At 33.4% G+C, this 72089-nt stretch overlaps 4 protein-coding genes across 6 annotated transcripts; all 4 read right to left on the reverse strand.

The window, feature by feature from the left end:
- Window positions 1-7733: 7733 nt before the first annotated feature.
- LOC129004176 (UMP-CMP kinase 2, mitochondrial-like) lies at window positions 7734-16779 on the reverse strand. Of its 2 annotated transcripts, none has more exons than XM_054432633.1 (6): window positions 16705-16779; window positions 15725-15813; window positions 13934-14072; window positions 12973-13174; window positions 11096-11275; window positions 7734-7969 (listed from the first exon to the last, which is right to left on the reverse strand). In XM_054432633.1, the coding sequence occupies exons 1-6, from the start codon at window positions 16733-16735 to the stop codon at window positions 7771-7773; spliced, it is 840 nt and encodes a 279-aa protein (XP_054288608.1). In that variant the 5' UTR covers window positions 16736-16779; the 3' UTR covers window positions 7734-7770. The 2 variants fall into 2 exon arrangements, with proteins under 2 accessions (XP_054288608.1, XP_054288611.1); XM_054432636.1 differs by having other exon boundaries at window positions 16693-16758.
- A 1300-nt stretch (window positions 16780-18079) lies between these two features.
- Window positions 18080-23264, reverse strand: LOC129004016 (pseudouridylate synthase 7 homolog). Its single transcript, XM_054432389.1, has 6 exons — window positions 22818-23264; window positions 22477-22556; window positions 21784-21919; window positions 21430-21619; window positions 19598-19789; window positions 18080-18236 (listed from the first exon to the last, which is right to left on the reverse strand). The coding sequence occupies exons 1-6, from the start codon at window positions 23251-23253 to the stop codon at window positions 18080-18082; spliced, it is 1191 nt and encodes a 396-aa protein (XP_054288364.1). The 5' UTR covers window positions 23254-23264.
- Window positions 23265-24779: 1515 nt separating this feature from the next.
- On the reverse strand, window positions 24780-30778 carry LOC129001939 (uncharacterized). The gene is made up of 6 exons (XM_054429381.1): window positions 30670-30778; window positions 29779-29869; window positions 29070-29203; window positions 27184-27382; window positions 25951-26142; window positions 24780-24953 (listed from the first exon to the last, which is right to left on the reverse strand). Exons 1-6 carry the CDS (start codon window positions 30776-30778, stop codon window positions 24803-24805), a joined length of 876 nt encoding a protein of 291 aa, XP_054285356.1. The 3' UTR covers window positions 24780-24802.
- Window positions 30779-32005: 1227 nt separating this feature from the next.
- LOC129004482 (UMP-CMP kinase 2, mitochondrial-like) lies at window positions 32006-36282 on the reverse strand. Of its 2 annotated transcripts, none has more exons than XM_054433084.1 (5): window positions 36160-36282; window positions 35352-35470; window positions 34284-34482; window positions 33089-33268; window positions 32006-32152 (listed from the first exon to the last, which is right to left on the reverse strand). In XM_054433084.1, exons 2-5 carry the CDS (start codon window positions 35407-35409, stop codon window positions 32008-32010), a joined length of 582 nt encoding a protein of 193 aa, XP_054289059.1. In that variant the 5' UTR covers window positions 35410-35470; window positions 36160-36282; the 3' UTR covers window positions 32006-32007. The 2 variants fall into 2 exon arrangements, with proteins under 2 accessions (XP_054289059.1, XP_054289058.1); XM_054433083.1 differs by having other exon boundaries at window positions 35352-35475; window positions 36160-36242.
- Window positions 36283-72089: the final 35807 nt, after the last annotated feature.

Genomic DNA, 72089 nt, shown 5'->3' on the forward strand with positions numbered 1-72089 from the left:
TATTTCATTTTCAACCAAATAAGATCAATGACAGAGGCCAGTCAAACTTTCAAAGTACTAATGTTGTATGACTTCTTGTACAAACTTACAACTTACAACTCCATTTTTTCCTTTTCTACAGCACATTAACTTTAAAACTTTCATAACTTTAGGTAGTCGACCAAGAATGCGGTGAAGAGACCAAGTGCTGAAGATTGAGAGTTTACTTGGGAGAGGAAATGACAAAAAATAGAGAAGAATGAGGCGGATCATGGCGAGGCTAAAAACCATCTTGGGTTTATATGGCCACAGGAGTAAGAGTAGGTAAGTATAACATAAGTTACAGAATAAGAAATTCATAAGCCAACTTCTTGAAATGTCAGTTGAAAAAAATAGCACAATGTGATGAGGTCTCACTTTCCTAGTATAATCATACCTATGGACTCGCCAAGAACCATTTGTCTAGAACAGATTCATCCAATCTTTTTTCCTCGAGGGCCACATTATGACTTATGAGACTAACTTAACTTAACTTTATGAGAGAAGGCTGGCTAGTTATATTTCAGTGTTATAAGTCCCCTCCGGCCCCCTCTCCCCTTAAAGCCATAAAGTTGATCGTTAACTAACTGGGTGTACAACCGCGGGAGAATATCATCGGTGTTTGCTATCAAAAAGATATATATTTTTTTGTTAGCCTTAGTTTTTGTAGCTTTTCTGCAGGCCAGAAAACATTGGCTCACGGGCCAGATGTGGTCCACGAGCTGTAGGTTGGAGAGCCCTGTTCTAGAATATGCATGGTGAAGCCACCCGATATAATGAATGGATTTGCGAGAAGAAAACAATCTACAGTAATAGAATCAAAGAAACTAGTGTACCTGTTGCTCGAATTCGAGCAATTGCTAAGAATTACAGGCGTTATTTTAAAACCAATAACAGTCATAATTTCTGATGACTTTAAAATATTCAACTCAAAGATTATGAAAATACTCAAGATGTAGCCTACATAACAGATCAATATAATCAAAATTGTTTCTACAAATAGCCTTACTCATAGCTGCGTTAGGTTTCCAGACACATTATGTGTCCAAAAGCCTAACAGCACGACTCCCTTCGTCCCCATACCGCCCTGAGCGATAGGGATCATTGAGATTCGCTCTAACCTTTCCTCTCCCCTTCATGAGTAAGTTTTCATTCCTTTTCTTTCTTAGTTTTTGTTTGTTTCTTTTTTTAAATTTTAACGCCTGTATGTATCTCTGGTTTTTCCTATTTCCCTAGCTAGGTACTTTTCTAAACGTCTCAATTGTTTCCTTGTCACTAATCATGTTTTATTTTCTCATCTCTCAACCTATCTTATCCAAGACTTATTCCTGTTCTCTCCTATTTGTCTCCTGAAGTGAACAATTTATAAATACCCGACTCGGGGTTTTTATTTCTCCACATCTACATACCTCCTCCTCCACCATGTGAAATCTTCACAAAATCGCCTTGAAATTTTCCATGTCCTGTGACAAACTGCGTTTCATAATGGCCCATCTCCCAATCTCGTTCCAGTCTCTTTCTGATGTTGGGTATACATACAAAAGTTTACCTTTAAATAAAACGTTAACATAAAACCCTCTGCTCCCAACGCATTTGCCACTCATCTAATATCTCCTCTCTTCTGTTTCCGATGTAGTATTACCCGCCTCCTTGTCTTCCAACTTCAACAGCTTATGCAGCGATTATCCAACAGTCCTAAATTGAATGTGAAATCTTCAGACAGCTGTTGGAGAGCACACTTAAACCCAACACGGAAGGGTGCTTGCTGTATTCAGCTATCAACGACAACTAGGTGAAACCCGTCGAAATCGACGGTTACTTTCAAGGCTTACGTTAATTCACCTAACTGCGATAAATTGGGTGAAATATAGGCTACATATTTTGAGCATTTAGCATTGTTTAAGAATAATAAGTGTAAAAACAATAATGATATTAATTGCGTTAGTTGCCAAATTTGGTTGATCATTCAATGAATAAAATATTCCCCATACCGTACGTCATCTATTATTAGTATGTTATCTGGTATTTCTTCCTTTGGAAGAACCTTTAAATAGTATGAAAATCGTATGGTGGATCTTTTTTAGGTAAACACTTCCCTGATTTCATCAGTGTAATGTGATTTTATTTGTAAAGAATTTTTTTTTGGGAAGACATATTCTAATTTCAAAGGGAGGTATATCCGTTACAGTGTAAGTTTGATTTTTTCTTCGTCACGTCGCGTCAGTTCATATCGTACTTCTGTGCCAACGAATGAACCCTCTAGCTTACTTTTGAGAAGTTTATTTTGGGGTTACTGTTGAAGCTGGAATTTCTTTACATGGGGGATTTCAGTTAGTTGTCTTCATCGAGGTAGACTTCTGGAGTGATCGCGCCCGTGTTGAAGCGAACCGTTTTTCGGTCCGGCCGCGAGTAGCTGTGAGCAGCCCGTGGTAGGCAAGAACGCCAGCGCTAAGATGGGCGGGATAGTGAAAATCGCGACGCGCGCCTACTTTTATTTTGTTTCCAGACGACATGATTTTTTTAGGACAAATGAACGATTGAATTGTATTCTCTAATAGATTGTGGTTCTTTCGGAATTAATTTCATTCTTACTTTCACATCAGGTATATTTTTAAAACACGATTAACTTCAACTTTTAGTGTAATTTTCTTGTCAGTGACATGTTTTATTTTATTTTATTAAAAACAAATTGGAATATTTCCCTAACACATTTGTATAATATTTTTAAACATTTTTTGGCTTTTGAAATAAATTTGGATAGAGGGTCATAACAGTCCAATTACTGTAATAATTAGAGATTGGTCTCATGTTTATAAATTAAAATGAAATAAAAGGCAATAAGAACACTTTCAACGAATCAAAATAATTTATTATTATTAAATATACATTATCTATTTGAACTCAAATAAGATAAAAAACATTATATACAAACATTAACACCTTAAAACATTTATGTCTAGATTTTTAGACCTTAAATCCTAAACATTTCTAAACAAAATCAGTTTGGTTAATTTTTGTCTTAACCCAAGATTAGGCAAGTTGGAAGCACTTGTAGCTTCCCTGGCTTTGTGATGGCCAATTACCTTTAAAAATAAACTACCAATTGCTTTAATTAGCATTACTCGATGGTTTACTTCGTCTAAACCATTTGCTGGGTGGTTTTTAAAAATTATTATATTAAAATTATTATTCAAGACATTAAACCTATAATTTTTAACAATATATCCGAAAACTTTGTATTTATTTTCCTGTGGAATCCGATGGTCGTCCCCTTTGCTTGCCTATTTGTACAATTAATAGCTGCACAGGATGTTACCATCTTGGAACATTGGGAACATTTTAAAACTGAAAGTCCAGTGCATTAAAATATCAACAAACGATGGCAGAGATGATAAGACGCCCAACTCAAGTGTGCGCTGCTCGTAAACAAACAAAAAAAACATCTCGATCCAATCAATGCCTGGCAGTGCTACCACTGCATTCACGAAAAATCCCAGATTTCGGGTTGTCATTCATGAAATTTACCCGTTAAAATCTCCAAATATTCTTCTTGTTTTTAAAGTATGGCAAATAATCAATTTGATTTGAATGAACATTGGTCGTTTGTATAGCTGAAAACAAATTTATAAATTTAATCTTAAACTTGATTGTTAATTTTACTCCTAAAGTACATGTGGAAAGGAAAGTATGTATTTTCGATAAGATCCTATACAAATACTTATTAATAAACGTTCTAGATTGTTTTCTGAAAATGCATATCGACAAAGCTACACAACCGGGACCGGGTACTCCGGGAGTGGCCGCACGGTGGCGGCGCGGTACCGTCCCACGCTCGTTTCCAAACGATTTAATAATGACGCAATCATTTTATCACAAATTGGTTGATTTGAAAGTTAAGATCAACTCATTGGCTACAACTTTCCCGCTAGAAGTTTGTTTGTAACCCAAAAATAAAAATTTTCCTCCCTTAGTGACTTTTTCATGTCAGTCTCTGGTAAGTCTTCTATATTTTCAATTATTAAAATTCAAAATAATTATTACAATAAAAGATATTTATACTGTCAGAATCCGATGTTTATGTAGATTAAGAATATATAAGTTTTATTTGACTGGAGCTTTTCCGTTGAGCTACAACAGCGAGTAAACTGCAGCGCGCACGATACTGAAATACGCCCGAATTCGTTCTTGCCTACCACCGCTTTCCAGCACGGACCGTTTTTGCCCCATTTAGCGATCACTCCAGAAGTCTACCTCGATCCCAGACAGCACACTTTCTCCTCAGGACATCCCACGGATATTGCGACAGGATATGCAAGATATCCCATAGTGGTCCTATGGTCAACTTGGGATATCACAGGATATCCACAGGAATGCGTAATGTCCCCGCCCGGGGATGTCCTACGGATAAGCTCACACGCATATCCGTGGGACATCCGAGGTCATCCCAGGGTAGTCCTCAGGACATTCTCAGGACATATGGGACTACTATGGGATGTCCCTGGGATAAAGTGTGGTCTGGGCCTGAACATAAAAAACACAAAATAATATAGATTTAGTATGAAAAGCTTAATTATAAGTTTAGTAAATTGATTAAATAGTTAATAAACACAAATTTTGAAGAAAAAAACGAGAAAAAAAATTTTGGCCCAGACGGGTTTCGAACCTGGTACCTTCGCCTTGTGAGCCTCTTACCTTACCTCCTGAGCTATCTGCGCTTGTTGATTATGGGTGTTTTCAAGTTGTTAAAGAGTAGCCGACAGTTGCAATGGTCGCAATACTTAAAATATTTTTGATACTACAGTATAGGCTATATATGATTCTGTTAATCTGTTTAGGCCTCAAGTAGTTGAATTGTTTTTCTGGTAGTTGGAGAGGATACTGGTATTTGACTATAGATTATTTAATCACCATTAGATTAGCACTGTAATAATTGATTGTTATATGATTAAAATTAGTTTTTTGTTGTTTTATTAATTTAAAGTTAGAATTAAATTGACATTTCACACAACTATGATAGAACTCTATAGTTTTCCTGATCTCAATGGTAGTAATATGTCAGTAAAGTTAAGTCAACCCTTGCTAGCCATAGTATTAACAAGACATATTTTCAATCTGGGAAACCTTAAACTTTTAAAATAAATTATAAAACCTCAACATCTTAATGCGTGGGAATCTTATTTTTAGAAAAAAAAACAGACCAAAATTATTTGTTAAATAATGAAGACGGCCCAATTATAAATTCGGAATTACTGAAAATAATTACATCAAGAACAACATACTGTAACATATCCAAAATTCAAAAGATTAATTTTTCTAATATTATTTTTTATTTTTCCAATATCCTTTAAATCATCTGTTTTAACTTTGTTTAAAATTAATTTATTAAGTAAATATTTACTTTCTGTACTAGTGTAAACACAGCCTGAAGATGGAAACCAAGTTTCTGAAAGCACTAGTGAAAAAAACAAATTATTATATATTGGCCTTGTTGAACATTTAAATTTAGATATACTGTACATTTCATCAGTGGTAGTATTTTTTTCTTCAGTTTGTTACCGGGACATTACGGGACATTACAGGATATCCAGTGGATTTTTTACATGTCCCGGGATGTCATGGGACATTCTGGGATATCCTATGGCATTCGTACATATCCCGGGACTTTACAGGATATCCTGAGGTTAACTTACAAATCCCGGGACATTACGGTATATTGTAGGATATCCTGTGGATTTCGTACTCGTCCCGGGATTTTGCGGGATATCCTGAGGATAGCGCACATATCCCGAGACATTCTCAGGACATATGGGACTACTATGGGATGTCCCTGGGATAAAGTGTGCTGTCTGGGGGTTGTCTTAGCCTTATCAATAACATAAAGTTGTCAATATAATCTCTCTACGGAATGTTAGGTGTAGTGTAATACTTGGAGTGAAGTTGGATTTTATTTTTGAACTGTTAGGGGCCTCTTAGTTCATACAGCCTTTCGACTTTATTGGCAGCAAATAATGCAAATGACAAAAACATAAAATGGGACATTTCCAAAAACAAAAAATACTGTAAATTGGCTGTTACGAATACATTGACGTTTACATATTGTTAATCAACGTATCTTATAAAGGATTATGTGATCCAGTTAAAAAGGAATATGACCTTTCTGTCATGACAGTAGCTGCATAAATAGTATTTTCTCTCTGTTACTCTGTATCATATCTAAAAGCCATAATGTCGTGTTATTTTCAATAATGTTACCAACCCAGTGCGCCAAAGTCCGTAATATAGGCAGGTGCAAATAATGTGTCAAGATAGGTACCATTTTAAGCAAGGTTTCTATGTTTGGATTTTATTAGACACGATAAGAGCAGATATTTCTACATAAATATTTGATTCGTGTAGAATAATATGATAAAATGTAGGCAAAAGTGGTGAAAAAGGCAGACACCATCCAGTACAATAGATATAAGATAGTTCATTAAGAAATAATTTAAGAACTGCTGTGATTGAAGGATTTTGCACTGATTTCGTAATGGAACGTTACATTGCAAAACATGGCATGATAAAGAAGAAAATCAATTTTAAAATAAGAAAATAACATTGCAAAATACTTATTTGGTAGAATCTTTGACTATTAATACAAAAACTTCTGTATCCAATAGTCAATGGTAGAATTCAGTAACTCCCAATAAATGTGTGTTGTTTGAAGTACAATTTAAAAATGAACAGCTGTTTCATTAAAAAGTATTATTCACATGACCAACATGTAAACAACTCTGTGGAGGGATCTTTAAAGGCTTCTAGGGCAGAGTCCTAAGGGATTTTGCTTAGTTTTTCTTTTGATAACTCATCTACAGACCAATACCTTTCTTTGAACACCTCTACCAAGTTTCTACGCCCAGCCGTTCTCTCAAATTAGTGGGGACAAAGTTTCAAATTTAATATTTAGATTCCCCCATGTTAATCTTATGGGAGAAACTCCAACTTTGATGGCCTGTGGGGCAAAGCCCGAGGATTTTTATTACGGGAATTGGTGAAAGGGGGCGTCTACACAAAAAATACTTTATTTTGACACGTCGTTTGTAAAAATCCGTCCATTATTAACGGAGGAGTAGTGTTTTGTAGAAATCGCCTTCACGTATTATATATAAGGATAGTATTATTTGTATTTCGTTCTTGTCTACCAGTTAAAATTTGTCTGTCCACCTCCTCCTATTGGCCGTCCTGGTCAACGTCTTATGGTCTCCATTATGTCGAACGTTTTTTTGGTTATGTTTTGATTTTGTGCAAAATTTTAGTATAACCAGCTGTTTCAAATATTAGTTTCAATTTGAAAGTATTCATCTGTTCAAATGTAAACAAACATTTTCTCCCTAAGAATAACATGGAAACTTTGAAGGCCACTGGGGCAGAGCCCTGATGGAATTCCAAAGTTTTTTTGTTTGATGGCAAAACTATATGCCAAGACCTTTCTAACGACACCTTGGACATGGTGATCGGTAGCACCACCACTCCAAAACAATTATGACAAAAATATGCCTAGCGTATTAAATATATAGATTATAAACCGAAAGCTAGTTATCCTTTAAATCAGGCTAGGCCTATTACTAGAATCTAACAAATTTTGTTCTTCACATAGAAAATTATTGATTTGTTTAGCAACATTTTACTACCAAATACCAATGCAGTTCTACACAGTTCTAAAGAGCAAGTAAAACGTCTTTCAAACAGTAATAATATTTTTTTATTTTAACCTATTTACATGTCAAAACCGTTGTCATGGCCATACTGATCTCCGTCCCAAAATTCCAGTTGAGTTTTTTCTGTCACTGGATCTTTGATGTTGAACATAAATTTGAGATGCGTTTTGATGATTTCAAAGATCTTCCTGTAAGTGCCGGTGGAGTTGATTTCAACTATTTTTACACCTCGTAGTCTTCTGTATACTTCAACCAACCTGGAAAATAGGAGAAAAGTTGTTGAAACACCATATAGTAATAGTAGTTTACGAAAATCATGTAAAGATAACAGGTAGAAATTTAAGGTACGGTACTGGCTTTGGCAAATGCCTTGAAACTTCTATGAGTGTTGTAAAGGCTAATTACCCGAGTTGTTTACCTACTTTACCTAGGATCGTTTTTCTAGAACTAGCTGACATTTTCCAAATCTTTCAATAAGCCTTCTGCAACTGTTGTTTAGGCCCCTTTTGTTCACCGCGGCTGCGGGCGACCGCTGCACCAATTTGTCACCTGTTCATAGTTCAGAAAGTTTTATGGCAGATTAAAATGTTTTATATATTTATGTAGGTAAATAAATGTAAAACAATTCGTAATTCTTATATTTTTGAAAAGAAAAACGAATCCCACAAAGAACTTCTTAACTTAACTTCGTCGATAAATCGTTCTGTATTAATGTCCGTAACATAACATGAAGTCATTTTAAACGGTGAGAGCTTCATCTAGTTACAGGACAAAACAACTACAGTTAAGTACAATGCGCACAGCCAATGACTAGACCTTGTGTAGTGAGTGACACTGGTGACATGGGTCGGCAGCAATGCGAGAGCAACGACGGGCTCCCGCGTTGGGTTCAACAAGCCCATATAACACAATGCATATACGAACCGCTCGCTGCCTGCGGTTTCTAAGTGCAAGCGGGTGAATTTACAAACCTCCACGGCTAGCTGCAACTTCTGAGACCGCTCCTATTTGAATAAAAGCACCCATTGCAATGGTAATTAACAAAACCGCTGCGGGCGACCACTGGGGGGCAGCCGCGGTGAATAAAAGGGGTCTTAGAAAATCGTTAAGTTCACCTCACGGTTAAGAAAAGAGTGTGTGAGTTTTCGTTAGAAGTCGTCAGATCAACAATTGAATTTGTCGCTAACAGCTTAGGTTGGCATACAAAGCATTACAATTTTACTTCTTTTCTCTCAATCCTTGACCTCATTGGTCCATTACTTTACCACACTAGTGCTATAAAGTAGGTAAACAATGTGGTAAAGTGAATCTCTTCAATTGAAAAGGTTAGTTTATAAAACATCATAAATTATTGGATGGTTTTTAGTGGAAGTATATCTCCAATACACGGAAAAAAAAAATCGGAGAAACAATTTGGAACATGAAAACAGAGCCTTTTCACTTTATAGGCCTATACAAGGAACAACAGACAAAATTGGCAGATTCTTGAGAAAGTACAAAATTAAAACTATTTATAAACCCCACACAAAATTAAGCAGTTCATCCAGTAAGAGATAAATTACAAATGCACACGTCAGGCATATATGACGTGCAATTTAGCTGTGGACAATGTTACGTCGCAAAAACTGGAAAATTAATCAGGACTAGAATAAGAGAACACAGGTCTACCAAAAATTGTAAAGTATAAAATTCAGCAACAGCGGAACAATAGTTTATTACAAGACGTGCAATTGATTTTAAAATATCTAAATTTTAGCTTCCAGTTATATTTATAACAAAAGAAAGATTCTCGAAGGCATAGAAATTAGAAAACACACAGACAATTTCAACAAAGACCAAGGATTTGATCTAAGTAACACTTGGATGCCAACTTTAAGCAAAATCAAAAGTCAAGTGTGTTTAAGAAAGTTCTGGAAGCATCGAGACACGAGGTTCACAGCGGTCATTGAATGGCGGGGAAAACACACACAGAGTAAACATGTCTGCCCTCCTACACATTAGTGGGACGTCTAACCCCCACCCCTCCATATAGAACCTGGAACTTCTCCCTGTAAGCTCCACTTGATTTGTCATCTGTTTCGCCCTGAGAATGGCAGATCGTATCCTAACAGGTAACTAGACTTGGGTAAAGTATGTTAACTTTCAATGGCAGCAGAACAAAAGTACGAGGGAAATTATGGGAACGCTACCATAGCTGGATGCCTAATGAGTGTAAAAACGCTCTGATGCTATTATGGAGGGAATACCCTAGTCCCAAGGTGCACCGAGACCAAATGTCTGTTACTTTTGTATGGCCCTTGTAGTTAAGGCGGAATAATAGTGTTGGCGAATAAAATAATCATGCCACTAAGAACACCTAGGGGGTTTACTATATTGCCCAAATTGTACTTAAGGGAGATTGGTAAGTATACAATACTGAAAACACAATACTAAATGTTAGCATTGACTTTATCTACATGTGTGTAGATATAAAGTCAATGGTGTTAGACAACAATTTTTCAAAAATGAAAGTAGAACTAGATCAAGTGTAAGTCAACTACCATTAAACTTCATATACAGGGTGGTAAAAAATTCCCTGGACAGTTAAATATTTTAAAAAATAATGCAGATAGAGCTACAATACTTGGTACAAAGTTACAGGGCATAAAACTCTATTTTAACACATATTCAGTGATCCAATAACTCTTCAGGGGGAGGGCCCACAAGGAGTCGGAAGAAAATCTTAAACGGCAGCATAGGTCAATATGCACATCAAATTAAAGGTCTTTTTTATTAGAATACAATGCCGCAAACCGCACTTCAAAAGGTTGATCCTGCGCAAAATGGCAGATGTTCAAAGATTTCTTGAATCCGCCATTTTGAATCTTTGAACGACTGTCATTTTTTACTCAGGCATTCTTTTGAGCTTGAATTTACGGCATCGTAATCTACTAGTGAAGACCTTTAATTTGATGTGCATATCGACCTATGCTTACGTTAACAATTTTCTTCCGATTCCTAGGGCTGTGCCCCTGAGGAGTAGGGTAAGCGTATAATAGCAATGTAAATTAAATGAATCTTTGAACAACTGTCATTTTGCGAAGGATCAACCTTTTGAAGTGCGGTTTGCGGCATTGTATTCTACTAAAAAAGACCTTTAATTTGATGTGCATACTGACCTATGCTGCCGTTTAAGATTTTCTTCCGACTCCTTGTGGGCCGTCCCCCTGAAGAGTTATTGGATCACTGAATATGTGTTAAAATAGAGTTTTATGCCCTGTAACTTTGTACCAAGTATTGTAGCTCTATCTGCATTATTTTTTAAAATATTTAACTGTCCAGGGACTTTTTTACCACCCTGTATACTTGACTTGGATGTAGTGGTAACTCCCAAAGATACTTACTTAGGCTTGAAAGGGTTTGGAGGTTTATTAGATCCTCGGAGTGAAGGGATGTTGAGAAAAAAAGCCACATCAGGCTTGACGAGATCCTCAGGATACTCGTATACGGGATGACCTTCTGGCGGCAAATTCATCAACGAGAATCTCTGGGCTATCGAGAATGCTGCTTGGTCCAGCCAATACCTGTAGCATAAGAGTTAGTTCAACAACAGCACTACAAGTGTAAAACCTAATGATTTAATTCACTAGGCCTACATATTGTGATAATGTTACAGCAACGTTCAAATAGAATGGTACGATTTAATGTTTAACTTGTTGTTGTTGGTGGTGGGTTTATATTATTTATATTACGCACCCATATTTTGTAGACGTACCCATCTTCAAGTTTCGGGTTCCTTTCAACCTAGAGAAGGGGTAGATTACGATCCTGTACGCCATAAAACTCTTTAACTGGATCAGAAAATCTAAGAATAAGGGTTTTTCTAATTGTTCATTAAAAATTACTAGCAGAATTCCTTTTTTGTTGTTGCGCCAAAATCCTATCAAAAGTTGCAGGCCGAAAATGAAGAAATTAATAAAAAAGCTATTATGAGTGAGAATTTTTCAATGAATAGGCTAACAACAAAATGAAAACCACGACACAACATTGCTTCTAGTGGGAGACATCAAAGTACAGTCGAGTTCCGCTATTTTGAATATTATAAACCAAAGTTTGGAAATATTTTTCTAAGATGTTAAGCAGCATTCCTAAGGGGCGTGAGGCATAGTAGTAAGGATCAAATTGTGAAAATTCGCTCTGTGGGATCGACGTGGATTGCATTTCCGGTGAGGTAACTCGGTGTGGTGTGGTTTTATTATCAACAAACGGCCACACTTCGGATTAAACAGATTGAATATTTGGGCATATCCAGCCCCATTTTTGCATTCTTTGCTGTTTTAGGCGGTTTTTCTTAAAGTGTTATGGTAGTGTTGTATAACTTCAGGGATGTGCTATGTTGAAACCATGTAGTACGAGTAGTGGTGTTTCACGACAATGAAACTTTGAAGTTCATTGAATTGTAGGCCTATGCTGCAGAGCGGTCACTGTATGGTGCAAGCTACAAAGAATACAAAGATCATGACTCTACTTGTCGAGTAATTGCCTAAAATTAAAATTGCAATAAAATGATAAGAACAACAGAACTGCACAGTTCTCAAACACTCTGCCGTTGTCTGAGGTGGACTAAATACAAAAGAGAGGGACTAACTTATGAAGCGTGTCTCGTGTGAACAGTCCACGCCTTATGACATGTGGTATTCCCATCTTGACCACAGGGCGAGGCTCAAGTAAGCGTGATGAAGAGCGAAAATTCTTGTCCCGTGGGAAGCACGGCTTTAGTATGTTGCTAACATGAAATTGAAAACATCTGCAGCCACGGCGGAAACAATAAGTAGGCCTATTCTTTTTTGTCACGGCAAAATAGTGGTTGTGAAGACATCGTTATAGTATCGTCTCCGACAATCCTGACAATACCATGAACATATCACCTGCAATCGTGGCAAAATTACCAATTGTGCATCTTCAGAGGCTTTCTGCACTCACAAAAAGAAAGACCACGGCAAAATTGTAAAAAATCTTCTGAGGTTACAACGGAATTGTGATCACCTTCTGTGGTCATAGCGAAATCAAAAACCTCTTTTCCAATATTGACAAAATCGTAAACATCTCCTGCGATAACAATAATCAATCATTACAGAAATCTGTTTTATCGGATTATCGTTAATTAAAATAGGGTTGGATGCCTGCTAGTTTGAATTTTCGGGACTCTACTGAAGTACAGTATCAAAATAAATTATAATCTACCTATCTTAAAACTTTGAGCATAAAGTTTTCAACTAACCCTGTAGTGACGACAGGCTCCCGCACCCATGTTTCTCTCACGTGATGTGCTCCCACGTACATGCATAGAGAGAAGTATGCTTTGCGTAGCATTCCCTTTTCACGGTCGAACAACCGACGCAAAGGCAACATAGAACGTGGGGGGTTACCCAGATAAGTTGCTCGAAGATAATTGGCCAACTCCTTGCCCAATATGATTCGGCCTAAAAACAAAATTTCTTTGATTAGAACTAGGCTTGCTATTTTTTTCTTCTATTGCTAGTGACAGCCCGATTCTAAGAAAAGAGTTCCTGGTCAGGATTTTGAAAATGTACACCTCCTATGCTTATTTTAACTCTAGAATTTATATTTTAGAGCTATCCAAGGTTCAAGAACTTGAATTATGTTAAAGTACTGTAGGGTAGCCTAGTCATCAAAGTTGTTAACTAAGACCAACGGTTTCATTAGCCAGTGCCATTTATTAAAAGTCCAATGATAGGAAAACTAGACCAATAGGCTATAGCTATCAGTGACCATTGGGCTTTTAATAAATGGCCCTGGAAACAGCAATGTAACAACAGTTCTAAGTCAGTACTGTAATAATGCTACAAAAGGTGTCTTACTCCATTTTATAACCATCCTTCACTCATATTTGAGTTAAAATACACATTTAGGTTACGTCCCATCCCTCTCAGTATTTAAAATTACTGTATGTTACAATGGAAATCAATTTCACCAAGTCATCATCATTCTCAATAAGAGACGCCGGAGACGGTCTCCAATAACAATTATTTATTTCTTCTAGGCTTTTTGTGACAATAGGCCTAGGTTGATACTACTTACCGGTAATCCAAACAGTGACAATTGCTTGATATAGTGAGAAAAGAACCTGTAACTCGCACTGCTTTGTTACCACATGTAACAAATTAGTCAGAGTAATGCAATTTTTAGTTCAAACAACAATTGTAGGGTAAGTTACTTACTATCCCTGTGGGTCCCCTCAACAGCAATGAAGGGATGTCTGAGCTCAACTGGTGGGTCATCATGAGGGTCGTAAGAAGGTTGACTCAAGAGTTCTTGATAGGTTGATACAACAGCTCTTATACCCGGCAACTTCTGATACTACAACCCAAAATTTGGTTTAAAAGCAAAACTGTATTCACTTGACAATTATTCGGCTTAACTCCAAATTAGATTAAAAATGATATAGCCTAAGTTATCTTTGATCATAACAGTTACCATGCCTGTGGAATTTTTTAAAAAAGGTACGGTAACATAAGTTACTGTTAACACAAATTATTTTTTAGGGCAAGCAGTTAAGGTATAAGCTGGGAATCAAACCCCTCCTTCTCACACCATAAGTTAGTAGGGATGAGCATCGATAGTCAATGTTTTCAAAACATCAATATTTTTCTATTGATGCTCGATGTTTTTTACATCGATGGTAGGTTACCAATGTTTTTGGCCAAGTATTGGGATATTGGTGTTTTCCATTACTGGAGAGTACAAAAAGCAGACGAAAAACTGAAAAAACATTAGTTATTTGTGCAACTAGTGAGAAAAGTGAGCAATTGACTCACTCAAGAGAAATCCTTACTCACGAGCCGTAGGCGAGTGAGGAATGGTTTCTCGAGTGAGGCAATTGTACTTTGAACACGAGTTGCACATTATACTTTTCCTACAGTTACCATAAAACAAATAAATTTGTGAAGAAACATAACCTATTTTTACACAGAAGTGAACTTTTAATATAACATTTAATGTGAAGTGACAAATACAACAGTACAACAGCTGACCAGCTGATTTACAGCCAGTGCTGCCAACGTATTTCGTGTGCATACGATGTTGCCTGCATGTTACGCGCTCACTATTTCGTGCTTTCACGTTGCAAATCTGGAGTGAGACAAAGTAATTAGAGTGAGACAATGTTAACATTGTCTCACTGATGAGCGAATTGGCCACTTTGCTTTCTCAAATCAGTGAGAGAACATGTACATTGTTAGGTAACTGTAGGAAAAAATATTTTCGGTACATCAGTGTTACCATTGATGGTGAACATCGATGGTTGAGACCATCGATGGTTGACCTATGGATGCTCATCCCTTAACCATAGCCTAGTCTGAAACGCTATTTTAAGCACTGGGCTAACAAAAAATTCTAATAGCTAACTAGGCTAAACTACAACTATCTTGGATTATACCTCTAACTGTAAAAATATTTCAGTAATAAATGTGTATCCTATGGCAAAATGTCATGGTCATTAATAGCTAACATTTAAAAGACTAGCCCCAAAACATCTTTGGACATTCTATAAGTAACACGATTACTAGGGGTTTACTTTGTAAGTACAAAGATTTAAAAAGGAATTCCTTTCAAACTGGCATTTGTATGCGGTATTAAAATAATTACAGTAACATAAGAATGAACTTTGAGCTAGTTTGTTTAATAAATAAGCTAGGTAAACAGAAACAGAACACGACCATAACCTAACATCAACATCATCAACTAAAAAAACTACATAAACAAACAATGCAGCACAAGAAAAGAACAAAGAACAAGAAACAGCTGTCTGCATACCTAGCAGTGTTGACTTATTAGTAGTTTTAAAAACTGAAAGTTGTGCATTGATTATGTATGTATAGTGAAACCATCGATTGATCATTGTAAACTCTTTTTTTAAATCATGGCTATTCTGTTAAAACAAACCAACAATTAATTGATTTTTTTTAATGTGTTTATAAACTACTTTCCTAAAATGAATACACTTAAATTACCTCTTCCCCATTGAAAATGCTAAGTATATCTTGTGCACTGTGCCAAACACCATAGCCTCCCATACTACTGAGAGTAGAGTTCTCTGGTGCTACAAAAAAGGAAATAATAAGAATAGTTAGTGAAACAAACAAGGCAATTAGTTGATAAAGACATTTATTTTCAAAAAGGGAGTTTGAAAAATAAAGATAATCCTTGGTTATGTGATTGATATAAAATATAGAACCTAAATCTGGATTTTGATTACTATACTAAAATAATATATTTATAACTATCCAAATTCAATGTCAAAGGGTTAGGTTAATAAATTAATTTTTCCCTTACTTGCATATTTTGCGTGTTACCTCATCTTAATTACCGTACCGATACTACGTTTCTAAATTTTGAAATGTATGGGATTCTATTAATAATCACAAATAATACATTTTCCAAAAATTTCCATAAAACACATTGCATTTTCAGAGTCAGTCAATATAGGCTTTTGGCCAATATAGAAAAATGAAACTTGCCATATCACAATCAACACCGTGTAAGAACCAGAACGAATTGTAACACATCCTGACCTATACCAACACATAATAAATAAGTTACTATAAATCTATAGATGAAAAGTCACTGTCACATATTAAATAAACATGGGGAGGGGCAGCGGGGACAAAAAGCTTCCATGCTGAGAGTCAAACCTAAACTAAACTGATTTTCTCATTGAAAAATGGTGACCTTGCCATTTGAATAAATAAATAATTAAATAAACTAAGTGTTCCCTCAATTAGGGAGCATTTGAGAATAACTGAACATTAAGATGATATCAAACATGAAATACGGTATATAAAAGATTTGGTACAAATATAATTGTATAAAACAAGATTTTTTAACAAAACAAACAGCAAATGTTTAGTTAACTAATGAGGTGTGACTAAAATAGTTACTGAAATAAAAGTGAAATCCCCAAAGGAAATATTGTAAACACCTTACTACTTACGGCCCTCCGTTTCTTCCCCCATCTCGGCCATCTCTTCTCCGTTGAGCCACAATAATAAACTTGATGTGATCCATATTCCAGTAAAAATAGTTTTTATAATCATTATGTTAATTTAATTTTTAAAATTAGACAAAATTTTTGAGTAATTGCCATGATGTACACTACAAATTCATTTTAAATAACAGAAAACTGAAATACAGGGAATCTTAAACATCCCTGCTTGATCACTGGCAGTTAAAAAGACACCGAAACAATAACTGCGCTTATCACACATTTTCATCTGTGAATTGTAGTGATAGCATCTTATCAATAAAACTAATTGTGATTTACCTACCTTCAAATCTTACAACAGTGGTTAAATGTTTTTACTACCTACTATGAGTAAACTGTGAGTATGTGTCAGGAAACCTATACGGTATGTTGAGTTGACATATGCTGTTTAAAAGGCAGTACCATACCAATAAGGAGATGACCATTTAATTCCAAAATTCAATTAAAGATGAAAAAAGCTCAACATACCTGCCAAGCAGTTAATATATTTTTGGACCATGATTCACTTTGTATGAACTATTAAGAACATTAAGTTTTATTTGAATCCCCCCACACATTTTCTATGTATATTTGTGTCTCCATTTTACCTTAATTTATTCAGCTCATTTGGGTAAATTTAGTCCATAGTTGTGCCAAAAATATATGTCAGCTAAAGAACTAGGGTATACAAGCATACTCAGCATTCTTCTTAAAAAAAAAAACATTACTACATTCATGGTACCGGTAGCATAGATTTAAAGCTATGTAGTAACTATTGGGGATTGGCCACACAGTCATAAAGACATGAGAATTCTAGATGGTTTACCAAATGCAAAATCCAGTTGTTTAAAAAATATTTAATTCAAAATTGAAAATTATATTTATTTTCAGGGATGAGGAGTGTATCTATAAATAGATAAGTCTTAACTTTGTCAACACTCTCCTTCTCACATATACCTCAAGGCTTAGCTACCGGTACCAACATTAGTAAATACAAAATATAGATATTTTATTATATTCTGTTACTGGTATGGTTTATTTACTGTACCAGTGTGTGTTTTCCGTATGTCATGTAATTTTATGACAGTAATTGATTGATCATTATGGTTCTAGAACTTTAAAAATCTAAACATGACAGGTCCTAGACTGGATAAATTATAGATACAGTAGTTATTTTTTATTAGAGACAACATTTCTATAAACTTACTATGTAGGTAAGGCTTTTGAGTTTTGGTTTCTGGCACTGAGTAATCAAGAATATTGTCTCTAGAGCATAATACATATATTATATAGCAAAAAAGTTAGGGGTGAAAGTAAGAACAAGCATAACAAACTAGAGTGTAGTTTATTCAGCAAGTGTGATCTCAAATGAAACTGGTGTTTTTCTGGGCCCCTGGTTCAGTAGGAACATGTCCACTTTGTCTGACAGATGTTTTGCTGACTCTGGAAATCTGACTACATAAACCTTGGCCCCTGTTACTCTCTTGTACACCAGCAGCTGTCTGTTGAAATAATTTAATTGTTACGTACATATGTTATTATAAGACTTAGCTGTTCAGTATTTTTTACAAAATTGAATAGTTGAACTTGTAAAGTTGTGAACAAGTTTAGGACCCATGGGTTAGATATGTGGTATGAGCCAGGTATGGTTTACTCAACACACCTTTTGCCTTGACCGAAATCACACCAAAGGTGATGAGGAGCCTAGCATCAAGTTATTTTCTTTGTTTGATAAAAAAAGCAAAAAAAAACAAAAAAAAACAATACCTGTAATATCTAATGTTTCCCTATAAACTTTTGTTTATTTGGTACCAATACCAAATTTCACACAAAATTGACATATTTTACTCCTCAACTCGTAGCTGTAGCAGTGGCGTAGAGGTAGGGGGGGGGGGGTAATATGGAAACGGGTTTCCCAACCTTGATGATTTTTCCTACAACTACACCACTGACATATAGGGAATAAAAATAAGTCCAGCTCGGGGCACAAACCCAACCCTCGGGTCCACGTTACCTTGTCCACAACTATAGTATTATGTCATCATCATTATCAATTGAGATGGGGACACAACTTATTACAGGTATGTATCTTAAGCTTTTTTTATTTATGAATATGAATGCAAGGCTAGTATAGAATGTAGTTTGATATGCTGGCGTAGTTTTGTTATTGTTATACTGACTAAAAAGATCAGCTGTTTCATTAGCCAGGACTTATTTAACCCTTCCCAGACTATACATACCTGTATAAATTGATCCGATACTTCATAAAAAGCTTTAAGCACTTCCGGTATTATGGGACACTCTGAAAAGGTACTGGAGGGATTTTAAACAAGTAGCAAGATGTCTTAAGGTTATTTCCAATTTTGTTCGGCATGTTATTACCATCCTCATTTTTGTGTCTTCTTTTTGAATAAAAGGAGTTACCAAGGTTGGCAGCTAATCAAACTTATTTACGTACATTTACATTCTCATAATATTGTGGTATGATTTGGGGTCCTCAACAGCTAGTTCTCTAATAAGTGTTCCTGATGCACCCAGTCTGTCTCTTCTCTTAATACACTCCCTCACCCAAGAGGGTTTCTTCTTGTTACAGATATTTTCTATCAAATCAAGACACACATCAAAATTAATCGCCGTAATTTAACCCGGCTTACCAACAGAAGACATTTCACTTAAACTACAATTTTCCTTCCTGTTCAAAGGCAGGAATGACATCGACTAGCTGAATCGCTGCTACTAGGTAGCTGCTACTGACATTCGTTGTGTGACAGCTTACTAGCGGCTACTTCACTAGCCACTACTAGTACTAAATAGCAGCTAGTAAGTAGCCTAGTGTGACGCAGGCCCAGGCTTAAGAGCTTACCTCTGTTCCCTCAAATAAGTTTTTGTTGGACTTCTGCCGATTCTTGGCGGAGGAGAGTTGAATATTGCGAATGTTACGTTTGGCCTCAGTAAATCCTCTGGGAACTCATATACATCTGTATTGGGACTGGGTAACTTCACTGCTTTGTCCCATAGTTTGGCCATGATGTAGCTTGCGTGTTCTATCCAGTAGCTGAAAACAAAAAAGATATTTTAGTGTTATACATATGGCAAATTTAAGCAAAAATGGTTACCTAATAAATATCAAGATAGTTTTTTTTTAAATATATATAAACATACCATATATATATATACAATATATCATACCAAATATATAGGCATACCAGTAAGCCTTGTAACGTGCCCCATTCACTCCCTGTACCCGTTACACCTTCCCCTACCTACCGACTAATTCCACTTGCCTTCCCGACCCCATTCTACCACTGGCGTCGCCGCCAAACCCTCAGTGTCATCCGGCATCCCTCCCAAAATTTTCCCCAAACGAATCCAAAAGTTCCCTTCAGGGATCCTTTCCCTGATACCTTTCTACCACCGGCGTCACCCCCAAACCCCCAGTGTCGTCCGGTATCCCTCCTGAAAGTTGTCCCAAACGAATTCAGAAGTCCCCTTAAGGGATCCTTTACCTAACCTTCCACTGATACCTTTCTACCAACGGCGTCGCCTCCAAACCCGTTGTCCGGTATCCCGCACGAAAGTTTCCCCAACTAAACCCCTACCGGGATCTGTTACCTAGTATCTCTTAGATACCTTTCCACCCCCGATGTCGTCTCTAACACGTCTGTGTTGCCGGGAAAAGGTTCCGATATTCAAAAACGCGTCCCTGTCCTTTACAAGTTCTACCATACTTAACCAATACCACTCCCAGCCCCGGCGTCGTGGTTCAATCCGCTGTGTCGCACCCCTTCATCGTTCAACCTTCCCGACGCCAGAACCCATCACCCCTAACCCCTAAAGTCATTTAACTACCACGGCGTCACCGTTCCCAGGGCGGAATCGCGCAAAAAACTCCTCTGAACCTTCACGACGCCCTCCTGTACCACCACTAAACTTTCCCCAACCTAAACACCCATCCACAAACCTAACGCACTAAAAAAACTCTCCAAACCACCCGCCACAAAGCCCAGCCTTGCCTACAAGGACAGGTCCAGACAGGCCAGGTTGAGGAGAAGAGGCAACGACACCACCTAACCTCAAAACCGGTAAGTTATACCATATAAGTATTATAAGTACCATGTATAAGTTTTAACAGAACTCAAAATATATATTTAGACTTTATAATACGAGTAGTTGTATAATATAGGGAGATATTAATTGAACAGTGTTTTTGGCTCCTGGGGACCTCGAAACAAAAAAAGTAAATCAGTAAATCAGGTCTTACCATGAAGTCTTACCTTTGGGTAAGGTAATAGAATTCCCAATGTGGGAAATTTATTATTCGATAAATACAAAATAAATAATAAAAAATAAAACTAATTCCACTGTACGCAGTTTGTGGAGCGAGCTGGTCTAGTGGTTAAAGCGCGGGACTTCTAGCCTGAAGTAATGTGAAAAACGATTCCGGGCTCGTGCCTAGCCTCCTAAGGAAAAAAAAAAAAAAAATAAAAAATAAAACTGTACGCAGTTTGGAAAATATAAATACTTTCCTAACAACAGTTAAAACTTGCAAATACCCATAAATATTTGTTTTAGCTGATCTTGAACAGAACTCTCCCTAAAGAAAATTCAGACTTAGACCCAAAATTGTAATTATTTTAACAGTACGACAACTTGATTGCATAAATCATTAAACCTATTGAAAAAAAACATACTTACTTCTCTACGACCACAGGTTTATGGTAGAGTGATATCAAGATTTTATTGGCAATGGCATATTTGCTGAGTGCGAAGTAAGCCTTTTTAGCCCCAGATTCCTTAGGAATAGGACCGAGTAAAATCCTTGGTTGATTAACTAAATATAAGCCTTTCAACCTGTGAGCCAGAGTTTGGGCCACTTTTCTTCTTGCTAAAAAAAGAAATACAATTATAATATTGACTCTTAAATGAAATTTATTTTATTACAATATTTTATAGTTTATTTTTCTATTTTAAGATAAAAATCCCATCTATAGTGATCTGGTATTTAAGTGCGTTGATGTAAACTTTGTTGTAAAAAGATATTTGGCTTACTATCTGGGTTTACTCCGTCCACTACGTAGAATGCTTCTAGAGGTTTGTTCTTATAAGCTTCATGTTTTTCATGGGCTTGGACCTCAGAATGGTTGAATCTCTTGAGAACTTCAAGTATTTCTGCGTCCTCTTGATACTAATAGTACAATACAAGTACAATAAGATAAGCATAACAAATGTTCACAGGATTTAGATGGTTACCTTTAGAAAAAAGAATATTTTGTATTTTTTCTTACCTATATTTAGTTTGCTATATCCCCCCTCCTTTAATGGATTTAGTGATTTATTAATCCTTATTTTGACGAACAGCTAGTTACAAAATTAATTGTGAATTTGTAATTAGAATGAATTGAACTACACAATTTACCTATCCAAAGATTTGAGATCTTTAAATGGATCAAAAACAAATAAATTGAAAAGGTAAAGAAGGATAGAAATGTAATTTGGTCTCACGTATTCAACAAGTAAACCCATATCAATAATTTTGAGTGTAGTAAGCAAACATAGAAGCATGATACAGGCATTTGAAATAAGCAGTCTTCTAATAAAATATGACCAATAATTAATTTTATATCTGTTTTTGCAATTCCCAAAAAGTATTTTTTTAAAGTCAAATCAGAGAAAAAATAAGAAGATACCTATTATCTTTTGTTTACTTAAAAGAATAAATTAATTTTAAGATACTGAACTTACCATTGGCTGTGTCAAGAAAGCTTTAATACTCTTAAGGCTGTAAAAAATTCCCTTTTCCTCAAGATCTTCTCTGCTTTTTCCTAAAATGTTATATCAGTTAAATTAGATAAAAAATATAAATAAAGCCTTCATAAGTATAAAATTAATTTTTGTAACACTCATTTTGGAATGTTCCTAAACTATCTTTAATTAATCTTCAATTAGATTTGGTTAGTGTAATTCTCTAGTGTAACAATTATTTGTCTTCTTCCTTTAAACACTAATTCAAAACTATGAACATACCATGGTAATTGATTTTTAAACATTTAAAATTATCTATATTAAAAAAGCCTTTAAATTACCTTTAAATTCCTCACTTGCTGACAAACTTTCATCTTCTTCCTCAGATTCGTCTTGCAAGACACCCAACCTTTCCTCTCCATCTTTTTCTTCTCCGCTTACTTTATCTGTGTCTTCTTCACTTTCCTCTTCCTCAGGTGTTGCGTCTTCTTCTTCTTCTTCCTCATCTTCCTCAACATGTGATTCTTTTTTCTTTTCTTCATCAGAATAAACATATTCAGAAGACTCTTCTGATTCCTCTTCAACTACTTTCTTCTTATATGCTTTGTTTTTGAGATTATCTTTGTTTTTGGCATTCTCTTTGTTTTTGGCACTCTCTTTGTTTTTTCCAGGGTTTACTTTCCCTTTCCTAAGTATTCTTTTTGAAGAAATGGAAGCAACAACAATAGCAACTGTTAACAAAAACAACAAAGTAGATGGCCTCATGGCCATTATCATAATCGTTTTACATGGCCTGCAAGTTCAATAATGACTGTAGTAATGTGGCTGTAATCTAATCTAATCTTGGTGTGTTTTCACAGAAATAAATATTTTATACTGTACTACAAACTACAACAAGTACACTTTTTTGGTTTTGGGATTAACTGTCTGTAAGTTGTAAGCACATTTTCAATGTTATGATTGTTTGAAATAAATTCTAAGCTGGGTAAGTGAGTGTTCATTTTGCTCCTCTGTTTTATGCATTTAGCAACATCAGTCTATATGTCACTTTCATTAGTATTTTAAGAAGATAAGGATGCAACTGAGGTATATTTAAACCTAATAGATGAAAATTCCAACCATATTGAATCTTCTACACCATCCTCTAGAGCCTGTGCCCATTGTTCAAAATGTAATTTAAGGAGACAGTAAAGGTTTCTCTGAACAATAGAATTCCTTGTCATGAAGTAAAAAAAACAATGGATGACAACAGCAGTTGGGTGTACCCTAGCCAACAATTAACTAATACAAGCAGCTAACCTTTTCTTGAGTGGTGTTGCTGCAATATCAACTCTGTTAATCATCCAGCTCGATTAGTAACTGTGAGTAAATGTTTGTGTTAAATTAATGTTTGCTATGAATAATATATAAAACAACTTAAATGACTGTGAAATGGCTATATGAAGGTAAACACCTCTTAACAAGTGGGTGTTATACAATATACATTGGGTGTCCTTACGATATCCACGATACCCTGCATGTGGCACTCAAATAGTATGTCCTGGGTACGCCGTGTGCTCTGTGGGTAATACTACCCTTCCTTTTGGCGAATTCCCTATGTAGGGAATAAGCTAGGCTTTTCAATGATGCTATAATGTCACAAAAATGGTCCTTGCAAAGAATCAACCAGTCTCAGCCTAAATAATTATGTGGACATAGTCATCCACTACATCCACATCAAATTTGCCAAAGTATACACAAGTATCCTTACAAATTGGCCATAATTTGAGCCCAAAATATCCATGAACCATGAAGAGATCCATGAACCATGAAGAGTGACAAAACGGAACCTATATAGGTACATTTATATCCAAGTTGACTCAATAAAAATTCCTTAAAGCTTTACCTGACATAGTGACATGTGAAATACGAGTCAAGCTTAGAGCTGCTGCTACGCTTGGGCTTATTGTTGACAGTATTTTTAGTAAAAAAATGTGTCAATTTAGGACGTCGTGTGCAAGGTATGAAGGACAGGCTCCCCAGCAACACAGATCGAGTGTCAAACTACAAGTTGCTAGTGGTATTAAGTTAAACCAATGACAATTAATTCTTGAGATGACTGTACAAAATAACAAAAGTGCCAGAGGTCGGAGAAGAGTTCTTTTGCACATGTACATCTTGCTTGCCACTCAAATTATAGGTGACACAATCATAGGTACAGTAAACATTGTCTTTTAACATCGTATAAGGCTTTGTTATGTCACTGATTGGCTTATTAACCGTATCTATCTAATATCCATGAGCAGTCTGAAGGAAGTAATGAGTTGTATGGTTTGATAAGTATATTTTAGTATCTGACATTCTTGGCTTTCCACCTTGGGTGCATAAATATGTCCAGCATCTGGCTTTGCATAACTGCTAGGATTGTGTCGTAGTAGTAAATCTCCTTGATCTCTCTCAGTCGAGGCTTCCTCAAGCGCTTGAAGGCCCTTAGTCTCCTGAATAGAACAGATTTGGTTAAGGTACTGAAAACCGAACAAAAAACTACACAAAAATTTAAATGCCATTACAGTATATTAAAGGTATTAGTAGTGAATGAAGTCACAGATCATGTGGAAAGTGTATAATTAACTAAGATACTCATTTACTGAATAAAACCTAATTACTGTAGTAGCCAAATAACTGAATTTTTAACAAAAAGAGGTTAACAGTTGTTCTATAACCGTAGTTAAATTATTGTAGTTCTGGTTGGGATTGGTAGAAGAAGATAGACGATAAAAAATTTGCAGCAATTTTTCAAGTAACATGGAATTTAGAGGAAAGAGTTTACATTTTGCTTGAAAAGAATCGAGCAATGATTCGTGACAGCTTGAGCATGGTTACTTTCAGTCCACAACCAAGTTTACTAGAGCTGTAGTTACAAAATAATTAGTTATTTTATTGAACACAAATATCAATCACTAAGTATTTGTGTGAACACCACCCTCTAGTAAGTCTAATAACACTTGAAATACCATGAATTACAGTAGTCATTCACAAAATTATTGGGTCTGGCGATGATTGGAGTGTCCAATCAAAGTCGGTCACCACTTACCATCTTTTATATGTATTTACCGTCTGAGTCAACAGCACAAGTGTAAATGTATAGGTATTTGAAGTGTTATTTGACATATTTTTATTTATTTTCTGGAAATAAAGTAAGGTATTGAGAAAAGAATTACAATAATTTAGAAATTGGAAAATAAAATATATGGTCTTAACCCACTCAACCTATTTCCTCTGAAGGCTGTCTTGGGGTTTTATTTTTTTCTAAAAACTGTTGTCTTAAATATATACTTCAGTCAATTTACTTCCTCTAAATATGATTTGGAAATAATTCTTAATCAACCTTTCAACTTCCTCTCGAAATTGGCAAGAAAAACAGCGTTCACTGGACCAATAAACTTATTCTAGAAATTGAAAGCTTAACAGATTTTACTCAACCTCTCAACTTACTTTCTCTGGAAGTCGTCAGGGAAGGGTATTGTCTCTTGAGGCTCTAGTTCACTGGAGGGAACGTTGAGAAGGAAGCTAACATCAGGTTTGAGCAAGTCTGATGGCCAAGTATACACAGAATCTCCCTTCTCGGGAAGATCATCTAGTTCGTACTCCTTGGCAATAGCAAACGTGGTCTGGTCGGCCCAGTACCTGTTACAACATGTTTGTCAATGATCCAACTAGTAATTTTCAAAGAGGTTGGTGGCTTCAATCTTTAGTTAGCCTGTCCGCACGGACCTCATATCTGTGAGTAGGATGATGAAGCAATGCTAGGATCGAGTGAGCTGGTACAGTGCAGAATATACAGTAATTAATTTAATGTGACAGCACCAGGACCAAAACCCACTACATTTCTGCTTTGATTTTACAGTCCGTCACTTGTCACGGAGTAGTAACTGAGCCCCCGATCCACAAATCCTACGAATATAGTGTGATTCGACATAACAAATTATAAAAAATAGTTGTACATATATTATTTAATACAAATTTAACAATCACGTTGTATACCAATGTTATCAAATAATTTAGTTCTTTGAAATCTCACCTGAAAGGGAATTCAACTTAGAAACTTTAATTGTTAAGAAATCCTCACCCAGAAATCTTAAGTTTTATCACTGACTTTTGTATACTGAAGTAGACATAACATCTACGAGGACCAGCTGTCATAAATAAAATAAAAAATATCATAGCTCTGCGAGCCAGTTACAGATGGCGCTAATGTTTAAAATTCTGGGGAGCGACCTTATTTTTGGTAACTGAGATGGTTGACTTGTCATACAAGATGCTATATAGCTTACAATGAGTTGTCCTATCAGTTTTAATTTATTAAAAAGTCAGCATATTGGACAGAAATCAGTAATTTACACCAACTCAATCTGTCGGTGGTTCACTTCAAATACAACCATTTCGATAAAAAAGGTAACAACTTTTACATGAGGATTCATTGTGTCTAGATCTATCAATAGTAAAAAAATTTCTGAATAAGATTTGCTGTTTTCTTGGACAGGACCATTAATAGTCCAATGTTCAAGCTGGACCCAGTTTGAACCATCAAAAAGCTAGTTTTCTCAGGATCAAGCTCAATACTGATTACTAAGCAAGCATTGTAACCTCTCTTGAGTTTGTATATAACATTTTATCATAAAGAACAATTCAGCATTCAACTGACTGGTAGATTAGTAAAACACTCACCCTGAACATATAACTGGTTTGTCGTAATATGAAGATCGTGCTTCATGGGCCGCAGCGTAGACTGCCAGTCCAAAGTATGCTCTTCTCATTCGAGGGTTGAACTCGAATGTGTAGAGATACTCCCTGAGGCACCTTGGAGGCACTGAGATGTAGTACCCGTTCAAGATGTCAGCTAGTTGTTTGGCTAGGAGCTTCCTTGCTGAAAAATTTAAAGTGTACTCAAATCGGTTGTTTCCAAAATATTGTCGTACATCCAAAATATTGAAGTACGACTTATAATAAATGTTGTAAGATGTTTTTAAAATTTTAAATTCAGATAGAATCTGATTTACCTTGTGTGGAATTATTTTTCCGTCAATTGCCATTACCTTTTGTTATTTTACCACCAAAGTGCGTAAAAAAATCATTATTAAGACATATAGCTGCTGGGTGATACCTCATAGTCCTAAAACGTTTGAGCCTCGACCCTTTCACAAAAGGATTCCTGTGTCATGCTTGGTAAATAAAATGTCTTCGTCAATTTCCCCCATAAAAAATGAATATCATTAATTTAGAATTCATTCATAGTGAATAATTTGGGAGTTTAACACAGGGTGCGGTGAGATAAAATAACTGATGATGATTTTGAGCCCTATCATCAGAAGTGAAGGATTTTAGTAGCCATCGAGCAGTGGTCAGAAGAGTAAGCTATCATGCATTTTTGGGTGAAGCAATTTCAAAGTGGCAATTCATAAAGTTTATGTACAATAATTGTGTCATAGGCATTTAAATTCAAGGAAGAGTTTATTCTTGAAACACAATTGAGTCGAGGGTATAACTTCAGAACTCCCAGATAAACTTCATAAGGGAGTCATAACAGGCCATCCGTCATCTGTCTATAAGAGAATATTGATTATGAGAGTGAAGCTTTGGAAGCCAGTTAAAGGCACAGTTTACTGAATGTTGAAGTTTTGCGTACGTTAAATGTAAAGTAAGTGTTGAAGTTTACACAGCTTACCATTGGTCATCACAAAACTACTGCTTGGCTCATCTGTTTGATACCACAAATCTTGCCATTCTGCATTTCTTTCCAAAGAAAAAATCTTTTGTTCAGCAAAATTAGCACACACCTTTTTGACGTTAAATGGTAACCCTTGTACAATGACTATGCAGATCGAAATAATTGGGAAAGCAATTATCAATTAAATTGCATCTAGAGCGGCAAAGTGGATTTTCTCAAGGACGTTTATATAAACAAACAGGACCTTAGTATTGGTAAACTAAAAGTGCTGAAGAGCAGTGTTCCTTGGCATATTCTTAACGCCACTGTGTGGTGAAGTATATAAAAATTGTGTCGTGACCCTTTCTGCTCAATAAAAATTAAGACGCCCAAAAACCGCCCCTGAACCGTAATACAGGAATTAATACTTTTGAGAAACTATTTGATAATGAACACCTAATGCTTTTCCCACCACTAATCCATTGGTGCAAACGTTTCCACAAGTAGGGTTTGAAACCTCATTCACCTCAGCAAGCTCACCAACACTCACTCAACTACAGAGGAGTAAGGTACAGAGGATACATTCAATGGTTAGTCGTTGGTGTATAGGGCAAAGTCTAATACCTGCTCCCAATCGCTCTAATGTAATACAAATATTCATGGTGGAGAAAGACCCAGTGTCCAGTGTGATACGAACTTTTGCACAGTGCTCGTCACTTGGGCTCTTCTTTGCTCGTTGCAAGTATATTTCCAGCACAACATACTAGAGCTGAATCACACGGTAGTTCCACTACTGTATTTCCTCCCTACCTTACTTCTCTGTGACTAAACAAGGCAGTGCCAAAAATTGATTGATCTTCTTGCTTCACCCTAAATTGTAGTTTTTTAACATGAAAAGTATACTTACGTGGCCTGTAGTTGGACTCAATGACTATGAAGGGTCTTCTCATTCTATCAGTACCAGTGTTCTGAATGTTGGCTGAAAGACTAACACATTCTTCTTTGTAGGTCTTCAGAAGATCACTCACATTGTGGGTGCCTCTGCTCTGAACAGATCAAATCGTAAATGAACCTCATTTTTGTAAAATACGGTTGTGTATCTTGAAATGATATGTGTTAAAGAGTAATAATATGTAGTATTCTTGTGTAACTAGACCAAGGTGATTGCTTCAAGCCATTCCTTGATAAAAAAATAGGTATAGAATTGAGGTCTAACTGGAACTATTTTCCTTTTCCTCATCATCATCTCTCAGATTTCCTTGCCTTCATAGATAGTATTATAATGAAATAAAACAACGTGAAAAAACCATTAATAAACAAAATGAAATAATTACCCATTTTCTCTCTAAGACTCCAGCTTAACACTACCTAGTTTAAAAATTTCTTTACTAAAATTAAAGTTTTGTTCAACTAAAACCACATAATCTTCTATTGTAACAATTAACTAACTATAAATCGCTGAAGAATTTAAGAAAACTCTTGTGGTCTTTCACATTTATGGTTGATTATTATATTTTCCCAAAATGAGGGTAAACACAATGTATGATTATGGTTATATAGGGCATTATTTTTTATGTTCCAAGTAATTTCTGTAATATATTATATGTAAACTTTACCTTACTAATTCTTCACCTAACATGTCTAATATTTCTTGCTCACTGTGAAATATACCCATCCGCTTTGTATTCCTGTTCATGGGATGGTCCACTAAAACAGAAACACGTATTGCTGTAGTAAATTAAAGTTCGCTCTTTACAGATAGGACAAAGAATGATAACACAGCTTTACGTTGTAAGAAATAATGCCAGATGGAAAAAGTTGTATGTAAACTCACACTAAAGTATTCCTTATTAATGTTTCTTTTAGCTAACAATCGTTTTTCAGCCATTTTTCTTCACTTAAATGCTAGTAATAGTAGTAACAAAACACATGAAAACCCCATATTTTACTTATCTTATTTTGAGCTAATTATACCCTACTTGCCATTTCACACAAATCCACCAGAATGAATGTTTAATATAAAACCCAAGCAAGCACTGAAAGTATAAACACAAATGTAAAAAGATGATAAAGGAATGATATGATAACCCTCCTTGTTAATGTCTGAAGATGAATTAGTCTTCAGCAAGATTAGGCAATTATTAAGGTACATTACATCTATAGGTACAGTTTTGAGTAATCAAAACAACTGTTGTCTTTTCTTCGGTCCAAACCGGCAACCTTTAGTTTACCATGAAAACTCCATAAAACATCAACTACTCAAAATCAATAGACTTAATTTCCAAGATTTTCTGAGTGAGTCAATTTTAGAGTAAATAAAATGTATAGATTTTTTCCCAAACATGATTGTAAATGGATGGACAGATATATAAATACAATGCTGTCACCAAAACACAAGTTAAATGTAAATACGATTATAAATTAACATTTCAAATTTCGAGGGTAAATTTAATTTGTAGGTAGTAGAAAAATAGGCAAATTTGTTGAATATCACTTTAAAAACTTACATGTTGCAGAGAAGTCTTCAGAAACATTTACATTACACATTACACCAAGACTTGAGCATATAAATTTAATAATGGTTACGTAAACATATATTTTCATAGACATCTTCATTTGTATAGTACCATACTATTGTTTCCAAATAAACTTGCTAGTACCGGTATACTTAATGTGTTGTGATATCTGGTCGATCATCATAATAATTAGATTAAAAGATAGTGTGGGTGTGTCAGTAACTTTTGGTTGTGTTGGTTTGTTGGTTAGAAAATTGTTCATTGATGAATAAGTCCAGAAATTTCATAACCACGTAGAAATAGAATAAAACCTGTAGCATACAACATACCTAAAATATCATTGTTATAAAGGTTAATGGTAATAGGACTATTCTTAGTAATAAGCTGTTATGGTAAAGTTTATACTATAAATTCCCCATTTAGTTTGTCATTGTAAAAATGTTGGTGTATGTGTACAATTACGATGTATCACCCCAATCTGTCAGTTGTTCAGTAAGTAATTGAATTTCTTTTGTAATGTCCAGTATCGATACTCAAAGATTTCCAACCATAATATGCATAACTCATAAGATTGAAATGAATCAAAAAGTTAGTATACACCTTCTAAACTCGACCAAATCGTTAAATTTAATTTATCATGTTAAATCAATTGTGATGAGTAAGAAATGCAACTTAAGTGGATAACATTGAGGACACAAGTAGAATTGAAAAATAGATAGGTACCTTAATTCCAGAAAATGATTCAATTGTTGATAATCGTTCTTTGATGGTTGGCCTCTTGAAAAGTAATAATGCATTGTTCAATTGCTTTATTTTATTTTGCTGTGTATTTTGAGGATTAATAAACCACACTATACCACGTATATGTCAGGGTTAAACATTTAGTATAGATTAAAATTTCTTCATATATGCATATATGGAGAAAAACAAAACAAAAAAATATGATTTTGATGATTAGACTTTTTTATGAACTCGGAAGCCATTTTATCATTGGGCTACCAATCAATGAAGCTTCCTAACAAAAGGTTTAGTATAAGAAGTAAGACCAGAGTTTTGAGGGTGCCTTACAAAAAGCAAAATAAATGCTATAGGCATAGGAATATACCAAGATAAAAATTCAGAATCCAAAAAAAATGGAGAATTATTGCAGTGCAAAATAATCTCAATATTGTGTTATTTCCTGCAAACCTATCAACCTATCAAACTATTTCCTTCAAAATAGATGGAATATTAACAACTTCTTCAAATAAAAAATGCTCTATCCAAGTTTGAAATGGATAAAGGTAAAAAATTGAACAAAATGTTTAAATTTAATATCATTCTTAATTTTTATGACTCAGATGGAACTGTTGTTGAGTGCGGACTGTTTATATATCTCAGAATATCTTCCACTGTAGTCGCAACCTTTACTTCATCATCCATGTATAGTTCTATGACAGGAGGGTCTGCCCAATGCCTGTACACTTGTAAAATCCTGAAAGCACACAATGTATTGTTTTAGAGAAAAACAAATTTTCTGTTGATTTTTATCTGCTTACTATGAGTTTAGCAAGTTCTTTAGCGATATTGAGTATAAGATGATCAAAGGATTTTAGGGTTCTTCCCTTCTGAAGACAGATGGGATCAGATTCCATATACTGAAACGTGACATTTCTGTTTTGAAATGAGTTGCAGTATTTTTTTTAAACTCATATTAGCATTTGGTCTTTTCCTGGCACAATAAAAACATTTTGTGATAAAGGTTTAGTGCAAGCTTGATGCCTAATATATTGCAATTTTATGTTAAAGTATCCTGTAGTTTTGACCACAAACATTTCCGTTCAAGGATTTTTCATATTTACCACAAAATTAGTTAGAAGGTTTTCTTTATCTCAAATTTTCTTAATAAAAATTCAACCAGTTATTACTAGTCTAATCTACATATCGCATTTTCAACATACAAGTTTAAACCCCATGAGGTTTGGTTTTGACTTCATTGACGGATTTTAGTCTCATCTTGGAAGCTCAAACCCAAAATCTTTTGGATTTTTGCAATTTTCTGGAAATATTGAAAAATATGTTCCAAGAATTTATTTGGCAACATTTTAAATGTAACTCCTCTAAACTATCTTTTTGGTGTATTTCTTTTACATTTAAAAATACTTCTTTTGTAGACCCTTTTTGTAGAATCTTTTTGGTTCTTGAATAGTTTTTTTGTGTTTGTTTTATTCGCAAATGGATTTTTTACGTTTTGAAAGAAAACGGTTATTTTAGTAAAAGTATTTAAAAAATAATCAACAGTACTTAACACGACTAATTAACTTATTTTTGAACCTTCAATAATTTTAATTTTTGTTTCTTACTGATAGAACACGATTTCTAAGCAGTTGCTCCTTAGGTTAGGAATTAATTTTTTTTACAAACTACTCACTGATATCTAATCGACTCCTCCTTGTTTTCGGTGAATGATCTTGGTAGGGGCTCGTTGATAAAGAAAGTGTAGTCTGGCTTAATTAGATCCTTGGGCCACTGGAAAACGGAGGAGTTTTGGGGAGGGAAGTTGGGGAAATACTTCTTGGCGATTGCAAATGTTGCTTGGTCCATCCAAAATCTGAAATAAAAGTTCTCCTTATAAACTACTCAAACAAAAGTCAACTGTTACAAAATTGCCCCAGAGATTTTCTTGAGCTGAAGCTAGGGATTTCCCATGGTATTTAAGTGATTCCTAAAGAAATACTTGTACGAGTATTTGTTAGAACTTTTAAGGGGTTAAAGAAATGTCAAGGGCAAGAACGTCACTTGAATGACGTTGTTTTCAAGAAATAGAAAAAATACTTCATCAAGTTAAAATGGTATAAGATAAGCTCTGTTTTAATGTGCTATTTATATGTATAGGGTAAGTAGTATTAAGTTTTTACTGTTTATAAATTGGGCCGCTCATATTGCCTCACCATGTAGTAGAGAAAACGTAAGCCTCCCTATTGCTACTGTCAAATTTTATATCCTCCTTCAGTATGTAATATTATAGTTTATGTGACACATGCCATAGTTTACAAAAAGGTTTCACATAGTTTCAACAGGAAGAGCAGGCTTACCTATGTACAGTAGGTAATTGAATGTTTTCAATAGGAAACGCATTTATATAGCCTACACACACAAAATTGAAATATTTCACGGCCTCACTTAGTCAATCACAAAGAAAGGAAGGTTGTCAACTAAAAATAGATTTTCTTTGATTGAAAAAGAGGTGTAAGACTACCGGTATTTCAAAGGATTTCCTATTAAAAATAGACTCACATAATGTAGGTACAGACATGTACAGATACTTACTGTTCTACCTATTTAAACAAAATCAAACCTATTATGGCCCTTTTACAAAAAGTATTTAATTCACAACAAGCTGTCCTGTCTGTTTGGCTTGCTTAAAAAGTTTGCTTATGTGACAAAAATCCAACTCTAAACCTCAGAGCAATCCAACAACCATCATTTTCATAAAAAAACTAGCTTCAGCTTAACATGTGAATGGTACTTATTTAATTAAGTTCTCTTTGAAAGAATAACTGGGTACGTTATTGCTCATGTTATATCATGCATTCACTCTATCCAAGCCCAGTGCTACCACTTACCCTGACATAACAACAGGTTTACGGCCCAGATATTGCATTGCGTTGTTTGCAGACCCATAAATACTGAGGGAATGGAATGCTCTTCTCATCTCTATGGACCTGTTGAACGCCTCCCTAAACTTGGACCATCCTAGTGGAGGACTGAACATGATGGCTGCGTCTAGCTCCTTGGCAAGCCGCTTGGCTACGAGGAACCGCTCTGGTAACAAACAAAACTTGTATCTCCTCGTTATTGTTAAGTGAGTTGGTTGAAGAATTAATATCGTTAAGGTTGCTGGAAATGTATTTAGAGCACCTGTATGTAGACCCAAGTTGAATATTAGGCCCCAATTGCACCAACACACTGGGATACTAGTTTAGTTACGTTTACTTACAAAGGGTTGAAATTAAGTAAACCTGTGCAATAATTTATCGACTGTTTGAAAAAGTTAGGAACCCCTTAACTTTTATTATTTTGTCAGATGCAACAGATTATAGAGTTTTCATTGTAAAGATACTTGATAGAAACTAGAAACATAATCAAACTTAAATCCAAATAAACATAACCATATATGTTTGTCTGCATGTCCTTTCTGTACGACCAAACATATCTGACTGATTGTGAAAGTTATATGATCTACAATTTGCCTGGAAAGGTTTTTTAGTTTCTTATTCCAGATACTAAAATCACGTACAGCTCTGGCTACATTCTTAAAGTTCTGAGATTGGGCTTATGATGGCATAAGTCTTCATGGCAACAATTTATTAGATTTATACTTTGTTTGAGTATAAATTTTCCCTTTACACTGCTAAAAAGCTGATTGAAACTATGTTATTTATTTGTAAAATTTAACTCGTATATTTATTCTTGGTGACGTTTTTGATTACGAAATACATGAACATTCTCTAATCAATGGTGATTCTAGAAGCTTTAAAGGACATAGATTTTTTTATTCTCGGGTTTTACCATATTCACAAGTATAGGTAAAATACTATAGTAGATAGGTAAGTATAGGTATGAATAAAATATTTGCAAGTATAGTAAAATGAAAAAGTTTTAAATACGGTTTTGGTAAATAATACACTCACTTCTTCTCCGTGGGGCTTCAATGACTATCAAAGGATACTTCTTGGGCAAGCTGTTCATGTCTCGCAGTTTACAATTGTACTGATACTCCTCCAGGATTTCTTTAACTTGTGGAAGACGTCTGTACTAGAACAACAAAGAAAAACATTCATCATAACTAGAACCTTTTTGATTGTAGAATGAAAGAAGTTTCATGTTTGAGCAGTGGTTACAGTGGCGGTTCTAGGACGTTGCCAAAGATGGGTTCTTTCCCGGAAAATTGGCTATTATAATAGACAAATAGAATTGAATATCCATTTGTCTATGCTAAAATGAAAGCGGTTTGGTGACTTTTAAGCCAATTTAACGTTTAAAACTGTGTCCGAAAACCTCTGTCCCGTTTTTGTGAAGAAATGTAAGTTTAAACTTATATTTACAAAGTCAAATAAGATGGAGACTTGAGCCCCTATAGCACCCAATCCATGGAACCGCCATTGAGTGAAATCATTAGACTAACCCCTTTATTTATATACATTACAGTGACTTTTCATTACAGTATGCTTCCTTTGACCAAGTTTTCCCTCATCATAAGAATATAATCATTCACATTATTTAAAAACTCAAAAACTCAGTTTTTAGTGGACCCACACAGTAGCTAAAAGCAAAATACTGCTTATACTATACCGGGCATGAAGAACATAGGATATACTGAGGCTCCAGATTTCACAATATAACGATAAGTCTACTTGTAATAAAAATTCAATGATGATGTTGAATCACTGCTGTTGATAAGCTTTCACAAATAAAATATCATTTCTAAAACACCATTACCTGAGGCATGTCAAAAGTGGCTAAAACATCGTGTAAAGAATAACAGGCTTCAAAACCATCAAGTTTGCCGGATGTAGGGGAAATAGCTGAAAAATATACAATCTTAATCATAAAACATATTCAACGAGCAAACATGAAAAATTGTTTTTAACTCCATTGATTATACAAATTTATATCAAGTGTTGTAGCCAGAGGGAGTTTGGGCCTAGCCCCCTCAAAATGTCAGAAGTATGACCACAAGAAATAAGTGTGTTGATGTTTACAGTTATGTAACATAGGTTGAATAAGTAAAATGTTGTAAATACCTGCATTGATAGGCTACAGTAGGTTAACGGTAATAACCAAGGCATAACCTTGGTTATGCACTTTAAGCGAATTTCCCATAGAGATTACCCCAATTTAAAATTCCCTGTAATGGTTTCCTTATAGAGAATAAGCCAATTGTTGCAGTTTGCTGTTATTTAGTAATGTTATTTAAATGAAGAATAAATATGACATTTTCAATGAGATATTTTAGTGAAAATCCAATCAGGCAAATGGAAATACCCTTAGTCTGCTAGCAGGTTTGCTATGGCAAAGGGTATTTATGCTCAATATTCTCAATGCAGCTATGTTTGTATATAATAGTACTGTAATTTAAATTTTTGTATGTTACATTTGAAATCACTATGTTCTTATTAGTTCTTTTATAATCTTAAAAATACAGTACAACAAAGAATCATATGAAGTAAGTTTGAAGGATTCGTTTTTCGAATGGATTTCTAACATATTTTTATCCTCTAGTTACACAACTCTTTTTACAAACACACCTTTATGAAAAATAAAACTAAACTTAAAAGAAAACTATAAGGTCATAACTTCTATGCCAATATAAAATAAATACAAGCTATGTGCCTTGTACATTTACATATACATATGTACATAATATACACGAAGAAATTAAATATATGTGACTAAATAATGAACATTTTTAACTTACCTGTGTCCAATGGAGGGTATATGGAATAAATGGATTGGATACAGTTTAAAAGAAACAGATAAACTGGTTTGAATATTGACCTCATTTTCCGAATCATTCACCGTCTGTTGTTCACCAGGGATTTACCATTAATCGATTGATTCTGCCAGTGAAATGCGGACAGAGTTGTAATGCAGAGCCATTAGATCATCTGATTGTTAAATGGCTACATTTAAACTCTTAACAGATTACATTAATTTACAATTACTTTTCATTGTAGTTAGTGGTATTGTATTGTTGAAATATTAATGAAATATCATTGAGTCCATTACATAATTTATGTCCATTACATATTACATACTAGTTATATTGAACCTGAAAGAATGGCAAAAATGCTTTGGCTGAATGATAAGCTGTTTACTGTTACAGAAAGTTGTTACACTTATTTAAAACTTACCAAGACCATCCCATCATCTTATTTTAATATTTTTTACATTTGTGAATTTGTGTTAAAATATATAAGGGCGGGTTTCCGAGTCTGGGTAGATCAGTTTTGGACATTTTGCTTCGGTCAATGTCGGAATATAATGCCTACTCCACGACATGAGTATTTGACACGATCCATATTGCAATGGTAGCAAACATTTCGGACATTGTCTGAAGTCGGAGTTTGAGTGTTATATATAGGCTTACAATAAGAATGCATATAGTGGAAACATAAAAAATAATATCCCCTGTATTTATGGTGGAACGTAGGTTTTGACATGTCACCTGCCTAGCCTCTCATTTAAATCCTAAATTAAACTCATACTTTTTTTTTAAACGGTACTAATCTTTTAAGATTTTATTGCACCATTGTTTAGGAAGGTTAGTCAGAATTATTAAGCACTTCACAAAATGGCGGTCTACTAAGGAATTTGGAAGTCAATAATTCCTAAATCTTAGACCTCAGGTAACCCCCGATCTTTTTATGACTACAAAATTAGAGTAAATACATGATACATACAATAGATCCCACTATTGTAAATGACTAAAATATAAAATTTTTGAAAAACATAAGGGGAAGAGACTTCATAACCTATTTTTTCATAGTAACATAATAAAATATGTCTTGGATAAAACATACTCCCTTAGTAGATTTCCCATTCTTATCGGACAGATTAAGCCAATTTTATCGTTAGTTTTGTTCGGTTCACTGTAGAGGTCGTGTTTTGTTTACAATGTGTAAAGTTTCTTGTTATTTCAGCCTATTAAAACCCCAATTAACCAAATAAAACTATCTAATCATAAACAATAAATTATCTTTTAGTTATATAACCATTAATAATAACACCATTAATAACGCTCAAATCATGAAATTAAATCTCAAATAATAGAAACAAAACTTCGTCGACACTAGCAATCAGTGTCACCGGACATAAACTAGACACGAAAAACGAGCTCCAAAATTTACAGTGGGATGATAAGTCTACAAGTATTCTTGTATTGGTTAGTTTATGAATATGTCTTCCAACTTTTCTTTATGTAACTACATTTAAATGTGTAGACAATAAATGTTTGTATAATATGTTAGAATGGCGATTAAATAATACAAATCACGCCAAAGTGTTGTTACAATACAAAAAAACGTGTCTTATTTCAGTATAACGCCAAGACGTAAAATTATAGTAAAAAAGTTATTTACAAGTAATTATTCACACTTTACCTTGTTATGCAAAAAACACGTTAAGTACAAAACATTTCACCAGAATGACCGAAGCTTGAGGTAAAGCTCAGATTTGTAAACACACCAAAACGATTATAAACTTTGAATGTCAATGCTCTACGGATGCGGTTGAGCGGAAACTCTAGACGCGAGTTGTGCCAAAGTTTACGGAGCAGTTTGGCCTTTATGCCAAAGCTGAGCTTCTTAATTGTCTTTGACTCTAAATGTTAATGTTCAATGAATTATAGCACTCTTTGAACTCCATGGATTATGTTTATTCAGTGGTTTATTTATGTCTACAAATGTTAAGTTTTCCCTCATCTTATGAACAAATTTGCCATAAATAAAGAAAAAACGCATATCCATATTTACAGTTGGTGTTATGAACTTATAAACAGATTTCACTGGTTTCTTCAAGGTGTTTCGTATGATGTTCTCTGTGGGCGATTAAACAGTATGATCCAAACAATTTCAAAGTTATCATAAAATAGTTAGTATGCTCTATTTAGGACTATGATGTGTGCACGATGATTGTAATAACATTGGGCATTCGTAGGGTTATGAGTAGAAAGATCTATTTTAGAAAAATGAGAAAAGCACCCTTACTATGGGCTAACTTTACCCTACTGTTTTGTGAACTCGACACATGTAATCCAGTTTCTTGCATTCTTACTAAATTTAATATATCAGACCATAATTCAGTAGCTGGAGTTAGAATGTTTTTGATGTTTCTACTCTAAATGTGTTGTGCTAATTGTTTTTTTTTATTATTAAAACCAACAGAACCCTTACAAATGTAGATATTTACGATATACACGATTTTAGATTTACAATAATCATTATTATTCGTACTTTCTGTCAAACAAATTATTTTGATTGGTTTTTTAATAAAATTTCTTATAAAGGATGTTGTATCGAATAACGAATTAAAAAAAGGTAACTTAGAACATTCAGCCCAGAGTAATTTGAATAGGGTTTACTCGCCAGAATACAAAATGACCAAAGGCACAAAGGGGGTTTAGTTTGCTGCAACGCTGTAGTCGACTATAAACTTGGTGGCCGGGTCAAATTTAAACCCCCGCTCAAATACACCCAAAGTCAACTAATTTAAACTATTCGCGCCAACTGCTGGATGCATTTAAGCGGAGTTTATAACTCCATTGCGGAAAGTTATACGGTTTGCCTGTAGCTATTTAATATTTAATAACCTCATAATTTTCTTTTGCCTATATAAGGCACACATTTAGAAAGCCTGAAACACTGATCGTATTTTGAAATTATGTATATTGTTAGGTATACTTTAAGTACTAAGAAGTTAAAAAAATTATCAATGAACATTTCGTTAACAAAATTTTAGAAAATTGAAGTAAAATGAGCAGTTTGAGCGTTCGTTAGCCAAAACAGTTTGTACTTATTTTAAGTGAACAATTAAACTTTATTATTACAGATAATTGAAAAATACACCTTTGAAAACGTTTTGGACACAAAACTAGTAGTGCCGAGATATTATTTTGTATCGGGAATCAGAGGTATAAAAACCTAAAGTATAATACCTTTTTTTATATGTGATGTATCACTTGCTATGTTTTAGTAGGCTATTCATTTACTAAATGCCTCTCCTTTAAAGCAAATTTACTCTGTGCGTTTTACTCTTTCAGTGACGAGGACAAGCAACACTCGGTATTTTATTGTTTTACATATAACTATACATAAAATAAAGTATTTATAATTTATATTGTAATAAACCAAATATGTAAACATTCAAACAAAACAGAAAAGACAGATGTTTGAAAACACTACAAACTGTTGATTTATTTTCGATTGCTTAAAATGTATTATTATAGTTTGACAATAAATCTTAGGATAAAACATTTGATTTTTTACCCTTTTTGGAACACATTGCATCAGTTGGAATGGTTCATTTTAATAATTATAAGAATATATGATTGCTTTATTTGACATTTAATTATTTAAATCCTTGCTTAGTATATATAAATATCATGCATATAGGGCACAGTAGTTTTCGGAATAACTAGTTGGTTTGAAATGTTTTGTATGAATGTATTGTATTGGAGTTGCTTTGAAACAAAGGTATAAGCCATAACAATTAAATACACACAGAGTTAATACACTTGAACTAACTGACCCGACTGCTGCGCACATTAAATTACATTTAACTGTTCTAAACTTAGTTTAGGGCGACTTTTGATGAATACAAACTACAATTGAGCTTTGTTATAACTTCATTTTCATTTACTAAATTTCAATTTGATTTGTTCATTTCCAGCTATTAGGATTATCGTTTTCTACTACAATCACTTAAGGCTCTTTAGAAAATAAACTGAAGATTATTTTCCAATAAAATAAATGATATCAGCAATCTGACACATACTTTCTACCCTTAGCTTGTCAACAAACATTATCATGGGTATGCAGGGGGAGTGACTATGGTTTTCACGGAAACATCACTAATGTTGCAATAACTTTTGAACCGTAATTCTTACAGGGAATAGGACTGCATGGATCAGTTTAGAGTTAAAAAGACTATAAAAGGCTAAATCTGAATCCAAACCTATCAAGAAATTTTTCTTTATCAGATTTTAAGTTATTTTATGGGAATATTACAAAATTTGCAATAACTTTTGAAACAAAATGTTTACATAAATCATTAAACCATTATGTTAAACCATTTTGTTTACAATTAAAAGAGTTCTAAATATTCATGAAAAATCGTTCAAACTGAATTTATATAATCCGTTTTTTCTGTTATTTTGTGGTTTTTGTTTAAAAAATCTCAAAAACTAAAAATAAAAAAAATAAAAAATAAATATCTGAATACAATCCAGCAGTATCATATAAAGGACCGCTTTATTTGGATTTCTATGTATACTATTTTTGAAACAACATATTTTGTGTCAAACTGCATGGGTTTCAAATTATTTAATAAAAAGAAACCTACCAATATTTTTACGTGGTTCAATTATAATGTACGTAGGCCTAGTTCTAATAATTTTCAAAGAGTTGATGATAAATTCAGCGAAATCATAGATTAAACTATGTTTAATCTATGGCGAAATGCGCTTATCATTGTCGGTATTATAGGACATAGTTCCTACAACCGCTGATTGTAGCGCTAGTAGTCCGCGTCTTGAAAAGCATCAACATTGTCTGTCTAGGGTTTGCATCTCGATGTTAATAATAGACTAGGTATTTTTAATTATCTTCAATTGTGCACTTCAAAAAACTTTGACAACCAAGTCGTACACCATTTGAAATTCCTGAAATGTTAGCCAGTAAATCCATCATTGATGAATTTCTCACATAACAAGACCACCCGTACCTACAATTTAATGCGACATTCGCAACATTTAAATCATAACATGAAAGGCCCACCAATAACTTAATACAAAATTAATTGTCAAACAAACATTCCATACTTGGATGATACTTAGATTTTCATTTACGGAGGAATTTTGCATAAAATGATCATCAATCCAAAGATTGTATTTTATTTTTATAACCTAGTGAAAGGGATGAATTCCTTTTAAAATTTTTTCAACCCATCCTAGTAATATTTTTTAGAAAACGGCTAACTCAGTTACATGTTACCTAAAAAAATACCACAACAATATTTTGTTTACCTGAAAACATTTTACTTTATAAAAAATAACAATCGTATATCAAACAAAATGGAAAATTATAACACTGTTCACTAATACAAAAAGTAGGATGTTCCATTATTTTAAAGTTATAAAACCCGTTTTCAGTAATGAAAGTCAACATGGTCTAGGATGTACTTACTTTATTGCTCGGAAGAAGTCCTTAAGACAAACCATTCTTCTCTCTCGCACCGCTAATTTCGTTTAACTTTATTCATTAGAGGATATGTAAATCAAAAGTTTGTCCCAAGACGTAAAGTTTTCATTGTAACAAAGTTGCAAGCCTTGACATCAATATTGTCTTGGGTGTTGAACAATCTACAAAGACTTAACTGTAATATTGTGAATCTTTTGCACCTTTATGATTGTAACGTTACGCAATATTTGAATTTTGTCGTATAGACAAAAATAAACTTATTTTTTAAAGTTTTGGCAAAGGTTAACTGATTTTTTTGCACAAAGGGGTTAAGTCATTTCTTATTCCCAAGATTCAAGTAGTAAAAACGTAAGTTTTTGCAGCAGTTTAACGAAAAATGACATTGTCCCTTGTTAGAAGTTTGGAATAGTATTTCGAATATGACTAATAATTGCTGACAAAACCACGTAGTTAATGGCTTCCGACCCGGTCTGACAATTGAGAGGGTTGGATTCATGAAACCATCTCATTATCAGAGTGATTGATATTGATTACTTGAGTGACAGCTGTGATGATTCTGTGGAATAGTGATGATGTCTGTCTAGTTCAGTGATGAATTTGACAAATTGAACTCACACAACACAATCGAGTATTTGAAAATATATCAGGATATTATAAAAAATCAGTTAACAGGTAAAATAAAAAACAGTTGTTATTGCTAAATTCTTAACATAGCATTCTTGCTTATAATTACAATCATGCATACAAATAAATTAAAGTCAAATATAAATATATTTCTCTCAAATAAGCATTTTGAAACGCTCCTACTGTATTTTCACATATGTTTCTCCAAATCTTACGTCATACCTACCAAAAATAATGAGGGTTAAGTACATAAAACGTGAAACCCGTTTCTTTTTTTATTTGTTTTTACAATGTCAAAGAAAGATCAACTCAAATTGTCCATAAAAAAAACTAGTTAAATACATATTTGCGAATCAGAGGTTGTTTGTTTGCTTTACAATATTAACGTGTTACTGGAAATCGGCTGCCCCAGTGACTATAATGTATGTAGCAAATCAGATTAGTCCGGCCTGTCATTGTAATAAAGTTTAAAGCTACCGATATCGAATATCGCATTATTTAATTCCAGTTATGACCCAGTTTCAAATTCGATAGCTAGGCCTACTGTTAGGTATAGTCTCTATTGGTACATGCTGAAGTCAGTTAAATACATTCTGAGAACCGATAGTGTTTATAACTTTGAGATAAACTCGTATAAAACCTGGTGGAAGATATTTATGGCATTACGACAAAAGGCATCATACAATTTTCTATGAAAAACCCCCTTTTAAAATCATAATAATTAACAACATGATATATGGTAATGCATCTATTTTAACAATAGCGACACCTAAAAAATTGATAAATACAACTTTTTCTCAGGAATTTTTTTCACATTACTTCAGGATAGACCTATGGGTTACGGCAATACCACTTGGATAAAGTACATTGGTGATTTGGTGGGATTTTAACCCGGGACCCCAGAAACCGGAGTCCTGCGCTCTCCACTAGACCAGCTCGCCCCCCCCCCCCCCCCCCGATAAACACAACATTACATGTGAGGAAAGTGAGACTAATATTTATTATTAATACTACTCGAATAGCATTGTAATGGGAGTAAATGTATCATTATAATTATTTCTTGCATACAAATAATAAATTCAAAACATGATGTACTATTATCATTGTATACCGTACACGTAAATGCTGGCTTACGTTCTTAACCAAACGCCAATTTATGCAGAGTGGATAACAGCTGATGAGTAAGTAGTTTACTCTCATGATTTTGTTAATGGTTCATTGTTGTCCTGTTCGTGTCGTTCGATGTACTTTCGTGTTACTGCATGCACTATGCAGTGTTCGTTAGGGTTTCATTGTGTACTCCATGAGGTGTTCGTGTGGGATTTATTATCTATTACGTATAAGTGTTCGTTTGGGGTGTATATATCGTGACATCGTGTAGTGTTTGTGATTAGTGCATGCGTGTGTCAAGTGAAATAAAAGTGACATTAGGAAAGGTCAAGAATAGGGCAATGCTTGGATGAAGGTAAATATTTTAACTACCGTATGCTTTTGTGATTAATACTGTCTGTATTTTTATAGCCATTGCTTGTTATCAAATTGTTAAACTCCTGCGAGTTTCACAATATAGAATTGTATACATGATTTTGTTGGATTTGATATATTGAGTTTATAGAATGAAATAAGGTCGTACAGTATATTCTTAACCGTGTGAGTATATTGTAACTTTGACAAGTTAAAACTAACCAGTCTATTGTCTAACTTATTTCTTTCTTTTGATTTAATTGTAAAATTAAAACCTTAATAGCTGCTAGAAAACTGTAAATTTGTAATTACAGATTTGTCAGATTACTAATTGACATGCAATATATTCATGCAGTGAATTGCGCAATATAGTTATTATTTGTAAACTCATATCCAGACAACAGCCAGCTGATTCTTCCATTGTTGTTTCACGAGCACAGCACCTTATACACCACGTTTTTATGACCATTGCCAAAGTTAGGTTTCACCTTAGATACGTGTCTTATTATCGTGATTTTGAGGCAAAGGCTGTACTAATATTAAGCTTAAGCATTGACGAACTTTTTTTCTGAAAGGTTTTTAATATACGGAACGTCTACTGTGGCCAGAGGTTTGTCATTTTTAGTGGTAAACTTGTATCCAGAGCAACATATTTCTAAGGGCTTTATTTATAAATCGATTAGCCTACCGACCCACTGTTAATGGTTTTTAATCTAAATCTAAATCTTGCTCAAAAGTATGTTCATCACTACAGATGAACATAATTACAACTTCGGGCTTTAGTAATTAATTACAAATATTATTGTAGAACATGTATTTCGGATAATCCATGTTTCATGTTAACAAGAACACAATACACAGCAGGTGGCCATAACCTATACATACAGGACTATTACAAGGTACAATATTGTAATGTACAACCAATAAATCGTTGGAATAGCCCAACAACACGAACCCGGATTTATAACAAGTAATAAAACATTTTCAATATTCTTTAATTACTTAATGTTCTTTCATCTCAAATCTCTGGTGATTCGCAATGTTTTGAGCCTTAGTAAGTGTGAAGTTTTATGTAATCAAGGGATTTAAAGTTATTCCAATTCCGCTCTGCTAAAGATTTTCTTAGACAATGTTCTTTATTTTTGTTACTAAATAAGAAGGATCGATGTACATACACAATATATATAATTTAAAGAGAGACATTCAGTTTAATGGATATTCTGAACTAATACAATAAATACATAAATGCTGCTCTGCCACCGATAAAAGTAATCAATCATGAAGACGCTATTGTGAAGGTTATTACCAAAAAGGCACATACGTCAGTCAGGATGATATGTCACTGATCATCCATTATAATACTAAACTGCGTTCATCGAGAATTTATGAGAGTCTTAATAATATTTTAACCATAATTTAAGGGAACTCGATAACATCATTCATAGGTACCTATCCAAAATAATTATGAAAGGGGAATTTATATGTATGGACTAACCAACATATTTTTACAGAAATATAATTAGTTTGATGTTTGAACTCAATACACTAGTACATAAATAAGACATGTATCAGCAATAATTCAGACAAACCAGCATCGTGCAGTTGAGAGATAGATGCTGTTTTGAACATCAGATCAATTGAAACTAACAGAGACTATATTTATTACTTGAGATTTTTGCGAATTAAATCATGTTACTTAGCAAAATAGATTTATTTGTTTGATAACCATTATTTTATGTAAAAAAATTCTCCCTTGTCTCCTCTCATCAAGATTCAAAGTATTTATAATAAATATATTAATGACCTTGTGCGTTTTACTATTCTACGATTGATTAAAAACCACGATATCTAATAGTATAATACAATGAGGGACGATTTATGGTGTTTGTGTCTTTAGATACTCATGCAATTTGTTTCTATTGTCCAAGTAGATAAAGTAAATCTCCAGCTTAACCAATGTTTTTCAACATAGTTGGCAGGAGGACAAGATTTTTCGGGAATGTTATATTAAAAAGGACGAAAAGAAATGTCTTCTTAGTGAAAACAATAAGCGAGGATCCCAGGATCGTTCATCATAAGGGGTATTACCGAGCAGAATTGGGTTTTGGCATTCCTACAGTCTTGTTAATGCGTTCTCTTCCGCACCCTTTATAAAACTGTTTCAAACAGTCGCTTTCAGTTCTTCTCGTCGATACAAAAAATGGAAACATAATGTTTAGATTGATTGTGATTGCTCAATAAAGGTTGAGATGTTTGATTTGTTAACTAAGGTAGAGTTATTTTCAAATTATTTTAGTTTTCTCGTACAGTAGAACGTTAAAAATCTCTTGTAGAGTATCAAATTTACATGATTTAAGTCTTGACTTCTTATCGAGGTTTGAAACAACTCGAGACTAAGGGAAATAGTATATTTGAAAAAAGACCTGTTATCGAGGTCCACTGTAATACTTTTTATTTCTTATCTTCACATGCTAGAACACCAGGCTCTGCCACAGAACCAATTAAAAAATTTAATAAGTCTAGACCTACAAGGACGCAATGTCACATGGCTAAAATAGTGTAGGCATGTGATTGTGTAGTAAATTAATGGAATCTAAACTCGGGACTCTAGGAACCGAATTGTAAATCATGGTTTCCCATTCAACAAGCAAATCATTGTATTAGATAAGGCAATATGATATAAACGCAGTCCTATGGGAATAACTGTCAGAAGGTCTACTGTCAAGTTCTCCCTAAGTGGCAACACCTTTAAACATCACTCGGTAGATATATTGTACAGCTCAAATATCCCGATAAAAATACATTGAATTAGGCCTACTAAGAAAAATTATTTAAATACTACCTTTATTCGAAAAATAAAAATTGGCACCGCTTATAATTAGCACTAACGCAACAATAGTGACAATGACCGCCTGTTGCTGTTAGATACCTGGGCAGCAACAAAGGAAACTTAATAGTTATTTGTGTAACTAGTGGTGAAAGTGGCACTTTGCTGCACACGAGAGCAATGTTTACGCACGAGCCGCAGAAGAGTGCGGAATGATCTCGAGTGCAGCAAAGGCCTTTTTCACTCGTGTTACACATTATATTTTTCCTACAGTCACTATAAAACATAAATAATTAGTCTTTCAAACACTATACAACACGTTTTTAGGTTCAGCTAGCAACACAATTACACAAATGGTGCCCTGGAGAAAGTAGTACCCGTGGTCCGTATCACTCCGCTATTTTTCCTCGGCAAGAAATGTGCTCCGTCTTTTGAGAATATAGTTCCGTATGTTTTTGTAATTTGAAGTGGTTTCCGCGCCTAAAAAAAATGCTTTAAAGGTATTTTCTTGTTTATTAAGACCGTAGGAATGTTTTAAAAACGTTTAAAAGAAAAGTCCAGAAAGTTCAGAAATACCAAAACTATAAACACGAAATGACAGGTTAAATCGTAGTTATAATAGTCAATCAGCTGTTCATAGTATTATTATCTTTAAGTGTTGCCAACCTATTTCCAAGCGTACACGGATTACGTGCATAATAAAACCACGCTGTTTTGTGTTGTTTGGTTGGAATCCTGATGTGCGGCAAAGTATAAACCGTGCGGCAAAGTATAAACCGTACTGCAAAGTATAAATATGCAGCAATTAGCAGCTTTCTGTACTATAAACAGTACAGGGAAGCCAACTTTGTCGGGTGACTGTAGGAAAAAACCTTTATAATACGATACATAACATAAACATGAATAAACATTACATTAAACGTTTTAAAACAAACAGAACGGCCGTTGTTTAATTTATTCACAGAATGTTTCATGCAACTAATTTTCGTGTTACTCGTTTACTATTAACATAATCCTTTGTAAAGTATTCAAGGACATAATTTATCCATCTATATTTTATATCTATATATTATTATAAAATTGAGGTGGTGTCTGTCTGGGCAGATCACGACTATAATACTAAACGGATACAGCCAAAATTAAGCACAAAGATGGTCCACATATTTAGGAATGTCATAGGTCTATTCACTTTATTGAGTTGCCCTTGGGCTACGCCCCCGGGATGTCCAAAGTTTTGAGGTGAGGTTTTCAAAAGTAAATAATTATTGGTCTCCATGGAAGCATGAGAAAATTCACAATGTTTGCCTTTGTGTCGACTTAAATGTAAACAATCAGAAATGCCATCATTTCACACTTTCAGACAGCTGATCCAAACAAATTAAATATATTTTTATACAACTATGTGGTAGAATTATTTAACCTATAACTTTTTGAGAGATTTTCATTCTAAATCTATTTAGTGATTATGAAACTGATTTATCTTCCTGTTGTGAAGCGCGGGTACAGCAGCTAGTAATACCTAAGCCTAGTGTGTAAAAAAATAACTTAATCAGTTTTGATATAGCTGTAAACTACGACAATAAAGCCATTGCATCTCGCAAACGACCAAGTAGAAGTTCTAAGCTCTTGTTCAATACATCTAGCAGTTGGTAGAAGTTTAAATGTGTTGACTTTGTGTGCATTTGAGCACAGAGATCAAATATGTTTTGGTCGCTAGGTTTATTCAGTCCACCGCCACTGAGAAACCGTTCTTTGCCTCTTTGGACACATGGTTGTGTTAGGAGAAGTTAAGCCCATTACTCCTATATTTGCTTTGGCTAGTGTCTTCTACGAGTAAAATTAATTAAGAACCATATTAGACAACCTTACTATGTACGACAGGTGACACTCGTGCAAGTGTGCCGTCTTCTACAACCAGCTGCCAAAGTAGGGGATGATGAGGTTATAAGAAGGTTATATAATCTGAATACTGCACTGAGTAATTGAATAGTGGACATAATTACAGTATACTATACTCGGGAGTTCCTCGATGTACACATTAAATTACTGAAAAATGGCTGATAATAGGTCCATGAAAAAAATTCAGGAACGCTTTCATTTAGAATTTAAAAATTGACTTTAAAAGACACCAACTTGAACAATATGGTTTGGGCAAAATAATACCCCGAAAGCTTGGACGGATTAAAATATACACAAAATTCAAGTGAAGGTAGTTTAAACGCTAAATGCATAAATTCAAAATATAAAAAAAACTGCGGCTATTCCACCAACGAGACGTTTTTGGAATAACAGTTATTATTCGAGGTTTTCATTTTATTTTGACCCATAAAACATGTTCCAAAATTGTTATACTTACCCTGAATATTAGACGAATAATTTAGAGAGTTTAAAGAAGTATTGGAATTGTATTACACTTTTGCACTATTCATGCTCTAATTCGGTAAAACCTTTTTCAATTTAAAGTACTGTATATGAAGTAAATGAACGAGTTACACTGGCAATGTAGGGACCTCGACAAAACATTGTCCAGCATTATTTACACGCAGGATTACCTGCAGGATTTGGTTGTAACCGATCTACTTGCATGTCCCAGGCAATAACTGAAACCCATTAACTGGCGTCGGTAACAGTTTATTTACTAAAGGGGATTTTAGTTGGACTTTTATATTGAAATAAAAGGTTTGTGCATGCAGCTTACTTACTAGTTTACAAAATGTCATTCTTTAAACTAATTTATATAATTTAACTGACAATTTGCGAGAACGTCAAAGAGTGCAATAATAAAATTCTGTTAATGTAAAGCTTCTGTAAGAAAAATACAAAAACTCCAGATTTTTGCATTTCCCACGAAATAAGAAGACCTATAAATCTACATGTAAGTGAGAAAATACGATCAAATCATATTTTGATCACATTTAAATTAATCTTAAAAACTATCCTTTATGAGCGTCTGTGTTAAGTGTAACACAAAATTAATTAAATTTTGATCACATTTCAAGAAATCACTAAAAACCATTCTTCTTAAGCGGCTGTTTAAAATTACAAGAGTAACTAATAACAACTGCATGACTTTGCACTTAAGAAATATCCTCTTAGGAATAAAAATCATTAATTTCGTCGGTTATCACGAAATAAATAGCTATTACTATAGCTATTAATAGCTATTATAAATAAACTCTAAAGAAATTCTAAAACGAACTACAAAACTTATAAATGATCGATTGACGTAGTTTATATTTTGCAATTCACTTATCTTAGTTGTTTACAAATTGTATCTTTACATGACAAGTAACATTCGTATATTCTTTTGTATTTAAATAATTAACTACAGGATCAGTGCCAGTCAATAACGTCTGCAAAATCATGTCCATTCTCTCCGGTTTGTATAGACAAATCATACATAAAACATCGCCAGATGTCAATAACAGACTGTTTGTAAATCTCTGCCTCAGCCATTCTTATGTAAACAGGATTAGCTTACAGGGTGTGTCGGAACTTGATGAAAACATTAACTCTAGACTTAGCATTCTTACCTGATCCACCCTTGACATGTTTACCATTTAATAATTGTAATCTTTGCTTACTTGTACAATAATTTTAATTATGTCACATACATCGATTTTGTGTTTTTCGCAGATCCAAACGAATAACTTAATATTACTGAAATGCATACTATCACACAATAATAATATGCTATGGAATTACGTGAATTTATAAATTAATTTGTCAATACAACTACTGTATTATCATTGTGAAAAACAAATTTTGGCATGATATAAACAACGTAACTGGATTCAACGTTGAAATGGAAAAGACCAATTTGAATCAGATTTACAAACAACCCTTTACATGTTAAAATGAATCTGTCATTGGCTCTACATATCAAGTGAACCCTTTTACAACCCGAATGTCAGAAAATACAGAATCCACCATCCAATATCCTATTGATGGAAATAACATTCATCCTAAACGAGTTAAACAGTTTTTTCAAAACGAATATCTAGAACTGATACCCAAAACCTAAAGGTAAATAATGTGGATGTTATGAAAATTTTAGTGATAAAAGTATTGTAAAGTTTCGGTTACAAGTTCTTTAAGCCTATAAAATTTTTAAAATTTAAATTGATGAGCGATTAAGATTTTATTTACATAGCATTTTAAACCAAATTTAACTGTGTTTGACTTATGTTTCAGTTAATGCTTGTACGTTAGATTTGTGAGCAAGTATGTTTGCACATTGATTATTCTGTTAACACATTCTTGAAATACATAAAAAAATGCTAGCTAAGTTAGGTTCGGCAAAATAGTATTGCAAGTTCGAATAAGCACAAATACAATAATAAAAATATAGCTTAAGAAAAATTATTGATATTAAAACATAATTCTGAAACTACAATTTAGAAATACATGGTACAGTCACAGACAATATAATACTCTAATGTTTAATACTAATGTTTAATACTCTAATGTTTAATACTAATGTTTAATACTCTAATGGTTTATTCCATTGTCTGTGGTACAGTTAAATGGTAATACATATGAACACTTCGTAGAAAACAAAATTGCCTCATCAACCTCAAGTCAAAATCATTAACGGATATCTTCAATAAAGTGTCAAAACGTATATCTTCTTTTATAGAAAATATATATATCCAGCGTAAAGTAAATTGCCTTGGTACCCAAACTAGATGAAAGTTACACAAAGATACGAAGATTGGAAACCATGACACGTTTCAGAACAACTTGCTACATTGATGTTGTATTTTCAGTAAAACGTTATTCTTGTAGTTCTATGAAAAGAAGTTAGAGTATAGTATAGCTAGAGTAGTTTTCTAAAAAAAAAATAATTAGTTTAAATATTCTTGGAATAGGTACAAGGAAAATATATTCCTATGTATCAAACTACTGGCCATTTCTAAGCAATAGTATATTTCATAACTAGAGTAGATTCATTAAATATTTGTGACTATTTGTATTTGTATTTGTAAAATATGATCGATAGTATATAATGAACCACTTTCTCTCATTATTTTTCACTACACTACAAAGACTGTTTTTAAAAGTTAAAATGGACACTGGAATATTTCTTTATTACAGTTAGTTAGGGACAATTGGAAAAACTAATATCATTTTTTTTAATTTAGAATTTACATTAAACAAATTAAATCTTTGCAGGTGATAAACGTATAACGAAAACAGGTGATTTCACAGTAGTATAGCGAAAAAGATTTACATTGTCTTCCTACGTTAGTTTAAAATTGTAGGACTGAAAATAATCAGCTGTTAAATGTTAACATTGTCTCACTCTAATTACTTTGTCTTACTCCAGATTTGCAACGTGAAGGCATGTTTCTTTACCAATTTAATTGTTTTATGGTAACTGTACGAAAAATATAATGTGCAACTCGAGTGCAAAATTCAATCGCCTCACTCGAGAAACCATTCCTCACTCGCCTACGGCTCGTGAGTAAGCAATTCTCTCTAGTAAGGCAATTGCTCACTTTGCTCACTAGTTACACAAATAACTATTTTAGATAAACTACTGTGAAATCACATGTACTTTTTAAAATATAATCCCTTCTAAATATTTAAAGCTAACCCATTAAACCCCTCTGTGTATCTTAAATCCTTGTTTGACAACTTAGAGTATTTAATTTTATATAAATAAAAAAGTATCCACACAAAAAACAATTTTTATTGGGAAGTTTATTTCTCAATCATAGATCTTGAGTGCAAGATTATTAGTTTTTTACAACGACAAGAGACTATGAGGGATAGATTGGAATGTTGAGCACAGAAAGTATATTAAGACGCCGCAGAGTTCCTATACAGAACACTTTACATTATCAAGTCCATGCGGCAGATGTCCGGGTCGGTTACATAGACGGCTGCTTCAGCAGTAAACAAAATAAGGTTTTTTCTGATTATACGTAAAAAATCCCAACAAGTTAAATCATATGTGTTCTGTCTCCGCTTTAAAAAAATGTTTATATCAACGGATTTAGTGTAGTAGATTTTTACCCTCGTTAAAATGTATATTTTCATATCTTTCATCATAGTAAAAATATTTAATCAATAATAATTTTAGTGTATACTACTCATATTCCTACGTTCACATATTTATGAAACTAGGAGTTGTACCTTGGAAGATATTGTTCGAGAAACTTATATTGTTGCTCCAAAATATAAAGAAAACTTAGATCCAAAATGTTATAAGCCACGCTTCAGTTACAATGTTGTTTGAAAAGTAATATACATAAGAGTTTATAACCCCTAAGGGGCTAGGAAGATGGAAAATATCACTGTGGACCTTTTATAGCAAGCTTGGGACTATTTAATATGTATACAAGCTTTTACCTTTAAGAAGACTCTAAAATGTTGGTATATGCATGTTGATACATTACGTACAAGCAAATAAAACAAATTTTCAAAATTCTTTTCTAATATATCTACACTGTATTCTTGTTTTTTTTTTAATTTATTTATTAATTGCTTTAAATTTATGAATTATAGTGTATTTTGTTGTAAAAGAACCTAATTTTGTAATAGTTTTGACATATATTTGGATTTTTGTGTGAAAATGTAAGCAAGTTGGCAAAGTAAAAGTGAACTAACTAAAATTTTGCAAATATCACCTCAAAAACATAATCGTTTTAAATTTGTCCTAGAGTGAGATGAATGTTGGTGTTGTTGTAAAATTGTCCCCGCGGGCCTCATTTGGACCACCACAGCCACAAACTCCCTCTGCAGGTGTACAAGATTTATGCTACGAGGGAATTTTCATTTTTAACACAGGAGTGAACTGGGAAAACATTATGTGAGGTCAAAATGTCAAGTTTACTCTACTGGTTATTCAGCATTTTTTTTTTACGCTAGTTAATGGCAAAGAAAGTGATCGTTTACTAATGTCGCTTTTAGGATGGAAAACTGTTCATTTGGTTTCTCCTTCTTATTCGCTTGGTGCTTTAATACCAAACTTAGTAAACTTAAACTCCTTTAGATAGATGGTCATTTTCAAAACTAACATTTTACTGTGACTATTTGTATATTTTTTGCATTGTGATGATAAGTTGATGACTTGTAAAATAATAGTTTTCCCGGATCTTGCTCCAATTTCTTCATTTTGGTGTATCATTAGGGGATTGAAATGTCTGAATTCCGATTAATAGGATGCAATTTAAGCACGTTAATTTGGTAAATGGTTCGGGTAAACACTGTAGTATAGGCAGTTAATGTGGTTTTAGTTTAAGGGGGGTAAGAAGGTTGTAAGAGTATATTAGTGGTGCAATGCAGTGACTGAACCTAGTGCTTCAATATAACGAGTCCCTCTGGACTAGTTCTTCAAGTGGTTACAGAGTTACTTGTTATTTTTGCTCTAAATAGACAAATATAATTAAATTATAACAAGAACGTACCTACAATTTAATGCGATTTTTAACATTTAGGCCATAACATCAAAGGGTCACTAATTACTCATTACAAGATTAATTGAAAAAAAAAACATTCCTTACTTTGATAAAACCAAGATTTTCATTTACGGAGGAATTTATCATAACATGATCATCAATACAAAGATTGTATTTCCTTTTTATAATTAAGTGAAATGGATGAATTCCTTTTGATATTTTTTCAATCCATCCCAATCAATTATATTAGAAAACGGCCAACTCAGTTACATACTACATATAATAAGTACCACAACAATATTTTGTTTGCCTGAAAACATTTTACTTTATAAAAAATAACAATAGTAAATCAAACAAAATGGCAAATTGTAACACTGTTCACTAAGACAAAAAGTGGGATATTCCATTATTTTAAAGTTATAAAACCCGCTTGCAGTAATGAAAGTCAAAATGGTCTAGGATGTACTTACTTTATTGCTCGGAAGAAGTCCTTAAGACAACCATTCTTCCTCTCGCAGCGCTAATTTCGTTTAACTTTATTCATTAGAGGATATGTAAATTAAAAGTTTGTCCCAAGACGTAAAGTTTTCATTGTAACAAAGTTGCAAGCCTTGACATCAATATTGTCTTGGGTGTTGAACAATCTACAAAGACTTAACTTGTAATATTGTGAATCTTTTGCACCTTTATGATTTAACGTTACGCAATATTTAAATTTTGTCACTTAGACAAAAATAAACTCTTTTTTTTAATTTTGGCCAAGGGTAACTGATTCATTTTTGCACAAAAAGGTAAAGTTATTTCTTATCCCCAAGATTCATGTATTAAAAACGTCAGTTTTTGCAGCAGTTTAACGAAAAATGACAAAAAAAAATGAAATGATGAAAAATGAATGATTGTCCCTTGTTAGAAGTTTGGAATAGTATTTCAAATATGACTAATAATTGCTGACAAAAACCACGTAGTTAATGGCTTCCGACCCGGTCTGACAATTGAGAGGGTTTGATTCATGAAACCATCTCATTATCAGAGTGATTGATATTGATTACTTGAGTGACAGCTGTGATGATTCTGTGGAATAGTGATGATGTCTGTCTAGTTCAGGGATGAATTTGACAAATTGAACTTACACAACACAATCGAGTATTTGAAAATATATCAGGATACAAAATAGATCAGGATATTATAAAAAATCGGTTAACAGGTAAAATAAAAAATAGTTGTTATTGCTAAATTCTTAACATAACATTCTTGCTTATAATTACAATCGTGCATACAAGTCAAATATAAATTTATTTGTCTCAAATAAGCACTTTGAAACGCTCCTACTGTAGTTTCAAAATTGTTTCTCCAAAATTGACGTCATTCCTACCAAAAATTATAATGTTTAAGTACATAAAACGTGAAACCCGTTTTTGTTTTTTATTTGTTTTTACAATGTAATAGAAAAATCAACTCAAATTGTCCATTAAAATACATAGTTTAGTTAAATACATATTTGCGAATCATGGGTTGTTTGTTTGCTTTAACGTATTACTGGAAATCGGCTTCCCCAGTGACTATAATGTATGTAGCAAATCAGATTAGTCCGGTCTGTCATTGTAATAAAGTTTAAAGCTACCGATATAGAATATCGCATTATTTCATTCCAGTTACGACCCAGTTTCAAATTCGATACCTCTATACTGTTAGGTATAGTCTCTATTGATACATGCTGAAGTCAGTTAAATACATTCTGAGAACCGATAATATTTATAACTTTCAGATTAACTCGTATAAAACATGGCGGAAGATATCTTTTGGCATTACGACACAAGGCGTCATACAATTTTCTATGAAAACCCCCTTTTAAAGCCATAATAATTAACAACATGATATATGGTAAATACATCTATTTTAACAACAGCGACACCTGAAAAATTGATAAATAAAACATTTTCTCAGGATTTTTTTTACATTACTTTAGGCTAGAACTACGGGTTACGGCATTATCACTTGGATAAAGTCCATTGGTGATTTGGAGGGATTTGAACCCGGGACCCCTGAAACCGGAGTCCCGCGCTCTCCACTAGACCAGCTCGCTCCCCCGCTAAACACAACATTACATGTGAGGAAAGTGAGACTAATATTTATTATTAATACTACTCGAATTACATTGTAAAGGGAGTAAATGTATCATTATAATTATTTCTTGCATACAAATAATAAATTCAAAAAATTGTGTACTATTATCATTGTATACCGTACATGTAAATGCTGGCTTACGTTCTTAACCAAACGCCAATTTATGCTGAGTGGATAACAGCTGATGTTTAAATCCTTTACTCTCATGATTTTGTTAATGGTTCATTGTTGTCCTGTTCGTGTCGTTCGATGTACTTTCGTGTTACTGCATGCACTATGCAGTGTTCGTTAGGGTTTCATTGTGTACTCCATGAGGTGTTCGTGTGGGATTTATTATCTATTACGTATAAGTGTTCGTTTGGGGTGTATATATCGTGACATCGTGTAGTGTTTGTGATTAGTGCATGCGTGTGTCAAGTGAAATAAAAGTGACATTAGGAAAGGCCAAGAATAGTGCAATACTTGGATGAAGGTAAATATTTTAACTACCGTATGCTTTTGTGATTAGTACTGTATGTATTTTTATAGTCATTGCTTATCAAATTGTTAAACTCCTGAAAGTTTAGCAATATAGAATTTTATCTGATTAATGATATAATGATCTATATCTGGATTTGATATATTGAGTTTATAGAATGAAATAAGGTTGTACAGTATATTCTTAACCTTGTGAAATACTCACAAAAACAAACACATAACAAATAGTTGCAAATACTGCAACTGTGGCAAGTTAAAACTAACCAGTCTATTGTCAAACTTATTTCTTTCTTTTGATTTAATTGTAAAATTAAAACCTTAATAGCTGCTAGAAAACTGTAAATTTGTAATTACAGATTTGTCAGATTACTAATTGACATGCAATATATTCATGCAGTGAATTGCGCAATATAGTTATTAAATCTAACACGTATTTGTAAACTCATATCCAGACAACAGCCTGCTGATTGTTGCATTGTTGTTACACGAGCAAGGCACCTTATACACCACGTTTTTATGACCATTGCCAAAGTAAGGAGGTTTCACCGTAGATAGGCCTACGTGTCTTATTATCGTGCTTTTTAGGCAAAGACTGAACTAATATTAAGCATTGACGAGCTTTATTTTCTCTGAAAGGTTTTTAATATACTGAACGCATATTTAGACCAAGTCTTTGTCATTTTTAGTGCTAAACTTGTACAGAGCAATATATTTCTAAGGGCTTTATTTATAAATCGTTTAGCCTACCGACCCACCGTTAGCGGTTTTTAATAGTTACTAACTCTTACTCAAAAGTATGTTCATCACTACAGATTAGCTTCGGGCTTTAGTAATTAATTACAAACATTATTGTAGAACATGTATTTCGGTATAATCCTTGTTTCATGTTAACAAGAACACAATGCACAGCAGGTGGCCATAACCTATACATACATGACAATTACAAGGTACAATGTTGCAAAGTACAACCAATAAATCGTAGGGATTGCCCAACAACACGATCCCGGATTTATGAATATAACATGTATTAAAACATTTTCAATATTCTTTAATCGTTTAATGTTCTTTCATCTCCAATCAACCATAGTAACCTTAGTAAGTGTGAAGTTTTATGTAATCAAGGGATTTAAAATATTCTAATCCCGCTCTACTAAAGATTTTCTTAGGCAATTTTCTTTATTTTTGTTACTAAATAAGAAGGATCGATGTACGTACACAATATATATAATTTAAAGAGAGACATTCAGTTTAATGGATATTCTGAACTAAGTACAAAGTTACCTTATTTATACAATAAATACATAAATGCTGCTCTGCCACCGATATAAGTAATCAATCATGAAGACGCTATTGTGAATGTTATTACCAAAAAGGCAGATACGTCAGTCAGGATGATAATATGTCACTGATCATCCATTATAATACTAAACTGCGTTCATCGAGAATTTATGAGAGTCTTAATAATATTTTAACCATAATTTAAGGGAACTCGATAACATCATTCATAGGTACCTATCCAAAATAATTATGAAAGGGGAATTTATATGTATAGACTAACCAATATATTTTTACTGAAATATAATTAGTTTGATGTTTGAACTCAATACACTAGTACATAAATAAGACATGTATTTCCTCTCAGAAATAATTCAGACAAACCAGCATCGTGCAGTTAAGAGATAGATGCGGTTTTGAACATGAGATCAATTAATTGAAACTAACAGAGACTATTTGTTACTTGAGATTTTAGTGAATTAAATCATGTTACTTAGCAAAATAGATTTATTTGTTTGATAACCATTATTTTATGTTTATAAATTCTCACTTGTCTCCTCTCATCAAGATTCAAAGTATTTATAATAAATCTGTTAATGACCCTGTGATTTTTAATATTTTAAGAGTAAAGTGATTTAAAAATCTATAGACTAAATAAATATTTACCTTTTAATCATGAAATACTATCTTTAATATTTAAATTAACGCGTATATTACTGTAACATTTACAATTTACTGAATAAAAATCTAATAGCCAAGCAATCAACCAAATTTTGAAAAATGATTAAAAACCACGATATCTAATAGTATTGACACAACTAAGTGTCTTAAATTTAAAACCAAGTATAGCGTGCTGTGAAAGGAGGCAAGAAGGGCATGCTGAAATAAGAAGTCGTATTATTCCAGTAAAAATCCAATATAATGAAATAAACTCTTAAAACTAACAATTGTTCAGTATGATAAACCTTAGAAAATAAACAAAAACTATCTACATCACATAAACTAAAATAAACTTTACAACCATTACTAACCCCCCTCCCCTTTTAATTTTACCCTCCCCTTTCTTTGATCGATCAAACCTTATATATAAAAATCCCCCTAAAACTTCTTGTCCTCTCCAAAGTCCTACTTTACAATTAGTTATACTTTCCTACTTTACAACTCAAATATAGGCCTAATCATAAAACTTGAAAATATTGATGTGTAACATGGTGAAGGGTACTCATCACTTCACGGATGCTGTCTTCAATCCTTGGTGGAGCTTCAGTGAGATGATCTGAGCCGGAGACAGTCTACTGGTGAGAAGACGTCCATGGTTTGCAAACAGATTGTCCCCAGATGGTTGTTAGGCCCCCAAGAAGGTGATACTGGTCCAGGCTCCTCCAGACAACAGATAGGCGATGGTGTACTCTCCGACGATGTTTAACTCTGGGACTTGAACCCTAGGACATGTTCCAAATTCGTACTATGGATCCCTTCTTTAATATCTTTATTTTAGTCTAGTCACACATCTATCCAGCAAAGTTAATTTCCCACAAATTGTTTCTGAAATCTAGTTTCTTCACAATAAATTTAAACATAGAATACTGATAATTCTCATTTTGTTCTCATTGACAAACATTTGAAATAACCCCTTTAAATAAAATCATTTTAAGTACAAAATATAAAATATTTATACATATTACCTCTTACTGAATTTACATAATAATAAAATTGACCACAAAGTAATTTTAAATCAGCTGTCTCAAACATGTGTTTAATACATCTTGATTCTTTAACGAATTACTAAATCAGTTTACTGTGACATTTTAATTAAACACAAATAGCCTAAATTAAACATATCCTTCTTCCATATCGAAATAAATAACTGTTTAGACAAATCCTTAATAACTACCCCAAACTAAAACAATATTAAAATCCTGTCGGTTCAACTAGAACATGACTTTGAAACCAACCTAATTTTACCTTAAGAAATCAAATTTAATCGAAATATTCTCTCTGAACAGTTACTGATAGTTATAAAAATCATTTAGATTGACACAATGCTCTTTAAGTTTAATCCCTTTTAAGATACAAAGCTAAAACAATTTTTTAACACTCGTTGAAACCTGAGCCAAAAACACGTGGTGTTCAATCTTCATATCTATTAAAATTTAAGTAAAATTATTAATTGGTTTACCCAAAAATGCTTAGCTATATATTTACAAATTGAAGTTGTACTGATTTTTCCTGGAATAACCTTAAACATAAATTGCTTAATTATTTGCATTACATACCTCCAAATCGAGGGAACAAGTTGACTGTCGGTCACAACTACGCAAAATGAGATTGAAACAACGTGGTTCTCTTCCAAACTATGAATCATCGCTACCCTAATAAGCCTAGTCTCGAATACTTGCCACCAGACTGCGCGCTTGCAGTTATCATTGCTGGTATCGACTTGAACTAAGAAAACCGGTTTCTTCTAGTTTTCCAGGATTTGTATTAACATTCAATTCTATTTCCTTATAACATATGAAAATAAAATATAATTTCTGTCACAATCGTGACAGTATAATACAATGAGGGACAATTTATGGTGTTTGTGTCTTTAGAAACCCATGCAATTTGTTTCCATTGTCCAAATAGATCAAGTAAATCTCCAGCTTAACCAATGCTTTTCAATATAGTTGGCAGGACGACAAGATTTTTCGGGAATGTTATATTAAAAAGGACGAAAAGAAATGGCTTCTTAGTGAAAACAATAAGCGAGGATCCCAGGGTCGTTCATCATAAGGGGTATTACCGAGCAGAATTGGGTTTTGGCATTCCTATAGTCCTACTAATGCGTCCTCTTCCACACCCTTTATACAACTGTTTGAAACAGTCGCGTTGAGTTCTTCTCGTCAATACAAAAAATTGGAAACATTAAGTTTTATACACCGATTGCGATTGATCAATAAAGGTTGAGATGTTTGACTTTTTTAACTAAGGTAGAGGTATTGTCTACTTATTTAGTTTGCTCGTACATTAGAACGAGGAATCTTATAGTGTATCAAATATACATGTTTTAAATCTTGTCGTTTTATCGAGGTTTGAAACAACATGAAACTAAGGGTAGGTAATATAAAATCAATAGTATATTTTTAAAAAGACACCTTTTATCGTGGTTCCACTGTAATACTTCTTATGGTCAAAATCCGTTACGTGCACACAACAGGGTAAAATATAGTTTCCCATTCAACGGACAAATCATTGTACTAAGCTAACGCAATGTTACATAAACGCCTATGGAAATGACTGCCAGATGTTCTACTGACACGTTCTCTCTCTACGGGATTTAAACGTCACTCGGTAGACACTTAGCTGAAATATTCCGATATTAATAAATTTAACTAGTCATACTAAGAAAAAATATTTAAATACCGTACTACCTTTATTCACAAAATAAACTGGGCATCGCTTAGCACTAACGTAACAATGGTGATAATGGCCGTCTGTAGCTGTTGGAATAACTGGGCAGCAACAAAGGCAACTTAAAAACCGATACATAGCATAAACATGAATTAACATTACATTAAACGTTTTGAAACAAACAGAACAAACGGCCGTTGTTTAATTTATTGACAGAATGTTTCATGCAACTAATTTTCGTGTTACTTGTTTACTATTAACATACTCCCTTGTTAAGTATTCAAGGAGATAATTTATTCATCTATATTTTATATCTATATATTATTATAAAATTGAGGTGGTGGTCTGGGTAGATGTCACGACTATAATACTAAACAGATACAGTCAAAATTAAGCACAAAGATGGTCCACATATCTAGGAATGTCATAGGCCTATTCACTTTCTTGAGTTCCTATTGGGCTACGCCCCCGGGATGTCCAAAGTTTTGAGTTGAGGTTTTCAATAGTAAATATTAATTGGTCTCCATGGAAGCATGAGAAAATTCACAATGTTTACCTTTGCGTTGACCAAACCAATAGTCAATGCTAAAATTTAAACGATCAGAACTACCAAATGCTCATTTCATAATTTCTGGCAGCTAATCCATAGAAATTAAATATATTTTACACAACTATGAGGTAGAATTATTTAATCTAAAACTTGTTGATGGATTTTCATTCCAAATCTATTTCAATACTTATGAAACTGATTTGTCTTCCCATTTCGAAGCGCGGGTACAGCACCTAGTAATACTTAAACCTAGTGTGTAAAAAAATAACTTAATCAGTTTTGAATATAACTGTAAACTACGACAATAAAGGCATCGCATCTCGCAAACGACCAAGTAGAATGTTCTAAGCTCTTGTTCAATACATCTAGCAGTTGGTAGAAGTTTAAATGTGTTGACTTTGTGTGCATTTGAGCACAGAGATCAAATATGTTTTGGTCGCTAGGTTTATTCAGTCCACCGCCACTCAGTAAACATTCTTTGTCTCTCTCTGGACACATGGTATTGTGTTAGAAGTTAAGTCCATTACGCCTATATTTGCTTTGGCTGGTGTCTTCTACGAATATAATTAGTTACACAACCTCACTATGTACGAAAGAAGACACTCGCCCAAGTGAGCCGTCTTCTACAACAAGCTGTCAAAGTACATGAGGAGGTTATAAGACGGGAATGTGGTAACTGGACTCAGGAATTGAATTAGTGGAATCATTTTATGAGAAATTTGACCTAACCCCAACAAAATTGCAACACAAGCAATTTTTTGTTTAATGATAGCTATGAGTGTCTTTAATAACCCCTCAAAAATCGCCTTCAATCGTACTGTGGCAACAAGCCCAAAAATTCAAAATGGCCGCCAAGAGGGCTGCCAAAATATATATTTTGGCATATATCTCGAGAACGGTTAGTTTGATCAAAACGTTAATCCAGCAAATATGTAGCTCTTTTAATGCCAATCAGTTTTTATACATGCATTTTGTCTGTCAGACGTATGGTATGGCTGCAATTTGAAGAGCCGTACTTCATTAAAATCTGAATTTTTTCACAAAAATTCAAAATTTTCATTTTTTGATGACTTAATGTTAGAAAATACAAATTTCACGTCAAAATAATTTAAAAGTTGTTTGCCATGTGGTTTCCTACTTATTTTCAGTTTGATTTGGGATTTTATGATCATGAACAATTTTTTTGCATGATTTAAATAATCTTCTGTTTTAAGGGACAAGTAAGAAGCCAGAATATGGATATGTAATAAAAAATATATGTTATTTAAATCATACAATTTTATTCAATACTACAAAATAAAAAGATCCCTATATACAATATGTACAACATGAACATATAAACGTAGTTTTACCATAGTGTTAACATAATTTGGCCAAATGATTTAAAAGTTTAGTCAACCTTTTTAAAAATACTATTCTCATCGTCTTTTTCTTTGTCCAATGAAAACTGGAGACTGTTTTCACAATTGTTTTCTAAACAATGACCACAGAAAATAGTGCAGTTGAATCCATTTTTTTACACACACATCTCATTGAATTACAAGGAGTCTTGCAATTGCATCTAATCATTTTCAACAATGTCTCTGGTGCTGCTGGCAAATCCATCGTTTGGGGCACATACATGTTGTCCTGCAAAGTCCATCCCCAGTCTGTAGTTATCATACTATCCTCTGCCCTTTTCCATATTTGAATTTGTAAATAGGCACGCAGAATATGAAACTTTACTGCTGACTCTGTTGGAGGAAGTTGCTGAGGCTTTACAAAGCTTTTAGCTTTTTTTTTAATTTTGACAAAATACTTTTGTATCTACATGTGTTCATTGATTCGTTCTTATTCCTATTGAACAGACTAACCATTAGATTTAGACCGATTTCTTTAACTTGATCTGGACTCAGATTTGGTGAGCTGAAAGATGACAGCAGACCCTGAAAATACTCGTCTTCTAATGTTCTGTTGAATACAGATAGTTTTCCGATGGGGAAAAATCCTCGAAGTTGTGTCGCACCCTGTATAGGCGTGCAGAGCTAATAGGGATTTAGCTAAATCTTCTCCAAGTGAGGATCTAATTTTTTAAATGTTATAAACCTGATCTGAAAGTGGATATTGCCACGTACAATAAAAAATACTCGGACTCGCCATCAGGGATGCTCGCAATTTAGGAGAAAAATACGTCGTTGCTGTCAGCGACTCTGTAGCACTAAAGGAAAGAAAGCGACTGTGTAAAAACTAAAAGTAAGTAGGAAACCACATGGCAAACAACTTTTAAACTATGTTGACGTACAATTTGCATTTTCTAACATTTAGTCATCAAAAAATGAAAATTTTGAATTTTTGTAAAAAAGACAGATTATAATGAAGTACGGCTCTTCAAATTGCGGCCATACCATACGTCTGACAGAAAAAATGCATATATAAAAACTGATCAGCATTAAAAGAGCTAGGCCTACATATTTGCTAAAATAACGTTTTTGATCAAACTAACCGTTCTCAAGATATATGCCAAAATATATATTTTGGCAGCCATCTTGGCGGCCATTTTGAATTTTTGGGCTTGTTGCCAAGGTACGATTCATGGCGATTTTTGAGGGCTTATTAAGGGCACTCTTAGCTATCATTAAAAAAAAATTGCTCGTGTTGCAATTTTGTTGGGGTTCAACACTAAAATGATTCCACTAAATAGTGGACATAATTAGTATACTTTACTCCGCAGTTCCTAGAAGTACACATTAAATTACTTTAAAATGGTTGATAATAGGTATATGAAAAAATGTCAGGAACACTTTCATATAGAATATAAAATTTAGACTTTAAAAGTGGCCAATTTGAACAATATGGTTTATATACGGCAAAATAAGGCACACCATGAACGCTTTGACGGATTGTGAAGGTATTTTAAAAGCTAAATGCATAAATTCAAAATATATAAAATAACTGCGGCTATTCCGCCAACGAGACGTTTTTGGAATTACAGTTATTATTCGAGGTTTTAATTTTATTTTGACCCATAAAACATGTTCAACAATTTTTATACACACACTGTATAATGGAGGAATAATTTAGAAAGTTCAAAGAAGTATTGAAATGGTATTACACTTTTTTACTATTCATGCTCTAAATTGGTAAAACCTTTTTCAATTTAAAGTATATGAAGTAAATGAACGGGTTACACTGGCAATGTAGGGACCTCGACAAAACATTGTCCAGCATTATTTACACGCAGGATTACCTGCAGGATTTGGTTGTAACCGATCTACTTGCATGTCCCAGGCAATAACTGAAACCCATTACCTGGCATCGGCAACAGATTATTTACTAAAGTGGATTTTAGTTGGACTTTTATATTGAAATAAAGGATTGTGCACCTTACTAGTTTACAAAATGTAATTCTTTTAACTAGTTTATATAATTTAACTGAACATTTGCGAAAACGTCAAAGAGCGCAATAATAAAATTTAATTAACGTAAAGCTTCTGTGGGAAAATTACAAATAAAAATGAAATAAATACAAAATAAAACTTATAAATCTACCTGTAAGTGAGAAAATACAAACAAATCATATTTTGATCACATTCAAGGGAATCTTTAAAAACTATCGTTTATGAGCGTCTCAAATAAGATTTCGATCACATTTAAAGAAATCTCTAAAACCATTTTTCTTAAGCGTCTGTGTTAAAATGCCAAGAATAACTAATAATAACTGCATGACTTTACACTTAAGAAATATCCTCTTAGGAACAAATAACATCAATTTCGTAGTTTATCACGAAATAAATAGCTATTACAGAAATAAACTATAAAGAAATTCTAAAATGAACTTTCTTTCCACTCTTCCTGATTTGACAAAATTTATAAATGATCGATTAACGTAGGTTATTTTTATTATTCACGTATCTTAGTTATTCACAATTTGTATCTTTACATGAAAAGTAATATTCGTATATTCTTTTGTGTTAAAATAATTAACTACAGGAGCAGTTTCAGTCAATAACGTCTGCAAAACCATGTCCAATCTCTCCGGTTTGTATAGACAAATCATACATAAAACATCGCCAGATGTCAATAACAGACGGTTTGCAAATCTCCGCCTCAGCCATTCTTATGTAAACAGGATTAGCTTATACAGGGTGTGTCGGAACTTGATAAAAACATTAACTCTAGACTTAGCATTATTACCTGATCCACCCTTGACATGTTTACCATTTAATAATTGATTGTAAACGTTGCTTACTTATACAATATAATTTTAATTATATCACAAACGTCGATTTTGTATTATTTTCAGATCCAAAAGAATAACGTAATATTACTGTAATGCATACTACCACACAATAATAATATGCTATGGAATAACGTGTATGTATGAATTAATTGTCAATACAACTATTATCATTGTGAAAAACGAAATTTGGCATGATATAAACAACGTAACTGGATTCAACGTTGAAATGGAAAAGACCAATTTGAATCCGATTTATAAACAACCCTTTACATGTTAAAATGAATCTGTCATTGGCTCTACCTATCAAGTGAACCCTTTTACAACCCGAATGTCAGAAAATATAGAATCCACCATCCAATATCCTGTTGATGGAAATTCATCCTAACGAGTTGGACCGTTTTTCAAAACGAATATCTAGAACTGAGTAATGTATGCAAAACCTAAATGAAAATAATGTGGATGTTATAAAACATATTTTAGTGAAAAAAGTATTGTAAAGTTTCGGAAACCTGAACCTATAAAATTAAAAAAAGTTAATACACTACTAAACATAGCATTTTAAATAAAATTGACCTGTAATTGACTTATGTTGGAGTTAACGCTTGGTACGTTAGATTTGTGAGCATGTATGTTTGCACATTGATTCTTCTGTGGAAAAATTCTTGAAATAAAAAAAAAATGCTAGCTAAGTTAGGTTCGGCAAAATAGTATTGAAAGTTCAAATTGAACTAAGCACAAACAAAATAATAAGAATATAGCTTAAGAAAAAAATATTGATATGAAAACATAACTCTGAAACGACAGTTTAGAAATAAGAGGTACAGTTAAAAGGGTTACATATGAACACTTCGTAGAAAACAAAATTGCCTCATCAACCTCAAGTCAAAATCATTAAAGTATATCGTCAATAAAGTATCAAAACGTATATCTTCTTTTATAGAAAATATATTTATCCAGCATAAAGTAAATTGCCTTGGTACCCAAACTAGATGAAAGTTACACAAAGATACGAAGATTGGAAACCATGACACGTTTCAGAACAACTTGCTACATTGATGTTGTATTTTCAGTAAAACGTTATTCTTGGAGTTCTATGAAAAGAAGTTAGAGTAGTTTTCTCTCATAAAAATAATTAGTTGAAGTATTCTTGGAATAGGTACAAGGAAAATATATTCCTATGCATTAAACTACTAACCATTCCTAAGCAATATTATATTTCATAACAAGAGTAGAAAGTGGGTCATTACATATTTGAGACTATTTGTAATTTGTGTTTGTAAAATATGATCAATAATATATAATGAACCACTTTCACTGGTTATTTTTCACTACATTACAAAGAATAATGGGCACTGGAATATTTCTTTATTACAGCTAGTTAGGGACAATTGAAAAACTAATATAATTTTTTGGTTAGGCATATTTTTTAAAGTTCAAAATTTACATTGATCGTACAGTTTTGGTACGATTGCAACGGCAAATTGAAACAGTCGATGAAACAATAACAAATATTTGTTTATACCGGCAAAGGCTAGTTAACAATACTTTAGCAAAGTAAACTCCTTTTGCATTGTTAAAAATTAAATTTTATTTTTTTCAGGTAATAAACATATAACGAAAACAGGTGATTTCACAGTAGTATAGCGAGACATTTTCATTGTCTTCCTACGTTAGTTTAAAATTGTAGGACTAAAAAAACTGTTAAATTGTAAAGGGCTTTAGGTAGCTTTGGAGTTTTGGCTACTTACGTATTATACTAACCACACCGATGAATCGACTTCCAAATAAGATTTTAATCAGTTTAAATAACAATATCTTCCTAAACTAACCCAACCTAACCACCCTTATGTTATGTTAGGTTATATTGTTATGTGGGGTCCGTATAGTACGTAGGTAACGGAATTTTAGCTACACTACTGTGGAGACACCTGTACTGTGTAAATAGAATCACTTGTAAATATTTAAAGCTAACCCTCTGTGTATCTTAAATCAGCGGCTGCAGAGGCGCTGATACAGTCCGTTTACACAGTATAATTATTTTCCATTAACTGAAAAAGATGATTTCGCTACGGCTGATGCAGAATTCAACCACGCTTTTGTTACCGTTTTCAGTAATTTCTACTTAAGTAGGATCCATTTTATTATTTTTTTGAATGTATTACTATAGATAGACTTTCGTATTGGTTTAAATCAAATTAAGGGTTTCCTTTCTAATATTCAATTTATAAAGTTTTTGTCTTTTTTAATTTCTAGTAGATGTAGGCAATAGCATCGAACAAAATTTCAATACTTTGTATATTGCCTAACAATGGTTTACAAGAACTCTTACCCCGATCACAGATTAACAGTCTATCTGGGAGAATAATTCCATGTAATGTATTGTTCTATTATTGTACTGTTTAATTTTTGGGATAAAATTATATTTTGATTGATTGATTGATTGATTGTTTGGAAATCTTAGAGTATTTAATTTTATATAAAAAAAAGAGTATCCACAAAAAAAATATTGGGAAGTTTATTTCTGAATCATAGATCTTGAGTTCAAGATTATTAGTTTTTTACAACAACAAGAGACTATGAGGGATAGATTGGAATGTTGAGCACAGAAAGTATATTAAGATGCCGCAGAGTTCCTATACAGAACACTTTACATTATCAAGTCCATGCGGCAGATGTCCGGGTAGGTTACATTGACGGCTGCTTCAGCAGTAAACAAATTAAGTTTTCTTTTTCTGATTACACGTCAAAAAATCCCAAAAAGTTAAATCATATGTGTTCTATACCCACTTGAAATAAATGTTTATACCATCGGATTTAGTGTAGTCAATTTTTATCCTCGTTAAAATGTATATTTTCTAATACCATTAATCATAGTAAAAATATTTTATCAATAACAATTTTAGGGTATTCTACTTATATTCTTATGTTCAAATGTGTATGAAACTAACCCTTCTAACTACCGTCGGAGTATATTGTTGGAGAAAAATATATTGTTGCTCCAAAATATACTGAAAACTATCTAAAATATTATAAGCCGTGTTTCAGTTACAATGTTGTTTGAAAAGCAATATACATAAGAGTTTATAACCCCTAAGGGGCTAGGAAGATGAGAAATATCACTGTGGACCTTTTATAGCAAGCTTGGGACTATTTAATGTATGTACAAGCTTTTACCTTTAAGAAGACTCTAAAATGTTGGTATATGTATGTTGATACATTACATCCAAGCAAATAAAACAAATTTTGAACATACTTTTCTAAAATATCATCACTGTATTGTTATTAAAAAAATTATTTATTAATTGCTTCAAATTTATGAATTATAATGTATTTTGTTGTAAAAGAACCTAATTTCGTAATAGTTTTGACATATATTTGGATTTGCTTGTAAATATCAGCAAGTCGGCAAAGTAGAAGTGGACTAACTAAACTTTTGTAAATATCACCTCAACAACATAATCGTTTTAAATTTGTCCTAGAGTGAGACGAATGTTGGTGTTGTGAGATTGTCCCCGCGGGCCTCATTTGAACCACCACAGCCACAAACTCCCTCTGCAGGTGTACAAGATTTATGCAACGAGGGAATTTTCAACTTTTAACACCAGAGCAAACTGGGACAAACAAATTATGTTGAGGTCAAAATGTCAAATATACTCTACTGGGTATTGCTGCCGTTTTTACGCTAGCCAATGACAAAGAAAGTGATCGTTTACCAATCTCGCTTTTAGGATGGAAAACTGATAATTTGGTTTCTCCTTCTTATTAGCTTGGTGCTTTAATACTACTAGTTAGTAAACTTAAACTCCTTTAGATAGATGGTCGTTTTCAAAACTAACATTTTACTGGACTATTTGTGTTTTATTTGTATCGTGTTCAAAGGTTGATGACTTGTAAAAACATGGTTTCCCGGATCTTGCTCAAATTTATTCCTTTTGGTTGATCATTAGGGGATTGAAATGTCTGAATTCCGATTAATAGGATGTAATTTAAGCACGTTAGTTTGATAAATGGTTCAGGTTAACACTGTAATATAGCCAGATGATGTTTAAGGTTTTAGTTTAAGGAGGGTAAAAAGGTTGTAAGAGTACATTAGTGGTGCAATGCAGCGACTGAACCTAGTACTTCAATATAACGAGTCCGTCTGGACTAGTTCTTCAAGTGGTCACAGACTTACTTGTTATTTTTGCTCTAAATAGAATTGCATAATTAAATATAATTAACTTTTTCACATTAGAAATATTATTTTTAAATTAGTCTTCTCGAAAGTGCTGCTAATTTATTAACAACCAGCTTGTTTAAGGAAATGTGTAGGTTTCGGGCATAATAACTTAAAAATGCATATCTTGGTGGATAGAAGGGAAACACAAATTAATGGTTAATGTAATGAATGATAAAGTTGTTTAACAAAATATAATTAATCTAAACTAGACACGTGCTTATGTTCCTTTAATTATAATTTAATTTTTTCTCTGGGTAATTGTGTATTGTAATTGTAGTGCTTTAGTCTTCAACGATTAAAGATACTCTTAAAAGGTAGTACTTTGTATACAGTAAATCACACCGTATCTATCATATAGCCTACGTTATATATTTCAATGCATTATAATGTGGTGTTTATTTATTTTTCTTTTAAATCCAGTTACAAGGAAGTTTTTAAATAGGAACATACTGTATACTGTATAATATACCTAATATTATACAGTATATCATATGCCCATTGTTATAATGGTGAGGAGTACTAATGTTTGTTCTTACCACTATTGAATTTAATTTGATTTATGTGATATAAACGTATTAAATCAATTGAAGTAATAGTATACGACCAAGTGAATCAATAGAAACTATTTGATTAAATTAAAAAAGTTTAAAAATGGAAGCCACCTAAAAGACTAAAGTATTTGATGGTAATATTAAAATAAAACCAATAATTTGAAGGATTCAAATCGTTAACAAATAGTAGCACGAGGGGTCAAGCATACCTGACAATTGATATAATAGTCATTATGGTTTCTCATCAGTTTAATGAACAATTCTAATTCTACTTGCATTGAAAACACGGATTAAATATCTAATTCTTGTCCTAAAACCAATA

The sequence above is a fragment of the Macrosteles quadrilineatus genome, unplaced genomic scaffold (assembly GCF_028750875.1).
Source record: "Macrosteles quadrilineatus isolate MER2022 unplaced genomic scaffold, UCM_ALF_1.0 Scaffold_9__3_contigs__length_116548681, whole genome shotgun sequence".
Taxonomy (NCBI): Eukaryota; Metazoa; Arthropoda; class Insecta; order Hemiptera; family Cicadellidae; genus Macrosteles; species Macrosteles quadrilineatus.

What these genes read in the sequence shown, in the direction of transcription:
- LOC129001939 (XM_054429381.1), bottom strand. Translation starts at nt 30,778, where the DNA reads ATGAAGATGTCTATGAAAATATATGTTTACGTAACCATTATTAAATTT. An exon ending in TGAGTCCAACTACAGGCCAC is followed by an intron (nt 27,383 to 29,069) that starts GTAAGTATACTT and finishes TAAATTTTTCAG; the next exon opens with CAAGGAAGCTCCTAGCCAAA. An exon ending in AAACCAGTTATATGTTCAGG is followed by an intron (nt 26,143 to 27,183) that starts GTGAGTGTTTTA and finishes ATGTTGTAACAG; the next exon opens with GTACTGGGCCGACCAGACCA.
- LOC129004482 (XM_054433083.1), bottom strand. An exon ending in TGAAGCCCCACGGAGAAGAA is followed by an intron (nt 34,483 to 35,351) that starts GTGAGTGTATTA and finishes GTTTGTTACCAG; the next exon opens with AGCGGTTCCTCGTAGCCAAG. An exon ending in AAACCTGTTGTTATGTCAGG is followed by an intron (nt 33,269 to 34,283) that starts GTAAGTGGTAGC and finishes CTTTTATTTCAG; the next exon opens with ATTTTGGATGGACCAAGCAA.
- LOC129004176 (XM_054432633.1), bottom strand. Translation starts at nt 16,735, where the DNA reads ATGGCCGAGATGGGGGAAGAAACGGAGGGCC. An exon ending in GCATTTTCAATGGGGAAGAG is followed by an intron (nt 14,073 to 15,724) that starts GTAATTTAAGTG and finishes TTTGGGTTGTAG; the next exon opens with TATCAGAAGTTGCCGGGTAT. An exon ending in CCAAACCCTTTCAAGCCTAA is followed by an intron (nt 7,970 to 11,095) that starts GTAAGTATCTTT and finishes CCTATTTTCCAG; the next exon opens with GTTGGTTGAAGTATACAGAA.
- LOC129004016 (XM_054432389.1), bottom strand. Translation starts at nt 23,253, where the DNA reads ATGATAATGGCCATGAGGCCATCTACTTTGTTGTTTTTGTTAACAGTT. An exon ending in GGACGGAGTAAACCCAGATA is followed by an intron (nt 21,620 to 21,783) that starts GTAAGCCAAATA and finishes TTCTTTTTTTAG; the next exon opens with CAAGAAGAAAAGTGGCCCAA. An exon ending in ACTTATTTGAGGGAACAGAG is followed by an intron (nt 18,237 to 19,597) that starts GTAAGCTCTTAA and finishes TTATTTCAACAG; the next exon opens with ACAGCTGCTGGTGTACAAGA.